General features: G+C 30.2%; 3 protein-coding genes across 4 annotated transcripts; 2 read left to right on the top strand and 1 right to left on the bottom strand.

Moving 5' to 3' along the window:
* Positions 1-25,659: 25,659 nt before the first annotated feature.
* LOC111300113 (UPF0496 protein At1g20180-like) lies at positions 25,660-28,223 on the bottom strand. Its single transcript, XM_022895745.2, has 2 exons — positions 28,187-28,223; positions 25,660-26,743 (listed from the first exon to the last, which is right to left on the bottom strand). The coding sequence occupies exons 1-2, from the start codon at positions 28,221-28,223 to the stop codon at positions 25,677-25,679; spliced, it is 1,104 nt and encodes a 367-aa protein (XP_022751480.2). The 3' UTR covers positions 25,660-25,676.
* Positions 28,224-32,214: 3,991 nt separating this feature from the next.
* On the top strand, positions 32,215-42,498 carry LOC111299182 (G-box-binding factor 4-like). Of its 2 annotated transcripts, XR_016340934.1 has the most exons (4): positions 32,364-33,308; positions 33,381-33,447; positions 41,054-41,083; positions 41,993-42,498. XR_016340934.1 is itself a non-coding variant. In XM_089758427.1 (3 exons), exons 1-2 carry the CDS (start codon positions 32,580-32,582, stop codon positions 33,414-33,416), a joined length of 765 nt encoding a protein of 254 aa, XP_089614553.1. In that variant the 5' UTR covers positions 32,215-32,579; the 3' UTR covers positions 33,417-33,447; positions 41,054-41,557. The 2 variants fall into 2 exon arrangements, 1 of the variants encoding a protein (XP_089614553.1); XM_089758427.1 differs by lacking the exon at positions 41,993-42,498 and having other exon boundaries at positions 32,215-33,308; positions 41,054-41,557.
* Positions 42,499-52,174: 9,676 nt separating this feature from the next.
* Positions 52,175-54,285, top strand: LOC111300104 (uncharacterized). Its single transcript, XM_089757932.1, has 4 exons — positions 52,175-52,501; positions 52,610-52,725; positions 52,982-53,380; positions 54,002-54,285. The coding sequence occupies exons 1-4, from the start codon at positions 52,366-52,368 to the stop codon at positions 54,062-54,064; spliced, it is 714 nt and encodes a 237-aa protein (XP_089614058.1). The 5' UTR covers positions 52,175-52,365; the 3' UTR covers positions 54,065-54,285.
* The last annotated feature ends 17,804 nt before the right edge of the window (positions 54,286-72,089 follow it).

Raw genomic sequence — 72,089 nt, 5'->3', positions numbered from 1 at the left:
AATAAACAAGGCTAACATGAATATACATAAAAATATAGCTAAAATAATAAATAACATGAATAAACAAGGCTAACACAAATATATATAAAAATACAGCTAAAATAATAAATAATTATAAACTATCCATCATTTACAACTTAATAAATTTTGCATGTTAATAATATAAAAAGGTGCTTGCATATTAAAAAGAATAAAAAATTTGATACCCATTTAATATGTATTTAATATATTTATTTAAAATTTAATATATGTTATATAACTATATTAGTTTCTAGTATCAAATTCAAAATGATGAACTACTAAAGATTAATAAATAAAATAATAATATATATGACTAATATTAATATTTATATTGTATTTATAATATTAATATAAAAATAATTTTATAACAATTATTAAATGAGTATCATAATTAAATGTTTAAAATAATCTTTATATGATATTGAATAACTAATTAAGTATCATAATTAAAAGATTAAAAATTAAAATAATCTTTAAATGTTTATATTAAATTAAAATAAATATAAAAAATGTGTTAAACATGTTAAACGTGATAAACGTGTACTCTTATAACAAGATTAAATTAAATGTGTTTTTCATACTGTGTTACATATTAAACATGCATTCATATGATACATTTTAGCCAAACATATTTTTTGTATCTTACACGTATTTAGATGTATCAACACGTATAAGATAAGAGTTGTATCATGTCGAAATTCGTATCGACACGAATAAACGAGAAACATATTTTTTAAAAACATATATATGATTTTTTTCGTATTGTTTTCATGTCGTATCATAGTATCGTATCTAAAATTAACACATATAATTTTAACAATAAACAAACTAGACCAACCAAAACCTTTTATACTTTATCGATCTAAGACACAGATGATTTCGTAATTTTTTTTAGCTTTCATATAGGCTTGAACTGAATTAGTTAGCACTAATCATTTTAGTACATTTTAAAAACTTTTATATGAATTAGTATTTTACCCTATTTTTATTTCATTTTTTCTTTCTTTTCTTCAATAATTATATTCTTTATGTTTCTTACTTTTTTCTTTACAAGTAATATGTAATAATTAAGATGCGAGAATAGCTTATTCTTTGTAGATTTTATGTCAATTTCATATAAAAGTTACATTCTAATTTTTTTCATATATGGCCTACAAAAGGCATGAGGTGGCACTTGAGATTGTAGTTGTTGCTACAACCTTATGATACTTATGGTTGAAAAGGAATCAGGTGGTACTTAAAAAAGAGTATGTGAGCTTGAAAGGGTGTACTTTTTAGTAAAAGTAAGATTGAAAAGGTGTCGACATGTTGTTGCAAGTCAATTTTTTTTTTTAATTTCATCATCCCTATTCATCATTTTTTTTGTAAAATTTATTTAATTAAGAAAAATCAAAAAGATGAAAGCCAAAGAAAAAAAAATGATAATGACACGTGGATACCTTAATTGGTTTTCTTTTCTCATAAAATTTATTTAATAAAAAATAAAAATCAAAACCTAAAAAACCAAAAGGGTGGAAAAAAAGAAAAACAAAATAATAAAAAAACAAAATAACGATGAAAAATGAAAAAAAAATCATAAAAGATGCGACATTAACACCCCATATTAAGCTTAAAATATTAATTTGTTAGACTGAAGTAAAAAATAACTTTATTACTATAATACATATATATGTATAAAATTAATAAATAATAAAATATATACTTTTATATATACCTTAAAATGGGTAGGGACAAAGCACGTTAAAGACAATTTTAACGTTATTTTCTTTCTCTTAAAGAAACTCGACCTATCTCAACTTATTTTCGATTTAAAAAAATAATCCTTTATCGAATTGAGATGGATTCAAACCCAGTAGATATGGATTGTCTTGGTATCTCTATAAACTAACACCTTTTGTTGCAAAATTTATCTAGTAAAAACATTAAAAAAGAAAAAGAAAAAAGCCAAATGGGGTGCCTCCTGGACACCTACATTGGTTTTTTTTTTTTCACAAAGTGACTAATTAAAAAGAAATAAAAAGGAAAAATAAAAAAAAATAAAGGAAAAAAGATAAAGATAAAGGAAAGGAAAGCTCATTGGGGTACTATATGAACATCCTAATCGAGTAGGGACTTATCAGATTCAAATTGTTTTTCATTCCTATACATCGGGTACTTTTGTTGAAAAATTTTTCTAATTAAAAAAATAAAAAAAAGGTAAAAGGAAAAAAAAGTTGGGTTACCACATGAACACCAACATTGATTTTTCACAAAATTTGTCTAAATTAAAAATAAAAAATTAAAACAAACAAAAAATTGAAAAAAGCAAAAAATTTAACTCAATTCAATCTCAAATAAAAAAATGCAGCAACCAGATACGAGTTGTTTTGTTATCCATATATCCATTGACATTTTCTTTGAAAAAATTTGTCAATTTCTTTTATTGTAAATCATCTTATTAAAAAAACTAAAAAGGCAAAGGAAGCGAAATAGAATGCTATGTGTACACATTCGTTGATATTTTTCAAAAAAATTAATCTTATTAAACAAAACGAAAAAAAAAAGACAAAAAAAAAAGAATGTCGATTTGTCATGCAGCATTAATAATGATGAACTTTCCTTACAAAATTTATATGATGGATTTATATCTTTTGTAAGTTTATTATTATCATAATTTACTTTTGATTTTTTCTTTTTTTTGTATTAAATATTTTTGTTATATTTTTAATTTTTTGTGTAGGGCCAATTTGATATTTTAAATTAAAAATACTATTTTATAATATCCTTTTCTTACACCTAAAATTTAAAAAAAAATCAAATATGGATGCCACGTCAACTCATATGTTAATATCTTTTCTACAAAATTATCTAATTAAAAAAGGTACGAAAAAAAGAAAAATATTTTAAACAATAATATAAAATTAGCCCCACACGTAAAAAATAAAAAATTATTCAAACTATTTATTAAATATAAAAAGAAAAAAAAGGAAGAAATATCATAAAAAGGAAAAACAAAAGTCAAAAAATATATAAAAGGAAGAATGTTGAGTTGGCACATAACATCAATAATGATAATTTTTTTTAATTTATATCATAGATTTTATTTAAAAAAATAAAAAGACCAAAAAAAATCTGGATGTGCAATCAACACCTTTGTTAATATCCATTTCTTAAAAAAGTATCAAATTAAAAAGAGAAAAAGTAACGAACAATATATATTTTAATAATAATATCAAATTAACACAACATTAAAAAAAAACTTAAATATTTAAAAATATTTATCAAATAAAAAAGGAAAAACATAAATAGAAAAAACTAAAAAATAAAAAATAAAAAAAATCATATGGCTTGTCACATGACATACTCTTCATATCAAGTGAGTCCCACAAATAAAGTGAAATCGAAAAAATTATTTATTAAAAATATAAAAATTGAAAAAAAAAAACACTTGGCATACTTTTAATATCAATGGGTCCAACCAAAATTTTAATATAAAAAATATTTACTAAGTTATTTTAAAAAGGTCAAAAAAATTCGATATTGAGTCCGAAAAATATATTTATTAAATATTTAAAAAATAAAAAACTTACTATCTTTCTTTTGACATAGCAACGTAATTTCAAACAATATATCGATATGAAGTGCTAGATATTTTCTTTCTTATTCTTGCTTGTCGATGTATAACCACATATCATGTGGTAGAAAATTCCTCAAATTCCTAGAATATAATATAGGGGTATTTTATTATTGGTTTAGGGTTAGAAACAAAAGATCAAGTAACTTGTGAATCCAACAAGTTTATAATAATTCATGAGGGAAATTATCACTTTTTTGCAAGTCAATTAGATGGTATCCACACAAAAAAAAAAGTTAAAAAAATAAAAGCAAAAAATAAATGAGTTCCATGAAAAAATAATTTTAAAAAGATGGATCCATACATGTGGAATATTTATATAAAGGATATAACAAATGAGCCCCACAAAAAAATGTAAAAAAAACATTTTAAATATTAAAAATAAAAAAGAAAGAGAAAGAGAAAAAAATAAAAGAGAGAAAGGAAAAAGAAAAAGAAAAAAACAAATGCTTAGCACGTGAGCCCCACATAAATATTAAAATTGTTAAAAAAATATTTATTAATTATATAAAAGGAAAAAGGGAAAATAATAAGTAGATAGAAAAACAAGGAAGAGAAATAAAATAAAAAAATAGTGACACAATGTAAAGTACATATGCAAGATTTATATTTTAGACTAGAAGAACTATCTAGCTTCGCTTGGGTTACAAATTTTTTTATTTTAATGAAATATAAATTATATAATTTTTTAATCTAATAATAAAAAATAAATATTTTTTAGTATTTTTTTGGTTTTTTATTTTTTTGAAAAATATAATCCTTTGAAAAAAATAAAAAAATAGATACTCGAATTATGTTACTTAATCATAATTGGATAAGTATTAGCTTCTATTTTAAATAAAAGAGAACACTTTTAAAAAAATACATAAATTAAATCAAAACCTAATAATACATACATGATAATCTAATCTACTGATACAATATTTACCTATTACCAACATAAATCAATTATCAAATTCAAACTCATTTACCCATGGAATCAAAGCCTACTAATATCATCACTCATTCAACATAATTTTTTAAGAAAAAAACCAATAATGTTAATATGGTAGGAGGAGTATTCTAGTAACTTTATCCAATGATGGTAAAAAGTCATTTGTATAATTATGGTTGCAAGAGTATTATAGTAACTTTGGCCAATTATGGTAAAAGAGGTATTTTAGTAACATGTTAAGAATGGCCTTATACTAATTTAGTTAATTATAAAATGAGAGGCTTTTATAGTCTATTTGGATGTATGTCATTCAATTGTCAAGTGATTAGAAAGACATTATGATAATTTTTAAGGGATCACTTTTATATAATTATATGGATGCTAAAATTTAATACGTAATTATGAAGCAATAAAAGGGCATGTAATTATGGTAAGAAAGCATTATAGTAATTTTGGCAAATTATAATATAAATATATTTTCGTAATTATGGTAGGAAGGACATTATACTAAGTTTGGCAAATTATGGTAAAAGTGCATTTTTGTAATTATGGTAGTAGGGACATTGTATTCACCTTGACCAATTATGGTAAGAGGGGTATTTTAGTTAATATGTTAAAAAGGGCATTATAATCATTTTCGTTAATCATAGAAAAAAGGGTATTGCAGTTAATTATGATGTATGTAATTCAATTTTTAATAATTAAAAAAGCATTATGATTATTTTTAAGGGCATTAATTTGATATTATTGTATGAATATTAAAATTTAATATGTAATTATGAAACAACCAAAGGGGCATTTTTGTAATTATGCTTAAAAGGTATTATAGTAAGTTTGACCAATAATAATAGGGGCATTTTCATAATTATAATAAGAGAGACATTATATGACGCAATCAAAAAGGTAATTTTTTTAATTAAAGTTAGAGGTTAGAAGGTATCATAGTAAATTTTAATAATTATAATATGATGGGTATTCTTGTAATTATGGTAAAAAAGCATTTTTGTAATTATGATTAGATGGTATTAAAATAATTTTGATATATTATAATATGAGAGGTATTTTCATAATTATGGTAAAATGATATTTTTGTAATTATGATTGCAAGGGCGTTATAGTTATTTTGACCAATGATGGTAGAAGGGTATTTCTATAATTATAGTTGTAGAGGCAATATACTAATTTGAGTCAATTACGGTAAAGGGTATTTTAGTAATTTTGTTAATAAAGGCATTATAGTAATTTTATTTAATCATAGAAAAAAAGGCATATGGTCAATTGGGATGCACATAATTTACTTTTCATGTAATTAAAAGGGTATTATAATCATTTCTAAGGGGATTAATTTCATATTATTGTTTGGCTATTAAAATTCAATGCATAATTAAGACGTAACCAAAAGGGTATTTTCGTAATTATGCTTATACGGTACTATAGCTATTTTGACTGATCATAATTTAAGAGGTATTTTCGTAATTATAGTTAGAAAGGTATTATATAAAGCAATAAGAATGGGTTTTTTTTTTTTAATTATGGTTAAAAGATATTATACTAATTTTAGTCAATTATAATATAATAGGTATTTTCATAATTATGGTTAAAGGGTAATATAGTAATGTTGTTAAATTAAAATATAAAGGGTATTTTTGTAATTATGGTAAAAGAAGTATTATAATTATTTTGGCAAATGATGGTAGGAGGGTATTTTCGTAATTATGATTATAGGGGTATTATATTCACTTTGATCAATTATGGTAAAAAGGATATTTTAGTTAATATGTTAAGAAAGGCATTATAGTCATTTTAGTTTATCATAAAAAGAGAGGCATTACAATTAATTTGGATGCATATAATTCATTTGTCAAGTAATTAAAAGGGTATTATGATCATTACTAAAGGGATTAATTTCATGTTATTATATGAATGTTAAAATTTAATGCATATTAAGAAGCAAGTAAAATGGTATTTTTGTAATTATACTTAGAGGGTATTATAGTAATTTTGGTAAATCATAATATAAGAGATATTTTCATAATTATAATTAGAGAGCTATTATATGAAGCAATGAAAAGGGTCTTTTTTATAATGTGGTTAAAAGGTGTTATAGTAATTCTAACCAATTATAATATGATGGAGATTTTTGTAATTACTGTAAGATGCATTTTCGTAATTATGATTAGAAGGTATTTTATTAATTTTGATTGATTATAATATGAAAGATATTTTTCGTAATTGTGGTAAAAAGGCATTATAGTAATTTTTGCTAATGATAGTAAGAGAGCATTTCTGTAATTATGATTGTAACTACAATAAAATAACTTTAGTCAATTATGGTAAGAGAGGTATTTGAATAATTATGTTAAAAGAGGAATTATAGTAATTTAAATTAATTATAGAAAAAAAAAGTAATACAATTAATTTGGATGGATGTAATTCAATTGTCAAGTAATTAAAAGAGTATTATGATCATTTTTAAGGAGGTTAATTTCTATAATACTAGTTTAGCAAAAAGCAAAAGTCCTAATTAAGATAATATTTAACGCTAGAATATCTTTTCTTTGAACAATAATCAAAGATTTTCTTGGATGATGATAGATATTTATACAATTATATAAAAATAATTCCTTGACAAAAAATGTGTTTTGGAATGATTTTGAAATTGACGTCGAGTTTGATTATAGGTCAACAATTTTTTTTATATAAAAAAAGCTGCACCTTAAGTATAAGAAAATATGTTATAGATATTAAATTTTGAATTTTAAATTTACTTGATTTTTTAAAAATAATTATATGAATCAATTAAATAAGTTTTGAAATAAAAATAAAAAAAAAAGTAAAAGTGGAAGATCAAAGAAGAAAATGGGGGATGAGGGGCTATTGGCTGGTGGTGGCTATATTAATCCCTTAAAAATTTTGAAAAAAAAAATGAAATAAGAAACCCTAAAAAGTTACAACCCGAATTAAAAGAAAAAAATATTCTAAGAAAATTCTTTGAGTTTCAAAAAGCATTACATCCTTTCATCGCTATCGTCAACCATTGAGCTCTCCACCAATTTAATAGTCCAAACCCTAAAAAAAAAAACCAAATTTATCACTACCAAATCAACACCTAATAACCATCATTCATGTAAAAACAAAAACAAAAAACTCATCTCTCCCATAAAAGAAAAAATAAACACAAAAACAAAATAATATAGTTTTTTGGGAAAAAAAATCCCTATTTGAATTTTTTTTAATCCAATAATTTTTTTCAAAAAATCCATATCTTGTGAAAAAAAAAAACACAAATACAATTTTTATTTTCAAAAAATCTTAACAGTACCCAATAAAAATAAACAAAAATTAAAAAAAAATCATCATTATAGAAGGAAAGTAATACAAAAGATTTTAAGGTATTCTCTCAACAAAGGCTTAAGAAAGGGATAGAGAAAGGTTCAATGGAAATTGGATAGTCATCAACAATAATGACAATGACAACAATAAATTTAATTTTTTAGTTTTAGTTTTTTTAAATTTTTCATGGAAAATTAGAGTTTTTTTTCCTCCTAAAATTAAAATTGGTAAGATTGTAAAAGGGGTTGAAACGAGTATATGGATAAATTTTAAGATCATTCCATTGTCGGCCAATGACGGTCATCGACAACACGTTGTGGTTGAATTTCGATTAAAGAGTGCAAACACCATTTTTTTAATTGTTATTTATTTATTTATTTATTATTATTATTATTATTTATTTATTTTTTCTTCTGTTTCTTTTTTCTTTTTTTCTTTTTTTCTTCTTTCTTTTTTTCTTTTTTTCTTTTATTATTTCGTTTTCCTTCTTCTTCTTCCTTATCAGGTTCAAATCTAGTGCATTAAATGCACAATCCTTAAAGTCCAAAATCGTCATCGCTAACTGCCAGGGATCTGACAAGCTGCCTAACACATGTGGCAAGCATGAATTTTCGGTTGAAAAATGGGATTCGAATCCTAGAAGATCTGGGATTTGAATCCCAGTAAGCTTTTATAAATAAAACTTGTAATCTGTAAACAAAAGAAGAGAAAATCGAAAAAAAAATTACAAAAAATTTATAAAAAAAACAGAGTTTTCTATCGAAAATTTTTTTGCAAAAACAAAAAAAAAGTAGAAACAGTCCCCTGAAACGGGAAACCAGCACCAAAAGAAATACACCTGTAAAAAAATAAAAAAATAAAGTCAGAATACATAAAAGAAAAATTTTTTTTAGCCAAAACTTTCAGGCCAAATCTACATCGTTTGGGGCACTTTTAGGTGAAACGGAGGTTGGATCTGTGTTTAAGGGGTGAGAGGAACATTTTACTCTCTTTTGAGACTTTTCAACCACCGGTAACCGACGAACGACGACGGCGACGACGGCGACGACGGCGACTGACCGATCCCCTTGGTTTTTTGTCTATGAGAGAAAGGGAAAAGTTTTTTTAGGAGAGGGAAAGAAATGAATGAAATTTTTTTTTAACTTTTATATAGAAGACCAATAGCCAAAACGACGTTGTTTCAATAAACGCCCAAAACGACATCGTTTTGAGACTTAAGGATTCGCGTGTCGACTTGCAACCCGACCCGACGACTCGTTTTCCTTTTTGACCCTCGATCGATCCAAGTAAATCGAACTAGATCGCCACTGTACCATCGAATCGCTTAGACCAGACCAACGTCGAACCAATCGAATCGGTCCGACTTGCGTTGACCGGATCGTTGACTGGTCGAGTTCATGTAAAAAAATTATTTATTTTGAACTTTTTTAAAGATTTTTTTATATATTATTTTTGTTATTTTAATTATTATTATTAATATTTATGCATGTAAAAGTATTTAAATTTACCAAAATAATTTTTTTATTGTTTTATAATATTAATTAATAAATTAAAAAATTAAAAAAAATTTTATTCGACGATGAAATTTAGAGGTACTCCAAGTAGTGATACTTATGAAATCTCTAGGTGAGAAGATTTTTTTAATACTATCAGTGTATTAGAGTATTTATAAAAAAATTTCAATAGAATAAAATTTTCTTTTTTTTTATAGAAAAATAACAAAAAATTAATTAATATATTATTAAAAATAGTATAAATAAGGAAAAGAAAATTTTATCCAATGATGAGATTCTAAAAGTATTTCGAATAGTGATACTTTACGAAATCTTTATGTGAGAAGATTTTTTTTTAAATATTACCAATGCATTGAAATATTTATAGAAAAACTTCAATACAATAAAAAAATTTTTTTTTTCTTCAAAATTAAAAATAAAAAATTAATAAAACAATTAATAAAATTTTTAAAAAAGAGAATAAAATGTGTGCATCAACATGTTATTATTTGCATTGCATACATGACATAATTTTTTACGAAAATTAAATTCGAGCCTGCAAAGATGAGATTCTAAAGTATTTCGAGAAGTGATGCTTAAGAAATCTCTAGGTGAAAAAGAGTTCTTCTAATGTTACCAACGAACTGGAACATTTTAAGAATTATTTCAATAAAAAGGTTCTAATTTATTTTTCTCAAATAATATTTGAATATAAAAACAATAAATAAAAAATAAAAATACAAAAGATTAATTTTCAAACACCGAAAATAGGATTGTGTTTTATCAAAATCAAAAGATAACACGTAGTTAATTGGTATTGTTTTAAACGGGTGCTATGGGGGTACTAATCGTTTCGCACACGTAACCGACTCTCGAACCCAGACTGTTGCACAGACCATAAAATTATCCTTTTAATAAATTTTAAGATTTCATTAAAAGGATATATTTTGATAGGTGGCCAATCGCACCTAGCCAAAAAAGATTGGTGGCGACTCAGTTTTATTTTTATTTCATTTTCAAATTCGTCGAGCGGACACAAAACCGTTACGATAGGTTAGCGACTCCGCTGGGGATAGGTTTGTTTTTAAGAGTCAGGCCAAAATTAACTACGTGTTATCCTCAAATTTTGATTTAAACAGTCCTAATTGATTTCTTAGATTTTTATTTTTCATTTTCAACCAAAAAAAAGTAAAAAATAAATAAATTAAAAACAAAAAAAGTTCACACACATTTCTTTTATTATGCCTTTTTTTTTATATACTTTATTTTTTATATATATTACTCTCAATAAATTAGGATACATTTGCACTCACAATGACATGCTGCATCTCATGCATGAGCTCTATACCCGAGCTCTATCCCTTATAGGAGGAAGTAAAGTACCTATGCCCTCGTGAGGTGATAACTTCCGCAATGGCAAGCGAAATACTTTCACTTAAATTGAATCATTTTCGTTCATAGCCTGTAATGGGTAAAGATCGGGGTCCCTTACTAGTCCAACATGGACGATAGTGAGGAACAATTTGGGAACCTTTAGACACGTGTCAATCCAAACCCAGCATGTAATAAGCCTAGGAAACCAACCTTAGGTACAGCCTCAACTACCTTTTTGTAGGAAATACCTAAGAATAAAAGTTGTGTGTAATACAAAACAAAATAAAAAAATCTAAAAAAAAAATTTGTTTTCAAACCCCATCCTCACACTAACTCAATTTTATTTATTTATTTTTTTTTACATAAATCATATCATACAGTTCTGCATCGAGATATTTGCTCTAGGACATATTTCTCTTCAAGAAGTTTTCATGGATCTTGTAGAACTTCAGATTTGCTCATCCTCAGTCAATGTCCAATGTGAACCGTATAATGAAGTATATGCTTGGTCAAAAAAATCCCAACAACATAATAAAGATTGCTTGCCTATTGGCTATGTGTCAAAGTTGTCTGAGAATGTGCATTTGGATCTCACACAGAATGATTTAGAAGATTTAGCTACTATCTGGGTACAATTAAATAAAGAAAGAAAAGAAAGCTTTTGTAAGAAGTTTGGGCAGATTGTATCCCTCATTTCGGTAGTGATTGATGAGCAATTGATAAGGGCAGCTATACAATTTTGGGATTCATCCTATAGATGCTTCACTTTTAATTGGAAAGATTTGATGCCAACTATTGAAGAGTATTCAATTTTTCTCGGGATAAAACTACAGTGTCCAGATAAAATATTCACCCGAAAGCCAAAATCAGGTTATCGCAAAAAATTGACCAAGCTTATGGGGGTTAAAGTGGAAACCATTGATTCCTTTGCGAAGCCTAAAGGTGAACATCTCGGCATTCATTAGGACTTTCTCTGAAACTTCTTTCAAAAGCATTTAAATGATGACAAAGGCATGGTTGTGTTTACTTTGTCATTGTATGGCATGGTAATCTTTCCAAAGACTTTGGGTTACATTAAGATAACTGTGGTGAATTTTTTTGAGTAAATTAAAACCCAAGCAATTAATCTCGCACCAGCAGTCTTAGCAGAAACCATTCGATCATTGTATTTCTGTCGATGAAATGGAAATGAACTATTCATAGGATGTGCACCGTTATTATGTGTGTGGGTTAAAAGTCATTTCAAGTGTGGGAAGAGTGCATTTTTGAAATCGTATCTACGAAACAAAGCACCAATTGAAGAGTTCTGCAAGAGTCAATGGCCAACATTGAAGATTAAGGAAGAGTGGGTCTTTTTTTTACAAAAGATTATCGATGATGAAATTGAATGGATGGCACCTTGGATGCCTCGAGTGCCTTTATTGTATCATGGAGAAAATGAGCCATGGATACCGTTGTTAGGATTATGGGGTATTGTAAGTTACGCTCCGTTGATGGTGCTTAAGCAATTTGGTGCAAAACAGTTTGTTCCTGTCACTCACGGCTTGGTTCAGGTAGAATTCATTTATGGAGAACTAAATTCACTAAGAACCTCAGAGCAGTTAATCCAAGCATGGAAAAAATCACGAAGACTGAGATTAGGGCCTTTCATCGACAAAGTCACCCTGATTACTAGATTTGAAAAGCAAGATGACCTAGAGACATAGTACTCTCTCCTGATGATAGCTCACACCAATAAGCTAATCTTTCAACATAAGTATAATTTTCAGAAGTTGAGCTTGTGAAAAAAGAATTAGAAGCTGAAAAAAAAAGAAATAAAAAGAGAAAATTTGAGACTTCGTGAGAAGGTAGGACAATTAAAATATGAAGCAGAGATATAAGTGAGCAAATTAGAAAAATCATAAAAGAACGAGATGTGGCTAATAGTGATTTGAAAGATTTACATCAAGAAAACAAGAGGTTACGAATCCAATTCAAAACTAAAAAAGTCACTAAGTCTTACCTTAGTCAGCAATACGAAGTGGATGAGCTGCAAGAAGAAATAAACCAATAGAAAGGCAAAGCTCAAAAAAAGTAAGAGGAGACCACTAGAATTTCTCAAGAATGCTAGAATTGGAAAGGGTTATACTTTACAACCTCAACAAGATTGATGGAATGCCAAAAAGAAAAAGAAAGGTTGAAAGCCATACTTGCAAAAGAGAGAAAAAAACACTTTGAAGTACTAAATGAGAAATAATCACTTCACTGGATAATCCGAGGGTTGGAGCTACAATTATAAGAACACAAAAACCATATTTCAACAATGATAGATGAGTGGCATAGAAGGAAAAAACATTAGATCTTCACATATAATTCAAAAAGAGATGCTCGCATGATATGGAAAGCAAAAAATTTAGGGAGGCAACAGTACATAGAGCATGTAACCAGTCAAGTTTGTAAAGTAGTAAAAAAGGCATGAGAGATGGTTGAAAAGGTAGAAGCATTAAGACAAGAAGTAAATCCTATAGGAGAATATGAACAGCACCCAATAAACTTTTGAGACGAGGTGAAGGACCATTATGAACAAGTCAAACGCTTCTATGGATATAATTCTAAGATGATAAATCTCATGTAATCAAAGTTGTATGGAATCAATGAAAATTTCTAGTGTTAAAATTTGTCCAAAAGTAAATATTTTTCACTTACATTCATGCATTATTTGTACCATTTTTTTTCATTTTTTATTTTTTTCAAAAAAAATTTTCAAACAAAAATAAAATTTTTGACACATGGCATTCTAATTTTTCTAAAAATTTTATGGTAATAAAGGTTCAAGAATAGCTCGCCCTTCAAAAATTTTGACTCAACCCACTCGCCATTCATACAACACTAGGATTCAAACAAGAATTATAGAACAAGAACAGGCCAATTGATTTGAAAGAATCGAAAAAGCTCAAGAAAAACTAAGAGGGGATCTCAGTACAATAATGGATATGCTCAAGAAACTTGATTAGAGAAAAACAGTAGAAGAAAATCTCAACTTTCAAGAGCAATCGCCGACATGGTGGATCCTGTTTACCCTCTAAGGTTTGGGCCAAAACCGACTCAACCTTTTCAAGGAACTAGAGTACAAATTCTTATTCCCGATGGATATCCCAATCCTTATCCAGGAATGACATCTATACTTGCTCTGAGACAATTTCAAAATTTTGTTAATCCTATTATGATGGAAAAATCACCTAAGCTAATCCTAATTCCTGATTGGATGATCCCAAAGAAAGAGAAAAGCTAGGGATAAAGATATCTGAGAAAGTGAAAGATAATAGTGCCCAAGAAAAGATGAAGTTATTAGAAGAAAGGCTTAAATCAGTGGAAAGAATGAATTTTTATGGTTCCACAGATGCAACTGAGCTTTGTTTAGTCCTTGATGTGGTTATTCCACCTAAATTCAAGGTCCCTAAATTTAAAAAAATATGATGGCACAAAATACTCGATGACCCATATCACCATGTATTGTCAAAAGATGGCAGCACATGCTCACGATGAGAAGTTGTTAATGCACATATTTCAAGATAATTTTATGGGTTTTATAGCTAGATGGTATGTTTAATTAGATAGGACTCATATTCGTTATTGGTAAGAGCTTACAAAGATATTCCTTACACAATATTGGTATGTCACGGATCTGGTTCCAGACCATCTATCTCTACAAAGTATGAAAAAAAAAGCAACTGAAAACTTTAAGAAGTATACACAAAGATGGAAAGACATGGCTGCACAAGTCCAACCTCCTCTCACCGAGAAAGAGACAACTGTTTTATTTGTGAATACTCTGAAAGCACCATACTATGAGAGATTGATAGGCAATGCAATCAAAAACTTTGTAGATATGGTGATATTAGGTGAGATTATCGAAAGTTCCATAAAAAATGGTAAGCTCGATACAAGAGAGACGAGTGGAGTAAAAAAAGGTAAAGCTCCCAAAAAGAAAGAGAATGAAACCCAAGTAGTAAACTATATGGGACAACAATTCAAAGGTTTCACGCTCTACTCTGTACCAGTCTACCAAATAATGTTACATCCATCCCTCATCCATATCAACCATACTAACCACTACAACCATCAGCTTATCCATCTCATTTTCAACTATCTTTTTGGACATCCATCTATTCTTATAACCATCTTGCTGTACCTACAAGACAAGAATGAAGACCTAATAGTGGTCCAAAAGCCCCAAGAAATACCCAAAAAAAACTCATTTTCGATCTCATTCTCATAACATACACAGATTTGTATCCCTGACTTGTTGAGAAATATTTACTTGTTCCTGTTATTGTTGAACCTTTGAAACCTCCATTTTCCAAATGGTATGACTCTAATTCGCATTGTGATTATCACTATGGGAATCCAGGTCATTCCACTGAGAACTGTACTGTTTTGAAGCATAAAGTGCAATGGTTAATCAATGAATGGGTGTTAAACTTTGATACCAACCAACAAGGGACTCCAAATGTTAATAGGAATCTTTTATCGAATCATATTAGGGCATCAATAAATGCTTTAGTTGATGGGCAAACAAGCTATGTGAAAAAAAGAATAGAAGAGGTCAAAACTCTTATAACTAAAGTATTTGATGCCTTAGTCAAAGCTGACATATTGAAGTTAATAGAATATCAGAATTACTCTTAAACAATCAACTCAACTAAGAGCTGTAATTATCACAAAGGTGCTTTAGGGCATTCTATTAAGAGTTGTCACCAATTTCATCAAGAGGTGCAGAAGTTAATGGATATGGGCCAGATAGAGTTTTATGAAAAAAGAAAAGAGTTGACGAAAGCTGAAATGTCTACCATTGATTCAAAGAATAAGTTTGTACGTAGACCGATAACTATCTATTATGATGAAAAGCTAACATTGAAGCTAAAAAAGCTCGTCTCCCGACGAATGGTGATAATTAAAGTTTTTAATCTTTTTTCATATCAGAATGATAAAATAGTACCGTGAAAGTATAATTATGATGTCATAATCAATCCAGATACTACAAACATAACAGGCATAGGAGGCATGACCCGAAGTTAGAGATGTTATACTCTAAAAAATTTAGAGAAAGCTATAAAAGAGAAAGCAAAGGTAGGAAAAGAAGAAAAAAGTCAAAATAATCCTATCATAGCCCCAGGAAAAAAATTTCAAAAGCCAATATTTGAGAGTGAAGCTTGTGAACTTTTAAATCTAATAAAACATAGCGAGTATAGCGTGATAGAACAGTTGAACAAGATGCCAGCTAGAATTTTACTATTGTCGTTATTGCTCAACTTAAAGTCACATCGTAATGCACTGTTGAAAGTACTAAATCAGACATATGTGTCTCATAATGCTTCTGTTGAATATGTGGAATAGCTTATTGGTAATCTGACAATTACAATCTATATCTCTTTTAGTGATGAAGAGATTCCTCCTGAGGGTCATGAAAATACCAAGGCTCTTTACATTATTGTTAAATGTAAGAGTCATATAATGGTTAAGGTTTTATTGATAATGGCTCATCCATCAATGTTATGCCTATGACTACTCTAGCAAAACTCTATGTTGATGAATTTTATATGAAACCTAGTCATATGATATTTCGAGCCTACGACGAGACCTGAAAGAGGTATTGGGAGACATAAAAATGTCATTACAGATTGGCCCGTGCACTTTCAATGTAAAATTCTAAGTTATGGATATTTTTTCTTCATACAGTTGCTTATTAGGAGACCATGGATCCATATGACAGGTGCTATTCCATCCTCATTACATCAGAAAGTCAAATTCATTATTGATAAGAAATTGATATGTGTAGTAAGAGAAAAAGATTTATTGATCACTCAACCAGTAAATACTCATTATGTAGAAACAGCAGATAAAGCCTTAGAATGCTCATATAGATCTTTCGAGATTGTTAATGCAGCATATGTGGTTGAGGGATATAAACTATATTCGTCACACTTGTCTACGATAACTGAAATGGTTGTCAAACAGCTTACCAAAATAGGATGATGATGTAAAGCCAGACTTGGAAAGAACCTGTAAGGAATCACGAAGTCATCGATCATACATGACAAGAAAGATAGATTTGGCTTAGGGTATAAGCCAACAATATGGGACAAAGTGAGAATGGTGAATAAAAAAAAAATAAGATGATGGCTAATCTTGGGGGATATAAGCCGAAGTTAGAGACCATAGTCATTTCATATCTCTATGATTCTTTTTGTTCGGAAGGATATATTTACCCAGATTTATCGGGAGCCTTGAGTGCATGATTCGTAGAAAAATTTTTAGAGCTGGCCATTTAAATGATGGATGATAAAGACAAGAAGAGTCGAGATGAAGAGTTGTTCGTGCACCCTTATCCTACAAATTTCAAGGTAAATAACTAAAAAGTAGTAAAGCTGTCTGTTGTCTTTAAAACTTCTGAAAAGTAATGTGAAACTTTAAATCTCTAATTGCTTTTATGAGCATTAGGTGATCTTTTATGGTGTCTTTATGTTTGTCGTTTTAATAAAAGACTTAGAAGATTCATCCATATTTTTTCTATTGTTTTCATCTTCATTTTGCTTTCCATTTACTTTTTTTCATCATTTTCTTGTCATTCCATTTTTGTGTGCCAATATTTTCTTCATCATACCCTTTTGCAGGGTCCCAAATAATGAACATGAAGATAATCATGGTAATAATCTTGGATTTGATTTTGAAACTTAATTTATGTTGATGAACTTGATAATAAAAAAGATTCAGATAATTACACACTACCTCCTGATTTGTTAAAATTAATGGAACATGAAGATAAGCCAATTGAACCTTACCAAAAAAACTATCGAATCAGTAAATTTGAGAGATGGTGAAAATAAAAGAGAGGTCAAAGTTGGTACATCCCTTTTACCAACTGAAAGGCAGAAACTAAAAAAGCTACTTTGAGAATATGTAGATGTGTTCGCATGGTCTTACCAGGATATATCAAGACTCAGTACTGATATTATAGAATATAAGTTACCTTTGAAATCAGAATTTAAACTAGTACAGCAAAAGCTAAGGCGTATAAAACCAAAGATGCTATTAAAAATTAAAGAGAAAGTTAAAAAGCAATTTGATGCAAAATTTTTGAAGGTGGTAAAATATCCTGAATGGGTAGCCAACATAGTACCAATTCTTAAGAAAGATGGAAAAGTGAGAATGTGTGTCGATTATCGAGACCTAAATAGGGCAAATCCCAAAGATAACTTTCCTCTGCTCTATATCGATACTCTAGTAGATAATACTATTATGCACTCCATATTTTTCTTTATGGATGATTTCTCAAGCTATAATCAAATCAAGATGGCTCAAGATGATATGAAAAAAATCATATTTGTGACCATGTAGGGGACATTCTGTTATAAAGTCATGTCTTTTGGGTTAAAAAATACTGGTGCTACTTATCAAAGAGCAATGGTGACTCTCTTCATGACATGATACATAAAGAGATAAAAGTGTATGTGGATGATATGATCGTAAAATCTCGTGAAAGAAATGATCATCTAGTCAATCTTAAAAAGCTATTCGATAAGTTAAGAAGATTTCAGTTGAAGTTGAATCCTACCAAATGTACATCTAGAGCCAAATCAAGAAATTTGTTGGGTTTTGTGGTCAGTAAAAAAAAAATCAAAATTGATTCAGATAAGATACAAGCCATCCAAAATTTATCTCCTTCTCATACCTAAAAAAAGTATGAGGTTTCTTAGGGAGATTAAACTATATTGCTCGTTTCATCTCTCACTCACTTATAAGTGTGATCCTATTTTCAAGCTTCGTAGAAAACATGATCCTGAAGAATGGAATGATGAATGCCAAGAAGCTTTTGATAAGATCAGAGAATACTTGTCAAATCCACTTGTGTTGGTGCCACCAATGCCAAGAAAACCTTTGGTTTTGTACTTGACAGTGCATGAAAATTCAATGAGATGTGTGCTGGGATAAAGAGATAAAACTGATAAGAAAGAATGAGTAATTTACTACTTGAGTAAGAAATTCACTGATTAAAAGTCCAAATATTCACCATTAAAGAAGATGTGTTGTGCATTAACCTAGACAGCTAGAAGGCTTAGACAATACATGCTTTATCACACTACTTGGCTCATAACATAGCTGGATCTTATTAAGTATATCTTCGAAAAGCCCTTATTGATAGAGAGAATAGCACAATGGTAAGTTATGCTTTCAGAATATGATATCATTTATGTGACTCAAAAAGCTATAAAAGGAAGTGTCGTAGCTAAGTTTCTTGCTGATCGTGCAGTCGAAGATTATGAGCCAATAAAATTAGATTTTCCTAATGAGGATGTAATGGCCACTGAAGAAAATAAACCTATTAAAAAGTTTTGGAGGATGTATTTTGATGGAGCTGCTAATGCTTTAGGTTATGGTATTGGAGCAATTTAATATCTCCTGATAGGCACATTATCCCATTACAGTCAGGTTAAATTTTAATTGCACAAATAATGTGACTAAGTATGAGGCCTGTGTTATGGGTCTACAAGCAGCAATTGAAAAGAAAATCAAAGTATTATATGTGTTTGGAGATTCAGCTCTAATCATCTATCAGTTGTGAGAAAAATGGGAAACCAGAGATTCCAAATTGATACGGTACCATAAGTACATCTCTTAGTTGGTCAAACAATTCGAAGAAGTTCAATTTGAGCATTTGTCTAGAAAGAAAAATCAAATTGTTGATGCACTGGCTATTCTAGCTACAATGATTAAAATAGATACAAATACTGAAATCCAACCCGTTAAGCTGGATGTTAAGGATGTACCAGTACATTGCTCAAGTGTCAAAAAAAAAGTTGATGAGAGGCCATGATATCATGATATCATACAATACATTAAAAGTCAGCAATACCCAAAACATGCAACAAAAAATGATAAGAGGACTATCAGAAGATTGGCTATGAGTTTCTTCATTGATGGAGATATCCTATACAAAAGAAGTCAAGATCAAGTGCTCTTAAGATGTGTAAATGTCGTTAAAGTAAAGAAGATTATTGAAGAAATGCATGATGGAGTTTGTGAGACACATGCAAATAGTCATATGATGGCTAGACAAATTATAAGGGCTGCATACTATTGGTTGGCAATGGAGAGTGACTGTATTGATTATGTCAAAAAATACCATAAGTGTCAATCTATGGTGACAAGATCTACACTCCTCCAATAGCATTGTATGTTTTAGCTCATCCATAGCCATTCTCTATGTGGGGTATAGATGTCATCAGTCCTATTACTCCAAAAGCTTCGAATGGGCATAGATTCATCTTTTTTATGATTGATTACTTCACCAAGTGGATAGAAGCTACATCATATGCTAGTGTGACCCGATCCATGGTATGTAAATTCATAAAAAGAGAGATAATATACAGATATGAGCTTTCAGAGACAATTATTTCTGATAATGCCAAAAATTTGAATAGCAAAATGATGAATGAAGTTTGCACTCAGTTCAAGATTTGTCACTGTAATTCGGTACAATATCGTCCAAAGATAAATGGGGTAGTGGATGCTGCAAATAAGAATATCAAAAGAATCTTAAAAAAAATGACTGATACTTACAAAGATTGACATGAAAAGTTACCTTTTGCTTTGCATGCTTACAGAATGTCACCCCATTCTCTTTTATATATGAAATAGAAGCTGTGTTACCGATCGAAGTGAAAATTCTCTCATTGAAAGTCTTGATGGAGGTAGAGTTAGAAGAAGTAGAATGGGTTCAGAATCACTACGAACAATTGAACCTCATTGAAGAGAAAAGACTTGCAGCACTTTGTCATGGTCAATTATATCAAAAGAGGATGATAAGAGCACATGACAAAAAAATCCATCCCCGTTGCTTTAGGGAAGAAGACTTAGTGCTAAAAAGAATCCTTTCAAATTAACATGATAATAAAAAAAAATGGACACCAAATTGGGAAGGCCCGTATGTGGTGAAAAATACCTTTTCTAATGGAGCATTGATTTTGACAGAGATGGATGGAGGTGATTTACCTACTCTAATAAATTCAGATATTGTAAAAAAATATTTTGTTTAAAAAAAAAGAAAAAATTGTTGACTTATTTAAGCTGAAAACCTAAAAAGACAGCTTGGATGTGAAAGAGAAGCATTATCAAAAGAAGATCCCATAACACAGGGGCAAGTATAGTTTGACGAACTCTGAAAAATCAAAGAAGTCATCTGATTTAGTTTTAGAGAAAGAATCCGAAAATATTTTGTTCATGATTATCTTGTAATCATTATTTGGGCACCTTTGTTTCAACTTAAACACTTTGTCATGCACTTGTTATCAGCCTAATGAAATACGTTATCTTTTTTTTGAAAATAATGCTTATCATTTCCTTTATCCTTATCTGATATTTATGTTTATTGTACAAGTGAATAAGAGAAATGTGTGATTGCATTTTATTTGTCTTGAACTTAAAATGATGAAAAGAAAAATAAACATGAAAGATCTCATCATTACTGTTTAAAGTTAACAAAAGCAAATGAAAAAGGATAAGAAAAGCATGACAAGACATTGATGTTGCATAATTTTGATTGGTTATATAGCAATTGTTGAGAATTTAGATAAAAGAAGCAAAAAACGAGAGATTTTCGAAAACCTTTTTACTATAATGCATAATTTTGATTGCATTACATGTATTGCATTTAGAGCACTCAGTACATGCATCCATGAGAAGTTGTAACAAAGATAGAAAATTTTCATTTCTTAATGAAAAACAAGATTTTGATAAAGACAATGATCAAACAAAAGAATTCAAAAGAGAGAAATTTACTTGTTCAAAGACAAGAACTCGATTTCAAGAAAAGAAGAGATTTTTAAAATTGTTGAGCCTCTGCTGAGAAGAACTTTTCCAAGATGAGAATTTTAAAGTTGTTGAGCCTCTGTTGAGATGAGCTTTTCTAAGATAAGATATTTTTAAAGTTGTTGAGCCTCTGTTGAGAGGAGCTTTTCCAAGATGAGAATTTTAAAGTTGTTAAGCCTCTGCTTAGAGGAGCTTTTCCACGATAAGATTTTTTTAAAGTTGGTGAGCCTCTACTGAGAGGAGCTTTTTCAAGATGAAATTTTAAAGTTGTTGAGCCTCTACTGAGATGAGCTTTTTCAAGATAAAATTTTAAAGTTGTTGAGCCTCTGCTGAGATGAGCTTTTTCAAGATGAGATTCGTAAAGTTGTTAAGCCTTTGTTGAGCGGAGCTTTTCTAAGATGAAAATTTTAAAAGTTATTGAGCCTCTACTAAGAGGAGCTTTTTCAAGAGATTCTTTAAGTTGTTGAGCCTCTGCTGAGAGGAGCTTTTTCAAGATGAGAATTTTAAAAGTTGTTGAGCCTCTACTGATAAGAGCTTTTTCAAGAGAATTTAAAGTTGTTGACTCTCTGCTAAGAGGAGCTTTTTTTAAGAGGATTTTAAAGTTGTTGAGCCTCTGTTTTGAGGAGCCTTTTAAATTTTTGAAAATGTTGCTAAATTTCTTAAGCCTTAAAAAAAAATAATTTTTTTGTGCTCAATGTTTTTTTCTTTCAAGAGCAAAATGATTGTTTGTTTATCTTTGCCTTATTCTTGTGCCTTATTCTTAATTTTCAGAAATAGGCAAAGAGGGGTAGCTGTAAACACCATTTTTTTTAATTGTTATTTATTATTATTATTATTATTTATTTTTTCCTTTGTTTCTTTTTTCTTTTTTTTTCTTCTTCTTCTTCCTTATCCGGTTGAAATCTAGTGTATTAAATGCACGATCCTTAAAGTCCCAAATCGTCGTCGCTAATTGCCAGCAGCTGACTGACAAGCCGCCTAACACGCGTGGCAACCGTGAATTTTTGGTTGAAAAATGAGATTCGAATCCCAGAAGATCTGAGATTTGAATCCCAGCAAGCTTTATAAATAGAGCTTGTAATCTGCAAACAAAAGAGGAGGAAATCGAAAAAAAATTACAAAAAATTTTACAAAAAAAAAAAAGGTTTTCTATTGAAATTTTTTTTACAAAAACAGTCCCCTAGAACGGGGAACCCAGTGCCAAAAAAAATACACCTGCAAAAAAATAAAAAAATCAAGTCATAATACACAAAAAAAATTTTTTTGACCAAAACTTTCAGGCCAAATCTACGTCGTTTGGGGCATTTCTAGGTGAAACGAAGGCTGGATCTGTGTTTAGGGGGTGAGAGGAACATTTTACTCTCTTTTGAGATTTTTTGACCATCGGTGACCGACGAACAGCGACGGCGACGGCAGCTGGTCGATCCCCTTGGTTTTTTGTCTGTGAAAGAAAGGGAGAAGTTTTTTTTGGGAGAGGGGAAGAAACGAATGAAAAAAAAATTTAACTTTTATATAGAAGACCAATAGCCAAAACGATGTCGTTTCAATAAACGCCTAAAATGACATCATTTTGAGGCCTAAAGATCCGCGCGTCAACCCGCAACTCGACCCGTGATCCGCGTAATCCACCCGACGACCTGTTCTCCTTTTTTACCCTCAGTCGGTCTAGGTAAACTGGACCAGACCGTCGCTGAACCGTTGAATCGCCTAGATTAGACCAGCGCTGAACCAATCGAACCGGTCTAGACCTGTGTTGACTGAACCATTGACCGGTCCGGTTCAGGTAAAAAATTTTTTTTTTGAATTTTTTAAAAGTTTTTTTTATATATTATTTTTGTTATTTTAATTATTATTATTATTATTATTTATGCATGTAAAAATGTTTAAATTTACCAAAATAAAATTTTATTGTTTAATAATATTAATAAATAAATAAATAAATAAAATTAAAAAAAAAATTTATCCGACGATGAAATTAAGAGGTACTCCGAGTAGTGATACCTATGAAATCTCTAGGTGAGAAGATTTTTTTTAATACTACTAATGTATTGGAGTATTTATAAAAAACTTTCAATAGAATAAAATTTTTCTTTTTTTATAGAATAATAACAAAAAATTAATTAATATATTATTAAAAATAGAATAAATAAGGAAAAAAGAAATTTTATCCAATAATGGGATTCTAAAAGTATTCCGAGTAGTGATACTTTACGAAATCCCTAGGTGAGAAGATTTTTAAATATTATCAATGTATTGAAATATTTATAGAAAAATTTCAATACAATAAAAATTCTTTTTTTCTTCAAAATTAAAAATAAAATAATTAATAAAATTTTTTAAAAAGACAATAAAATGTGTGCATCAATATGTTATTATTTGCATTGCATTCATGACAGAAATTTTTTACGAAAAGTAAATTCGGACCTCCAAAGATAAAATTTTAAGTTATTCTGAGAAATAATGTCTAAGAAATCTTTAAGTGAGAAAGAGTTATTTTAATGTTACTAACGTACTGAAATATTTTAAGAATTATTTTAATAAAAAAAGATTTTAATTTATTTTTTTCGAATAATATTTGAATATAAAAACAATAAATAAAAAATAAAAATCAAGAAAATTAATTTTCAAACACCGAAAATATGATTGTGTTTTATCAAAATCAAAAGATAGCATGTAGTTAATTGGTATCGTTTTAAACGGACGTTATGAGGGTGCTAATTTTTTTTCACACATAATCGACTGTCGAATCAGACTGTTATGCAAACCATAAAATTATCTTTTTAATAAATTTTAAGATTTCATTAAAATGATATATTTTAATAGGTGGTCAATCGCATATAGTTAAAAAAAATTGGTGGTGACTTTGTTTTGTTTTTATTTTATTTTCAAATTTATCGAGTGGATGCAAAATCGTTACGATAAAGTGAGAGTTAATTAGAGATAGAAAAGGAAAAGTAGAAATAAAAAAAGAAATATTTTGGCTTTTAATAATACGTTTTGGCTTTCGAGAGCAGAGAAAAAATTTTCATGTGCGGCTGGACCGGACTCAATCAAATCCTACCCATTTCAAATTAATTTTCCATTCTTTTGCTTGGAAAAGTCCAATAACTTTTAAGTATAATTTTAGCATTTTTTTATTATTTTTGTTTAATTTAATTTATGATTACATGCCTAATTCAATTTAATTAAATAATAAATAAAATGACAAAGTTTTAATTAAATAAATTGAATAATAAAATGTAATTATTTAGAAAATCTCTTAAAATATAACTTAAAAAAAAAGTTATAAGCGACGATTTTTTTTTTTAATTATTCTAAGCGAAAAATGATTATGGAACTTTACAAAAAATGTTTGGAGAGTAGTCCAAGATTTTTTTCGAAAAGAAATTGATATTAGTTAACGATAAAGCTTATGAAATATATTATGATTCAAATAATTAAAATTTTGTAATAATATATATTATCAATTACTTATTATTTTTTATTAATTTAATCATAAAATATTTAAAATAATGCCTCGCGGAGCGGGGTCTGAATCTAGTCATTGTTTACATCATTCTTTTCATGGATGGAAATTTTGAAAGTTGCATAGAAAATAGAAATATAAGGTTAAGGATTTAGCGTTTACTGTTGTTTTATCCAAAAAAAAAGTTTAAAATTTTGTTATTAGTGGAATTTTGTTAATTGTGATATCTAAAACCTAATCTTTATAATAATAATAATAATATTATTATTATTATTATTTTATATTTTATATACTTTTAATATATATATATATATATATATCCATTATCAATGAATCTTTAATGAGTAAGTTTGAAATATATAAACCATACATATTCTTGTATGTATGTTTTTATAATCTTTTACTCATTAACCTTTCATTCACCTATAGTGTATAGAATATTTACATTCACAATTCATCAAATACAGCTATAAATCCATGAGAATACTCTTCCAATTGTTCTAACCGTAAGAAAACTAAAAAAAAATTGTTATTTACAAAAAAAAAAAAATTGATATATTAGACTATGCAAGAAGTTCTTGTATGTATATTACACTATTCCGTCAGTTCTTCTCTAAATGATGTTGTCATTTCCTTGATTACCAATGTCCTTGCTCGATTGATTGTGACAAGGCACAAATAGACATGCTCTTCAAGCTCCTCCACCTGTTTCCTGAAACCAACATTGCTCTTCTTCAGCTCCTTCACTACTTGCAAACAAAGTTTATCTTCCCTTCTCTCCAGACAAATTTGTATCATTGCCTTGTTGTGTTCAACTTCATCATGTAGCCTGGAAACTAGCCTACTCATCGTATCGAAATCCCTGTTCAAAATATAAGTTCCCTTGGCTGCAACATCAAGCTGATCCCCAACTTTTCTAAGAAACCCACATTTCAAACATGGAAAATTCCTGAAGAGCTTCTTCTTCTTCTTCTTTTTTAATAAGTTTACAGGGAAGCTGAAAATTGCAGGTGCCATGAATAATGCTGCAAGAGTATGTGCTGCTATAACTATTGCTATTATTACAACTAACCCACAAGCTGCAGTTAAGCAAATCCCAGATGCCTTGTGGATGAATTTGATCAGTTTAATCTTCCTAGCCACCCTTTTTCTCTTTGACTTGAGGTGGTACAATACTGAAGTGTACTTGTCATGGATCATCTTGAAATCATGTTTGTTTGGATTAGAAAATGGGTTGTTTAAGACTATGAATGAGTTTAGCTCCGAAAAAATTAGTCTGGCCTTCTCAGGAGAATAATAATCATCAAACGAATCGAGAGCTCGTTGAATGAACTGGTAATTACATTGAATTTGGTTGACTTTGGTGAGGAGATGGCCACATATATTTGAAGCTTCGGCACTAATGTCAAAGTAATTGAGGATGAGGTTTTTGAGTTCGGGTATTTTGTAAAAGATTGCGGATTCGAGGATGGAAGGTATGGTGTCTTGACAGGGTTCCAAGATTTGAAAGAATTTGTGGTGGAAGTAAGATGGGGAAGATGGTTCGTTGGCTAGTAATTGAGCTTTCGAGAAAATTTCTACGTAGGATTTGGTTCTTAAAGCACTCAGGTATTCCTCATTTACGTTCAAACTTTTGCGAGCATCTCTCAATTCCTTCTCACCTGAAAAGCCGTATATATTAGAATTAATTATATTTTTTATCTAAATTTTTAAAAAATATACAAATTGATACCTAAATATATATATATATATATACACGTACAATTTACATTCTAAACTTTTAAATAATATATTATTTTAATCTACATTCTAATACTGTTAGTACTTGTGTGTATAACAGCTATCAAGTATTTTTTTATTACATGTATATCATTAATTTGTTAAATAAATATATTAAATATTTTGTAAAAACTTCATTTTCATGTCATATGAATATTACATGACAAAACAATAATTAACTGATTTTAAATAATTTTTAAGATTTAGAAAAAAAAAATTTTGAATTTATATTAAACTAATATTAATAGTATAAATGATAAATATATATTTTGATAATATTTATCAAATATTACATATATAAGTTGATAATGCTAGCAAAATTAAAATTAAAATTAATATAATACATAATTTAAAAATTCAAGATGTTAATTATATATTTTATTCATCGATGCATCAATTTATTTCTCGATTCAAGTATTAAATATGCAATTAACTCTAAAACTTACTCTATAAGAACAACTCACGAACGGCAAACAAAATTCCTAATGCGTATGCTATTGGGCTTTGTAGAATTTAATAGATTACATTGCCGAAATATGGAAAAGAAAGCACAGCGATAAATTAGCTAGAAATGAATAAATAATAAGATGAATTATTCTTTCTTATATGTGCACCTCTTGAACATACATAAATCAATAAAAAACAATCTAATTTATGGGTTTTTTATATGTTGTGTTATTTGGTGCTACATTAAACATTTGAGAAAGACTATTCAGATATATAATACTCTCACATTTATTATCATTTCAAAGGAAAATTGATGAAGAAAAATTATTAAAATGCAAAAGCACAATTGTTTCATCAATATTAAATTAATTTCTTTGCTTTATTGAAGAAGCTAGGAGGTTTGATTATAAAACTTTTCTTCTGCCAAAAGGCTATAAAATTTTGCCATTTTTTTTCCTTGCTTTTTGGATAGTTTCACCTGTTTTAACAGATTGAAGATTATTATTCTAATATTTTCAAAATTCCAACCCCCCCCCCCTTTTTTTTCTTTTTCATTGAAAGCTCCATTTAAATATGTCTTCGACAATATGCAAAATTAAACCACATATGCCCATTGTAGGTAGCGCTATAAATCTTTCAGTGTAGATGTTTCCATTAAAATTTTGATTGTTTGATCAAGAGAAAGCACTCATTGCAATCTAAGTGTTAAATTTTTAGTTTTAATAATCAAGATCAAACCCTAATAATTTCAAATACCAAAAAAAAAAAAAAATTAATGTAAGTTCTTTCTGGTTTCTATTAACTGGTGTTTTTTCCCTTGAATTGAGGAAAATCATCAACATGAAATTAAGCCAGAGTTACTATAAGAGCGAGCATACCTCTTTTAATCTTAGAAGCTCTAAACTTTGCCAACATCTTAATCTCTTCTTGCCTAGGAAGAAGAAGCTGGATATAGAAGATCGAATTCGGGTGAAGGAGAATCAAGTATTGCTAGCTTTGAAGGAGAAATCTATATGTATCAAGAAGTAATTGGAATATCCTAGTCAGGCTCCTCCTTATAGAGAACCTTAAAAGGAAGAAACTTAATAATGGAGGGTTTTGTAAATAATGATGAGCTATTCGACTGCCAAGGCTGTGGTTGGAATTCATATATCTTTGCCTTATATAAAGCCATTTTTAAAAAAGAAATACACCCTTACTAAGAATTGTATCTCACGCCATCTTTCTTATAACTATAATCTTATCAAGAGAAGACAAAGAGATATGGAAACTTATTTCTCCAATAATATTTGCTTATTGCAATTGCAAAGCTTTATGGCTTAAAGTTTGCATCTTTTCCTCTTTTTGGCCTGTGTTTTCTTTGTCTTTATATTGTTGTGTGCTTTTGTAAGTTATTCATGCTTGTGTAGAAGAGTAACATGCATGGAGGCTGAAACTTATCTTTTTGTTCAAGTATTTCATAACAGATCTAACACCCCTGGATCTCGCTTAATTAACCGACATACATATATACCGTTATAACAATATTTTACTACCATATTTCATGCATTAACTAGGGATAATATATATATATATATATATGTCTAGATATTGGTTGGGATACCTGATAGGATCTTCTCCTAGTGGATGATATAAGCATGGCAGTTGCTAATCATCATCCAAGGAAAAAAAAACCTAATAAATAACAGCTGTCCTTTCATAAATGTCTTAATTATGTCCTTGTTAAATAGCGAACTAGGTATTTCACGTCACAAGGATGTGTTATATTCATATGAGCTTTAAAGAAAGTTAGGTTTCTAATTGTTCTATATGAAATTAATTACGCTTTTAGTATTTGAATTTTGAAAAAATATATAAATTGACATCTAAAAAACAATAAAATGTATAATTAATACTCTAAACTTTTAAATAATATATTGTTTTAATTTAAATGCTAATATTATTAACTTAACTTATCTATATGGTATTTAATCAATATAATTTCAGTATATGTGTATTATTTGTTAAATAAAAATATTAAATATTTTATAAAAACTTCACGTGGATGTCACATGAAATATAATAATTGACCGATTTTAGAAATTTTTACGATTCAGGTAAAAAAAATTTGTTTATTTATATTGAAAAAGATATTGATAATATGTACAGTAAACAAATAATTTAATAATATTTATCAAACACCATATATATATATATATATGATGATTGATTAACGGAATTAAAATAAGGGTTAACATGATAATTCTCTATATATAATTGATCGATTTTAGAAATTTTTACGATTCAGGTAAAAAAAATTTTTTATTTATATTGAAAAAGATATTGATAATATGTGCAGTAAACAAATAATTTAATAATATTTATCAAACACCATATATATATATATGTTGATTGATTAACGGAATTAAAATAAGGGTTAACATGATAATTCTCTAATTAATTCAAAATTCAAATATTAGAAAATATTCTCATCTTTTAATATTTTTTATCCAATGTCTTTTTTTTTTTTGGTTGCTAATGTCTTGTTATTCATTGTGCTTTGCAAATACTTCTTTAATCCTTCTTCCACTTACACCTGTCTGCGTTTAAGTTCATAAATTAGTCATATGATTTACATGTGAGGGAGAATGTTAAAATTAAATATATAATAATTGTCTCTTTCTAACAATTAAAAATTTTAAAATAATTGATCATCTAACTTAGCAAATAATGTATGTTTAAAAGACATTTGTCAATGTGCTATTGCTTTAAATATTTTCATATGAAATACAATACTTTGATTGTAAAAATATGGTTGTATTTACTTAAATAAACTAAAAGAGCTAGTGAAAAACATTATACGATAAACTGATTTCTAATGTTTTCTTTAAGTAGAAGTATTAATCAACCTTAAGTACTTATACCAGTTTTGGTTAATGTCCCATGATTATGGTCTCAAATCCAAGTAACGAAACACCTCACTAACCTAATGCAAAATTTTATTGTCGTTAGCTCAAGCAAATTTCTTCATCTAAAGCATAATTAAAGTTAGAAGTTGTGTATATATCAGTTTTTTTTTTTTTTAATGAAGATTGTAGCTTAAGGATAAGGAAAGAGATTTATAGGTGTTAGGATTATTTGAATTCAAAACCGATTAAATGTTACTTTCTAAAAAATGATTACATAAATCAAACTAATTGAATTCAAAATTTGATATACAGCAGTTTTTAGTAGTCTCTTAGGTAACGTCGAAGCTTCATGGAGGCAAGAGGTAGAGGTTGGGGAGTGGGCAACCTGCAGTAAAGGCAATGGGACCTTTGTAAGACTCTAACAACCTCATGCTTTTCTGCTGTCAACTAAAGGATTTTTCGATTAAAGAAGTGCTTTTGATCTTTCTCTCGGTTTGATCTAAAAATCGTGGGTCATTATTGTAGGGTATATATACGTGGACAGTTCATCCAAGCACGATAAAGAGGGAAAAAAACAAAACCGATTGAAAGAATGTTTCGGGAATATCATAAGAGAGAAGCAAGCTGGCGGCAAAGCCCATGTAAGAAAACCTGCTTGAATTCCCATGCAAGATACTGTGCCGTTAAGAGATAAGCGATTCAGCGATTATGATTATTCCATTCCCATCAATATTATGCCATGCATCTTTTTCACGTATGCTTAATCAATCACTCCACAGCTTTAGAATCTTCCCCTAATTAACTGGCTTTTCTTTCTTGATTAATAAGTCTTGTTGGTGGCATGTTTTGGTGCTATTCAATGAGAGAAGCAATTGAAATATCTTCCCCCTGAATTGAGGCTTGAGATTAAAGCAACCTATTGATTTTTAGATTTTTCTTAACCAAAAATAAAAAATGAAGCATTTATAATTTGTTTTAAATCATGCGTTACTTTATTTCAGATTGAATGCTTTACTTTCTTTTTAAAAGTCATTTTTAATGGAAAAGAAAATTTTGACTAAATTGTTTCACAATCAAAACTTTTTTCTGGTACTAAATATATGTTTTGAGATATGTTTTAATATATGAGTAAATTATACCATACATTTATGAGTTTTGTGCAATTTAAAATTTATATCATTCATATTTTAAAAATTTAATTTTTTATTCAAATCTTTTAAAAATACATTTCAAATTTATCCATTTCATCAATTGTTGTTAAAACTTAATAAAATTTGTCACTTTAGTGCCATGTGAACGTCCATATGATGTCACGTGATAGAAAAAGCTAAGCTCATTTTATTTTTAGGTTGAAATTTACATATGCTACGTGGGCTTTTTATGGTATTGATGTGACATATTTTATTGAATTTTACCAATCCAATGACAGATTTGATTCATTTAGAACACTTTTAAAAGGTCCAAAAAATAAATTTTAAATTAGATCGTAAATAAAGATAAAATATTATATAAAAATCATGAATGATGGGTTAATTTTAATCTCTAACATATTTAATTTGGATTACAAAATTTACATTCTAATTAAACGATAATTCCCCTAAAAGCCAATTAGATAATTTATAAAAGAAAAGGGTGTATTAAAGTGGTATGAAATTTGTTTTGTTAATAACAACTACCATACTTTTTAGTATTTGATAGAATTTTTCTCTTTAGAAAATTATTTAATACAAGTAACTCCATCAGTGATATTAGAAGAGTATATTTAAAAAAATAAAATTAATGAATATAATAAAAAAAACACATAATATTTTAAGTTAAATTTAAAAAACTCACTTTAAAATAACAAAAAAAATCCCCATTGTCCAGGTCTCAATGTTGCCAGAAAGGCCCAAAATTTATTGGACCACGGTCCAATGTGCTGTAGCCCAAGCAAGCCTGGTTCAGCCACGAATCCAATTGAAACACACACTTCTCGGGAAACAAGATAAAAAATAGGACGGTTAAATCAGGTTGATCACGTGGCACGTGGAATCCCATTACCACCACGTTTCCCATCCCCCAAAAAGATCACATCGTCGAATCAATTCCACGTTGTCCCCAAACTCAAGCTCCGTCACCCTAACATCTCTCCTCTCCCCCAAAAAAACCGAGTCAAACATTCCCAATCAGAACTCTTTCTGGCCACTCGATAATAATATTCCACGCGCCCTCACGCGCGCTTGTCAGTCTCCCTGATCCCAACAGAATCACAAACCCCAAACCCCAAAAACAACAACAAAATAAAAATCCCCAAGTATCCCAAAGCCTAGGCAAAACAAAATCCAGGGCGACTGAAATTTTCTACTAGAGAATCTGTGGGTAAAGAGAGAAACTGTCGCCGAATATGGCGTCGTCGAAAGTAATGCGGACTTCAAATTCCCGAAATTCGGATCTCTCCCGACGCTCTGCTTCTTCTTCTTCTTCTTCCTCTTCAAAACCCCAATCTTTCTCCGATCAAAACAACAGCAGATTAAGCTCAACAATGACGGCCGACGGCATTCTCCGAAACGTTTACTCAGCTGCTCCCAGTACGGAGACGACTCTGGTCGATGCTTCCATTACTGTAATTGACACTCCGATTCCCACCGCCGTCGCCGATAATTCCGAAGTTTCTCACGATCAAACCGTGGCGGATTGTAATAACAATGTGGCGAAAAGTGTAGACGAGGTTTGGAGAGAAATAGTGTCCGGCGAGAGGAAAGAGATCACGATGAAAGAGGAAGCGCCCGACGAGATGATGACTTTGGAAGATTTCTTGGCGAAGGCTAGTGCAGTGGAAGAAGCGGTGGCGGCTGCAACAACGGAGGTGAAGGTGCATCCGGATAGATTGAGTGGAGGGGTCTACGCGTTTGATCCTGTAGGAGAGAGTGCGTTTCAAATTCTGGATAAGATGGAGGGGTCAATTGTTGGGTTGGAGAACGGGATGGAAGTCATTGGAAGTGGAGGAGGGGGAGGAAGAGGGAAGAGAGCAAGAGGGATTTTGATGAAGCCCTTGGATAAGGCGGCGCAGCAGCGGCAGAGGAGGATGATTAAAAACAGGGAATCCGCGGCCAGATCTAGGGAAAGGAAGCAGGTATAAGATTGGTTGGATTATTTTGATTGAATTGTGGCAATGTTAATGGATTTTTTTTTCTCTTAATTGTAGGCATACCAAGTTGAAGTCATTAGCAGTGAAGCTTGAAGAGGAGAACGAGTGGCTGTTGAAAGAAAAGGTATTGAATTTTGCTTTCGATTCTGATTATTTTTTATTTTATGATTTTAGAATTATAGTCAGGAACGGGTAATTTTTTCTATAAATTACTTGCTGGTGGGAAATATCTCTTATCTCAAAATAGTTTTCTTTTTGTCTTGTTCTCAGTGTAGTTGCCATTGACTTCATCTAATAGAGGAGACATTTGCATTACCTGCCAATGAAAGGATTTGTATTAAAACTAGGAGCTCCTATTTTGATCAACTTTTATTTCCAAACTTACAAAAGTTGATAATGATTATACTTCTTGAAATATAACTGGTTTGGAGAACATGGGATTTCCCCCAAATCAAGCACATATTTACAAATTTTGAATTTCACTTGATATATGGTTATTTCCAAATCATGATTGATCACTTTACTTTTAACTAGAACAATAACATTTAGGAAGGAATGAGTGCCATTAAATATCGTAAGTAAGAAGATGGAGTTTGTGTGTTGGTGTTTGGAAGTGGCCTAATTTATCTGGCAGCAACAGGTTTCACAGTAATCCTTTGGATTCTACTTGAATTTACTTGCCCTCTCTGTCCATAGTCTTTGTTGGATTTGTTTGGTGGTTGATTCACTGTATAAGTTCTCAGGCTAGTTGTAAGTTATAATCTCATTTTGTGGTGTTCCCTCACTTAGCAATCTCTCATCATCTTTCAGCTTCATGTGTTTATAGAAAATGTTCTTTATTTGCTATCAGTTATGAAAATTTCTGCTATATATTGTGTTTATAGTCCAGCCGTCCTTTAGTATATATAGGCATAAAGGTAATCCTACACAGTTTATGCACTCAAATGTACAAACCTGGCATTTTCAAGAACTTAAAATGAGTAAATTCACAATAAAATGCTTGTATCCATGTACAGGCTGTTTCTATGCTTGGTCCTTGCTGGAATTTGAATTCTCTAGATATGCCATTTTTGCATGTACTCAAGTTAGCCAATAATTGGTTGTTGTTTTATTTGTAGGGCTAATTATTGGCTCTCTTTACCCAGGTCAATTGTCCTCATCATGTCTTAAGTGACTTGAGCATAAGCCCAAGTGCAATCATTCAAGCTCATGCATACATGCATGTATACAAACTCACATATACCAAACCAAAAAACCAAAAATCTAGAATACTTCTTGCACTTATGCCCATACACAAATGGGTTAAATACAAAAATGGTTGCTGTACTATACATGTTGTGTCAATTTGGTACCTAAAAAGTAAAAATACGCATAGATACTTGAACTTATAATCAATCCATCACTTTGGCCCTTGGCACTATTATTGTTAGTTAAGTTGCTGACGTGATATAAATATCCAATAAAATCCTAACACGTATCAAAGAAGTCCAATTATCGCTACATCCATGTCAGCAAAAATAAAAAAATAAAAAATTTTTAAAATTTTTTAAAAGCATAAAAAATTAAAAGAAAAAAAAAGAGAGGGGAAGACTCGGGAGAGAGAAGGCCTTACCTCAAATTCAACTCCCAACTTCCGCATTGCTTTCTTTTTTCTTTGTTTGATTGCTGGAATCAAAGCAAAAGTAAGTTGTCATTTTGGTTTGAATTTTCCTAATTTCTTGCATTTTGTTGAGTTTCATTTCTTAGGTTTATTTTGGAACTAATTATATTAAATGTAATTGCACTAGTAGCTAGCAGTTCATATGCAACAAAGAATAAGTTATTTCTGGTCTTCTGCATGCGTTTCTGTGGGAAAACATTTATTTACAGTTGGTCGTAATCTTGTAATCTGTATATTTATATTTGTATCTCTAGAATTAAGTATTTGTATCCCTAGAATTAAGGAAGATTTAGTTTCCTAGTTTAACCTATAGTTAGTTGTATATAAACCTAAGATTCTTGTATAATTGTAGATAAGTAGTTTTTCAATATACATTTAGTTTCTACATGGTATCAGAGCTTTAGGCTCTTCTTGGGAAGAAAAATTTTCAGCCTTCATTGCTGACTTTTTTAGGCCTTCATTGTCGAATCTTGTTTAGGCTTTCATTGCCGAACCCTTTCAAAGAAAGATATCACTATCACCCAATTTGAGGAAATGTTAACTGGAAAAATCACTGGAGTACTACAGATGTCTCAAAAACAAGGAGAGTTCAACAGGGAAGAGATTGAAAAGCTGAGAAACTTATTGAAAATCCTTGAAAAGCCTACTATGGTATGTTCTTTGGGTAAAGTTTCTAGTTCAGGTAAAGCTTTCGGTTCTCATGGATTAAATGTCTCGGCTAAGCCTATTACGAGTTCTTGGGTCATTGACTCAGGAGCCACAGATCACATGACATATTCCCCACAAAAGTTTAATACATATAACCTGTGTCCTAGTAATAAGAAAATTGTTGTTGCTGATGGTTCACTTACACCACAGTGGTAGGATTAGGAGATGTTCAAGTTAATCTCTCGTTTGTTCTAAAAAATGTTCGTCATATTCCTGGATTGTCTACTAATCTGATATCTATACAAAAACTTACCAGAGATATGAATTGCAAAGTAACTTTTTATCCCTCTTATTGTGAATTTTAGGATCAGAGTTCGGGGAAGAGGATTGGACTTGCTAAGAAGAAGGATGGACTATACTATCTTGAGACATCAAATAACACAAGTAGTATAAAAAATAGTTTACCTTTGTCATTTCTTTCTGAAAAATCTTTCAATAAAGACAAAATCTGGTTTTATCATATTCGTCTTGGACATCCCTCTTTTGGAACCTTGAGAAACATGTTTCCTTCTTTGCTCAAAGAATTAAATGTTGAAGATTTTCATTGTGATAGTTGCGAATTTGCAAAACATAGACGTGTGTCTTTTCCAATCAGTAACAAAAGAAGTTCTACTCCCTTTTACTTGATTCATAGTGACATTTGGGGTCCCTCTACAATTTTTAATATTTCTGGTGCGAGATGGTTTGTTTCATTCATAGATGATTGTACTAGGGTCTCTTGGGTTTTTTTTACTTAAATCCAAATCAGATGTGAATAGTGTGTTTTTAAGCTTTCAAAACATGATCCAAAATCAATTTGGAGTAAGAATCAAGAGATTTAGGTCTGATAATGCAAGAGACTACTTTAATCAGAGTCTATCCACCTATTTCCAAAAAGAGGGGATTATCCATGAGTCATCTTGCGTTAATACTCCACAGCAGAATGGAGTGGCAGAGAGAAAAAACAGCTATTTATTAGCCACAACCCGAGCCTTTCTTTTTCAAGCAAATATACCTAAATCTTATTGGGGGAAGCTGTTTTCACTGTCACACACATTATAAATAGGTTACCTTCAAGAGTTTTGGGATTTAAAACTCCTATGGAACTACTCTCACAATTTTATCCCAACCTCAATACCATAAACAATCTCACACCTAGGATATTTGGTTGTACATCATTTGTTCATGTTCATAGTCATAACAGGGGAAAGTTGGTTTCAAGAGCGATTAAGTGTATTTTTGTGGGGTATTCTTCAACTCAAAAAGGATATAAGTGCTACCATCCTCCTACCAAAAAATTTTATGTCTCTGCAGATGTCACTTTTGAAGAAAATAAACCATTTTTTACTCAACCTTATCTTCAAGGGGAGACTTCATTCATGGAAGATAAGGATAAAGACTTCTTTTTGCTTGATTTGCCCCCTTCTTCAACATTTACACCCATTAATTCTTATGAGTCGAAACCTGTTTCTGTTGAGCCAGAGTCAAACATTGAATTTGAGTCTGAACCCATTTCAAATACGGAAGATGTGACAAAGGATAATATTGTTCTTGATTCTATGAAGGAATTACATGTGTACTCAAGAAGAAAAGTTTCAGATCCTGAACCAGTGCCAGTCCAAGAACTTGATCCTAACTCTGGAAATGAGGTAACTACAGTTTTTGACTCTGTTTCTCAAAATGAGCATGAATCTCCTAAAACTATAACTAGTGATTATGATTTGCCTATTGCCATTAGGAAAGGAACCAGAGAATGTACCAAGCATCCACTATACCCAATATCTAATTTTGTGTCATTTGAAAAATTCTTACCATCCCACAAAAATTTTCTTGTGAGCCTAAACACTATTTCTGTTCCAACTACATTATCCGAGGCATTATCCAGTGAGAAATGGAGGCAAGCCATGAAAATAAAAATGGAGGCCTTAGAGAAAAATCAGACATGGGAACTGGTAGAGTTGCCTAAAGGAAAAAAATTCAGTGGAGTGTAAATGGGTTTTCATTGTAAAATATAAGGCAGATGGTACTGTTGAAAGGTATAAAGCCAGGTTAGTGGCTAAGGGCTACACTCAGACCTATGGAGTGGATTACCAAGAAACCTTTGCTTCAGTTGTCAAGATGAATACAGTTAGGATTTTGTTATCATTGGCTGCAAATTACAATTGGCAGCTTTAACAATTTGATGTAAAGAATCCCTTTTTACATGGTGATTTGGAAGAAGAAATATATATGAAGGTTCCATCGGGATTTGGAGGTCATCTAAAAGCAAACAAAGTATGCAGGCTAAAAAAGGCTTTATATGGCCTTAAACAGTCTCCTAGAGCTTGGTTCGGGAGATTTGCCAAAGTGATGCTTGCAATGGGATATAAACAAAGTCAAGGAGATCACACATTGTTTATCAAGCACTCTGATTCAGGGATAGTCACAGTTCTATTAGTGTATGTTGATGATATAATTGTAACTGGAGATGATGAAAAAGAGAGAATCTCTAAAACAGTGTTTGGCTAGAGAATTTGAGATAAAAGAGTTTGGGAGATTGAAGTACTTCCTAGGAATTGAAGTAGCTCACTCACGGCATGGTATTTTTATCTCACAACAGAAATATGTGATGGATCTTTTGAAGGAAATTAGGAAGCTTGCATGTAAACCTACAAATACCCCTATAGATCCTAATCATAAAATTGGAGAAGCTAATGAAGATGCTGCTGTAAATAGAGAGATGTACCAAAGATTAGTTGGAAGACTCATTTATCTCTCACATACTAGACCTGATATAGCATATGCTGTGAGTGTGGTAAGTCAATTTATGCATGGTCCTAAAGAAGTGGACCTACAGGCTGTCTACCGTATATTGTACTATTTGAAGGCCAATCCTGGGAGAGGTATCTTATTCAAAAGAGATTCGGGGTTAGTTCTAGAAGCATATACAGATGCTGATTATACAGGTTCAGTAACTGATAGAAGATCTACCTTAGGCTACTGCACTTTCTTAGGTGGTAATCTTGTGACTTAGAGGAGTAAAAAACAGAATGTGGTGGTAAGATCAAGTGCTGAAGTAGAGTTCAGAGCAATGACTCAAGGAATTTGTGAACTACTATGGTTAAAAATTATCCTAGAAGACTTGAAGATCAAGTGAGATGGACCAATGAGACTCTACTGTGATAACAAGTCTGCAATAAGCATTGCACATAATCCTGTGCAACATGACAGAACAAAACACATTGAAGTAGACCGGCATTTTATAAAGGAGAAACTAGACAGTGGGTTGATTTGTACCCCTTATGTATCAACCAAGGGTCAACTTGCAGATGTGTTGACTAAAGGTCTCAGCAGTGCAACATTTCAAGAAATTATTTTCAAGCTGGGAATGGAAAACACCTATTCACCAGCTTGAGGGGGAGTGTGGGAAAACACTTATTTATAGCTGGTTGTAATCTTGTAATCTGTATATTTATATTTGTATCCCTAGAATTAAGTATTTGTATCCCTAGAATTAAAGAAGATTTAGTTTCTTAGTTTAACCCCTAGTTAGTTGTATATAAACCTAAGATTCTTGTATAATTGTAGATAAGCAGTTTTTCAATATACATTCAGTTTCCATAGTTTCAGATGTATCTTTTGTTTTATTTTAATTGTGTTTCTAGTTTGGCTAGAGAGAGGCTCCTGGTTGTTAAAAAGTTTGAATTCATGTATTTTTTAACGTTCATGTATTCAACTGCCAACTCTAGATTTCATCTCATTTCAAGCTTTCAGATTCAATGGCATAATGTTGGAAATTGAGGTCAAAGGAGAGGGTTTTTTTACGTCTTTTGCCATCCCCAATAAGTCTGTTATCATTGCAAATGGATATCTCCTTTCATAATTATGCCTTGTTCAATTCTAAATTCACTACAATATTTTTCTTTTTTTTTTTTAACTTTTTGAAAATTTTAAATTTTTTCAATTTTTAGATTTTTTTTCTTTTTCTTTTTTTAATTTTTCTTTTTTTTCGGAATTTTGTAGATTTTTTTCTGAATGTTTTTAACTTTTCATATATTTTTTAATTTTTTTGAATTTTTTATTTAAATGTTGATGTTGCTGTGGCCTCACAAATGATGTGACATTTTGTTGCCACATATCATTTTATTCAGTATTCATGCCACATAAGCAACCTGACTAATGGTGTTAGTCTGAAGTGTGGATTTTATATGTTTAGATACCAAATTGACAAAAAGTGTATAGTACAAGGGTCATTTTTGTATTTAGCCCTACACAAATCATATTTTATCCAAAGCAGGACATTTCTCTCCCTTCTTATGCATCTCTTGTATGAGGTGTTAAACCCAAGTGTGTGGAAGGAACTAGCTTAATTTTACCTTTAACCATCTCGTTTCATGTATATTTTTGTTTTCATGTTCTAGATACCAAGTCCTGACCGCTTAAATTTGAGGCTATCTTTCTATCCTTTGTTTCTTAGTTAGGTAATTCTTTCATTAAACTTTTTATTTAGTTAAAAGGAGGCTGCTATGAATAAATTTATTGCAGATGGTAAACATCGAATGATCTTATAATTAATTTGTATTGCTGTTTTATTTGTCGACTGCAGTTGTAAATTTTCTTGTCCGTAAATTGCTATGATTGCAGTATCTGGACAGTCTGCTAACACAAATAATGGTAATGGCGAAATAAAAGTTTTGTAAAAGGGAGAAACCCTTTGGTTTTCTCTGACATTTCTATCTTTTAACAAGAGCACAAATCATTTTTCCATCGTTATGAGAGGAACTAAGCCAGCAGGACACACGGCTTTGTGTATTAAGCTTTGCAACAAGTAATCGTATTTCATGTTTTATAAATAAGTGTGCATGTATAAACTTAAAACATATAATAAGAAGTTGAACAGTCTTTGTTTCCATTGATTGTAATATTTTCTTGCTTATTCCATCTATTGAGTCATATGTATGACCCTCTTTATTGTGTTTGTTTGCTTCCTTGTGACTGCTAATTGTTTGCTTTTCTGTTAAGTGATCACTTTGCATGTTACCATTGTACTTCACTAAATTAGATATTTGATTGCTATTTGGTTACTTTTGTGTTCATTCGATCAAATAAATTAATTTGGGATTCCATCAGTATTTGCACTAGAAAATATGGTTTTGTGAGTACATAACATGCACTTAGAACATTGGCTTGCTTTTAGTCAACATGAAATTCTATTTTGCACAACAAAAGATCTAACTTTTAGGACTTCTATCTTGTAGAGGAAACAAATGCTCACAATTTATTTATTTTATTTTATGCTTTTTTATTTGCCCATACTGTACTTCCATGTTAACCTTGCAAGGTCTTTCATTTCACTAGTTTTTCTTGTGTATGTTTCTGTCTAATTGAAATTGATTACTTGCAGGCTGAGAGGACTAAGGAAAGGCTTAAGCAGGTAATACATCGCTGCTTTGATCATGTAGATTAATGGTCAATTGATTCAATGGGATTGGTCAAAATAAAGAAAGACCTAGTTTGATCTTATTTGTAGCTGGAACAGACAAAGGAAATTGAAGAGGAAGGGTTTAGAGAATAATCTCTTGCGCTAAATAAATATAGTTGAAGTAAGTAATAAGGGAAATGAAAGGGTGGGGCAGGAGATGGCTGGGGCGGGAAGCAACGACATCTATCATTTAGGTATTGCCATATTGGGGCTTTATTTTGTTATTGGACTTGCTTTTAAATTTTTTTTAAGGAACATTACTGGTATGCTTCTAATTGAGTGGGAGGATTTTCTGCTTGACATAAGTGAGGGAAGAGGCTCTTCCGTAGAATATGGTATGGCCAAAGATTATTAAAACACCTAGGAAGCCTGTTAAGAAATGAATGAATATGAGGAAATAAGGTAATCAGTTTCTAATTTTAAAAAGATTATTGTCTGTTATAATTTCACCAGCAAAACATGAAACCATGTGCATGGCTCCCTAACCCTGAGGTTTCCACATTGTTATAAATTTCATTGCAGCATGCTTGAAATGTTTCTGTTAAAATTAACAGTTTCTAATATTTCAAAGAACTGTGAACAATTCCTTTTTCGTTGTCTAACTAGAAACCTAATTTGATTTAAATTTGTAGATGAGTGTATCTATTTCGGGGTGAGGAATTTTGTGATTCTGTCATTGTTCAAGGATTCAATAATTGGCCCTTGTTTACCCTCTTATACATTAGTTGGTCTTGATATTTGTTTTAGTTCTTAAATAATACTTGAGTGAGAAAATGCAGTTATGGCCGAAAGAGAATCCAGCAATAAATTGGGCCTATTAAATTCCTAAATAGTTGCTTATCATGTTGATTTGTGGTGTAGCTCATGGAAAAAGTGGTTCCAGTTCTGGAGCAGCAAAGACCACCACGTATGCTCCGTAGAGTTTGTTCTTTGCAATGGTAGATATTATTTTCTTGAGATTAGTGGGAGGGAAACAAAAACACCTAATCTGACATAAGGAGGGGGTTAAAGGGGAGGGTAACAGAAAGGGAGGACCCCCATTAAATTTATCTTGTTTTACTAGTAATTCCAAGCTGATAGTTTTCTAGAGCAGTTGTGGTTGTTTGCATGTAAACAAAGTGAAAAAGGGGTTGTAACCTGAAGCATGTCCATGATGGACAAATTTCTTGTTACGAAATAGAAGAATTGTGGCAAAGGAATATAGGGCAGGAGGCATGAGTTGGCTTATGTAGGCAGTGGGCTATGATGGTTCCTCATGCAGCTGATGTGCAAGAGGGAACAAAGGATTCTGGACTAGTATGTACTGTATTTATGTAGTGACAACTTTGGCAAAATATAGAAAGGCCAGTAGTGATGTATTTATATTAGTCAGAGCATTACTTGTTGGAAATTATGTGCATGATATGATGCAAGTTTTAGAAAAAGGCTGTTTATTGATGGAAATCGTGGCTAAGCCTCTATTTGGTTTTGGGTTTCTTTTAAAATTGAAACACAATACATCCTTTCACCTCCTACTCGATTGAAATAAATAATGTGACTGACTGATCAGAAATGGTATGAAAGTGCTTCCGTTTTGCTTACTGAATTTCCATTCATCCCGATTGAGTCGTTATACTTTCTATAGCATTAGCATGCCCAATATTGTCTTTTTGTTTTATTGCATATGAAGCAAGGGTAAGTAATCGGTCCGTTACTTATGTTTTAAAAAATAAAAAAATTGATTTGATCAGATTTTCATATTTAAAGTAATATTTTTTATTGTAGATTAATAATAAAAATTAAAGAAATATAAGATCAATCGATTGGGTTAAAAATTAAAAAATTTTCAGTATTCTTTATCATTAATTTTGAGTAATAATTTTATAACAATTTTCATCTAATAAAATAAAATATAATTTATTTAAAATTTTATAAAAAATATTGATTAAATTGATTGATTTAATTATTAATTTTAAAAGTCAAATTAATCGATTAAATGATTTTACTTAATCAATCAATATCAAAATTGAATTAATTAAATCGATTTTAGCAAATTCGATTGATTTTGATCAATCAAATTTATTGAAATCAACTTATTTTCATCACTAATATAAAATTGTTGTGATCGAATATTGATCATCAAAATTAAGATTTCAATATTATATCGATGTAGTTATTTTAATGATTTTGAAACAAATAAATGATAGATGATATCAGAATGCAACTTTATATAGAGAACTTTTTCCTATTCTATTTCTAGTTATTGAGTTGGATAAAAAAAGCTAAAAGAGTTTTTCATTCTTACGGATTTATCAAATACTAGTAATTCTTAAAACTTCTAGATCTTCTTTTAATTTATCTTTTCTCTCTTTTCTTGTACTTAATAAATCTTCTTTTAAGTTAAAATTTTTTTATGAAGTAGATTATATTTCAGAAGTGAAAAAATTATAACAAACAATTCTTCATTTTATAAACCTCTATGTTGCTTTTTCAAATTCTTCCACTTCCTTTACAAAATTTATAAAAACCCTTCTAAAACTAAAATTTTAAGCTCCAAAAAAATACATTCAAGCTATAAAGTTTGATCAATGCATTCTTCTATCAGGATCAGGAACCCAAGATCACTTGGTTACTCTTTAAATTCCAAAAGAAATTCCTCAATAGTGGTTAGAAAAAGGATACCCTTAAATCCATTTTGGTACTATCATAATGGCTTTGACTTTTCATAGCAGAAATGATATTCTTATGTGTACCAAGATGGCCTTGTTGGATACCAGATTCAAATATTACAAACATGTGGTACTTGGTATAGTCGAGATAACACTTAATGTAGGAACTGTCTTCTTCACAGTCTTCTTAAATTACAATATGTCTCTCCATAATCCAACAATATTAGATGCTTTAAAAGTTTAAGAGTAGATTGTAGGTACTGAGATGAAATGATTCCAGGTAACCCTTCACTACCAGATGGCGTACAAAATTTAAGATTATGCCATAAAATTACTTCTTTCTTACTCTGGTGATGCTGTATTTGTAAAGATAAAAGTAGTAGACAAAAATCCTAGACATGTTCGTTTTCCAAAGTAGATCTCCAACGACAAACTTGCCACATTACTCCGTAAGTCGTGGATAACAAGTTACCAAACGATTTGAAAAAAAAAAGATGAACCCATTTTGACAATTAAACTTGATCCTACCTATAAGACAAACCAAAATGGCACTATGACAATTGAGTTTGATCACAGTAAAGGAAAAGATGTTCCTCCCATAACTATCTTTCCAACATAGTTCATAATACAAAGATGTCAAGCTAAATCAAATGTTCCAATCACACACTTCTAATCTGATGGAAAACTTATATATGTATACAGATCTCTACAAGGATATTACTATTGGGACATTGATTGTAGACACAAAGAATTTCAGAAAGACACATATAGAAACTTCCTTGATGATGATGATAATCCTCCAAAGAAGCAAAAGTAAAAGTCCTACCAACAACAACTGAAAAAAAGATACGAAAAAAAAGACCCTGAAGTTGATCTCCTTGGTGAATCCTTAAAAAGTTTGACCATTATGTCATTTATCTTAAGAAAGACAAAAACCAGATTCACTTCTCATACCCTATAAAATCCAAGCTTCACAAAAGCTAGATTTTAAACCAACCCTTACCTCAGGTGTGCATGATGTAACCAAGTTACCCATGATGGTCTAATAACTCAGATTTCTCTCATTTTCAAGAATTTCACAAAGACCAATACAAACACATTCCAAAAATCCCAAACCCTACTGACTATGATAAATATGGAAACAAAAAAAATGTTTCTTGTGTAGAAGCAGTTTTAAACTAGTAAACTGAAAATTCTTTCAAACATAATGCATACTTGCATAGAATTGAAAACAAGTTAGACCAAGTCATCATCATTTTGACTAAATCTTGTCAATCTTCAAAATATTATTCTTGAAATACAATCAAAGATAATAACTTTAGATCAAGAACTCAGATATATGGTTGAAACAAACACTAGATTCACTTATGCTTTCATTAAAAGAAAAGAAATGAAAAGCCTCAAGATTCAACTTGCAGACTTTCATAATCAGCTTTGTCAGAAACAACAACAACAACAGACAACTTTCAATTATAGTATCTTCACTCTTATCAATACTAAAATGCATGACACCTCTTACCAACCTTACGGCCTTCCTTCTTACCAACCATATAACCCTCATCCAACTTCACCCCCAAAACTTTTTTTCACACATTTTCAATACAAACCACTTCTCACATCAACATCCTCTCAACCAAGACAATATTTCACCCCAATCTTAGACTAACTAGATCAACCTCCCTTTGGTACAACTAAAAAATAAATTCATAAATTTAGAGAAAAACAACCAATTGATCCAAAGCCCAAAAGAATTACAGAACAACCATTTTCTCAACCCTCAAAACCAAAACCAAGTTTAAGCTCTGTTACTACACCTTCAAACCTTACACCCTAACTAGAACAAAACCAACACAACTTATAATTTCTCTCACACAAAACATCATTTCAAAACTGATACAACATAGAGTAAAAGAAAACATCCCTAAATTTTTCATTGAAGACATCTTTCTTTCTACTTTTGAAACATAATCTCATATGAAAACTATTGAGACAAATGACTTAGATGTTACACTTCTTCAGATATTCATGACAGAACCAATAATTGAAGTTCCAAAAGACAATCCAAAAAGCATAACTCTAATGCAATTGACACTAAACAATAACCTTCTCTAACACAAACACATGTTCCTCTTTCCATATCAAAGTTCTTAGTCTTTATAATTAATGATATTCCTCATTCAAAATGGCCTTCAAGATTCCAAGAATTCCTAGCATGAGGACTAGTTAATTAAACTCCAATCCTAATGTTATGATGAATACGATTTTACTCATATTCATCTCAAAATTGGTTGGAACCCTAAAAAATTTTTAGGACAATATTGGTGAATACAAACAACTATAGTTTCTTAATGCCCAAATATTACAAAAGTTGTATCTCAATTTTAGCAATATTTTTCAAGCTAAAATGTTGTTCCTTCCATCCAAAAGATCTTGATAGATACTATTAATAGTTTTTTCAGTATTTTTACATACTTGATAGATTCGATGATGTCAACTTAAAGCAAGCCTTCCTAAACTCTGTTTCAGAAGAACTTGCACAACAAACAAGAACATAGCTTAACTTAAGATCCTTTGATGTCAGAACTATGAATCTAGGTATATCTACAAGATGATGCCAAAAGCTCTTGATAAGATTTGCAAAAGAGCATAAATATATTGCAAACTTGGTGAACAACTCTAGAAAGCTAAAAGGATCATGTTTTTACTCTTCCTCGAGACTCCAAATCAAATGGTCTTTCAAGAACTCCACATGTCTTTGCAATCACAAAAAAATAATAATAAAACATATCAAAAGATTCAAACCTCTCAAAAATTATCACTTCTCTAAACATAAGAAGCTATTCAGATAATCAGACAAGCCTAAAAGATTTAAGAAATTCAAATTTGACAGAAAGAAAAAAAACCCGAAATTGAAAAAAATAAATGTTTTCTTTGTGCAAAATTATAACATTTTGCAAAGAACTACCCAAAGTCAAATAAAAGATTAGTAAACATGATACATGATATTTTTAATATCTCTTGTATTAATCTTTCATATGATGACCTTGAATTAGTCTTCTCCCTTGATGATAAGCACAAAAAAATATCATTATTTATGATCAAATAGTTTGATGATGATAACTTAAACTTAGACTCAAATAATTATTCAGATCAGTACATGTCAGTGCAAGAACTCCTGAAAATTCAAACCCTTTAACCTTTAAAAATGCCTTTAGCTCCAAGATAGATCTTTACCCATAAACATTTTCCTCTCATAATAGTTACAACTTTTTTTGATACTGGTACAGCCTAAACCATAGCAAATCCCATTGTATTACCAAAAATCCTTTGGAAAAAATAAAAACCCTTATTCAAAATTGCTAATGAGAATATATTTTCTACAAGCTTTATACTTTGTTGCCCTTAAGATATTCCTAGGTTGTCAAATAACTCAAAAGATTTTAGGATCGTCATTTCCACATAAAGACCTTGTTATTGGTTTTGATGTTATTACCAATATACCAAGTTTAAAACTTAGTGGAAAAGGTATAAAATCTGAAAGTTATTTTAAACCTTGGAAAAACCTTCCAAACCTCTTTACCTTAACCATTTAGACAGATTTGTTCCAAAAATTTAGATAAAAGTTCATTTAAATTTTATATGCAGATAATCATTTAGAATTCCTCAAAAAATACAACCATCCATTTTAGAAAAACCCTGATTTTTTTTACTATCTTTTCCTTAAAAAAAGATGAAAATGCCAATATGATGAAAGCTAATCACTCAAGCATGAACCTAGATCATTTCAAGTTAGCAAGCTAATAATGTTCACAACTCCAGGCTCAAGGATTAATTAAACCAACTTCTTTTCCATGGGCGTGTGAAGCGTTTTATGTCAACAAATGTTCAGAATAAGTTTGTGAAAAATTAAGATTGGTGATTAATTACAAGCCACTTAATGTTTTTCTTATCGATGATAAGTTTCATCTTCTAGACAAAAAATCATTGTTTGCAAACCTATCACAAACAAAAGTCTTCTTTAAGTTTGATTTGAAAGCAAGATTTTGGCAATTAGGTATACATCCACAAGATAGATACAAAATGATATTTTGCATCCCTCAACATCATTTTATTGGACAGTTATGCCTTTTGGATTAAAAGTTACTCCATTTCTATTCCAGAAAGTAATGACAAATATATTTACCCCTAATCTTGATAATACACTAATATACATTGACAATTTCTTATTGTTCTTTCTAGATGTCACATCTCATACATAGTTATTAGATAAGTTTCAACAAATTATTTAACTGTATGAGATAATACTCTTAGAGGAAAAGATAATCATTGGTGCTTCATAAATTGATTTTTTAGGCATGCATTTGAAAGATGGATAGTACATAGCTCAACTTCACATTGCTAAGATACTTATAGAATTCCCTAATGAAAATTTTTCCAAATAGCAAGTACAATAATTCTTCAACCTAGTTAACTGCATCAGTAAATTTTTTTTAGTTTTTGCACAAATAACTCATTTTGTTAGATAGATGCTGAAGAGAAAATCACTTATGTGGTCCCAAAAGTAGACAAAGTAGTACAGATGCTGAAGATAAGAGCACAATCACTTCTCACTTTAAAGATTCCTTCATATGGCAAAAGAATATTATAGATAGATGCAAGCGATAAATTTTGGTCAACAATCCTTTTAGAAGAAAAAAAATGAAACCAGACAGATATGTGATATATTCAAAAGTGGTATATTCCAATATTCGAAACTTTATTATCACTCTACATTAAAAGAAATTTTAATTGTAAAGTATAAAATCCAAAGATTTGAATTTCACTTCATTGGATATCACTTTTTCGTGGAACTAGATATGTCAGTTTTTGACCAGATGCTTAATTTAAAAAAAAATAGATACTAAATGCATAGCTACTCAGACTCTTTGAATGATTCTCAAAGCATTCATTCACCATAATGTATATAAAAGGCAAGGATAATGTTCTCTCAAACATGTTATCTAGACATGAATCCTTCACCTTTTTCCTCCTAAGTCCCTCACTCAATAAAAAAAACCATTTTTTATACCCTTACCTTTATAAGTTAGATTACAAACCTTTCACCTCAAATACAACCTTTTTATATTGGTGTTCCTAGTAAACATTTTTTCTTTTGAAATTTAACAAATCATTGCCAAAAAGATCATTGAAAGTCATGCAAAAGATCTCATTTTTAAAATACAAGCTATACTAATAAAAAAAAAAAATAGATCATGGCCTTAAATCCCATTGGATTACATCCCAAATATTTTTTCTTCATCTTTTCTAAATACCCCACACAGCCAACTATTTAAAAAAAACCTTTGTTCTTCTCTAGTACCTATGTCAACTATACACCATTACCGTTAAGTTTAATTCTTTTGACCTTAATTGGGCTACTGTGGTCCTTACCAACGCAGACTATTTAGAACAAAAAATGTTATGCTTGGCAACACTCTAAACAAATGGTTAAACTTCACCAGAAACATTCCACAACATTATTATGTCATTTTTATGTTTCACAAATCCTATGAAATTTATGATGGCTTCATCATTTTTCACAACCATTCAGACATCTACATATGTAACCCGTACTTCTTGTATAAATCTATATTCTTGTATGCTCATGCATATAAACTTTTACTAAAAAGACCCGATAAAATCAATTAGATCTAGATTCTTGATAAACTTTTTCCTTTCAAAAAAGAACCATGGTGGAGGTACACCCCAGAATAAATCGAAGAGTTATACAATCGCCTTGACAAACAGACTCCTAAACCCCCTTTCAATAATTGGTGGAGTGATCTATCTTAAAGACTGGTAAACTTTGACCTCTATAGACTAGCAAAATTAGCCTAGCTTCTAACAAATCTTTATTGGCAAAATTCAGACAACATTACAAGAATCAAAGAAAGATTCGAACATAGAATGTATAGCCAGTTGTTTCAACACTGTGACAAAGATCCTGAAGATTTTGAAAAAGAACTTTTTCAATTGGTAGACAACTGTTTATTCATCCAGTACCTTGAAGATTTTTCATAATGATCTCGTCTAAAATTTAGTCGTGGTGTTGTAGAAAGAACAATTCTCTATTCCAGTCCAATTATGTTTAATTATATGTGACGATGATTGTTAAATTCCTTCAAAGGACTTCAAGACAATATGATAGCACATCAAGTCAACATTAATTTTTATGTATACTTTATGTTAGCTTTATGTCTACTTTAAGTTATTTTCGAGTTACGTCTACTTTTCTAAATCTATTTTGATAAAGCAAAAAGAATCTTAGTTTTACTTTATTAAAGCTACTTTATTAAAATTGCTTTAAGTCATGACAGTTGCTTTATGTTTAGTCATGGATTTCGTGTCATTATTAAGGTCTTATTAAGTTACTATTTGTTTGCTGTTTTCTTGTATAAATTTATAGCTCTTTCTCCTAGGAAAAACAAGTCATAACTTTCCCAAGAAGTTTTCCTTTGTAAGAAATCTTCTTTTATAAAATATATTTGGCTAAAAACTTTAATCTCTTTTGATAATTCTTTCCTCCTTCTCTAGTAATTAGGTTTAGAATAAAAAAGACTTCTTCTATATCATGATTTGTAGTGATATAAGTAAAGTATACTCTATTGTTACCATAATATTGTAGATCTTCTACATCAAAAAGCCTTATAAAATTATTAAACAGATCATCGATCCATTCTTTTAGCCAAAGAAAATTACTATACCATAATTTTATTGAAATAAACTATTATAATGAAAGATATGTTTTTATAAAAGTTAAATCATCGGTTCAACTTTATGTCAAGAGTGCGTTTAGTTTTGAATACTGATTAAAATATTTTAATTATATATTTAAATTATAAATTATTTATGTTGAATATTATTTTAATGTAGGTAACCGATATGTTTAGTTTTAGATATACAACATATGAGAAATAGTAACTTAAAAAAAAAAAAAAAAAAACTATTGCTACTAAATTGGTAAAAGTGAATATGTTTATTTGAGAAGCATGCTATTGCTATTGTTATTGCTACTGCTACTGCAATTGGTAGTAAACTCGTACGTTTTTATTGATTATCTTCTGCCAAAGATTTCATTGTGTTGTAGTTCTCTTTAGGTGCTTTTGTGACCGTTGGCTAGTCGTTTAATCCTTGTCTTTGTCACTGCATTTTTAGTCCTTTTGTTCTTAACATAAGTTTGGCCCCCCACTTCGAAAGTCACAATTAGTACTAAGGCTGTTGAAATTGTCGGTTTTTGTTTTTTTGTTTTTAATGTGTGCTTGAGTTTTCTTCTTTTCTCAATTCCAAAAGTGAAGACACATGTCCAAACAAAGCGCACCAGTATTGGGATTTCAAGTGGGGGATGACGTAATTTTGTTCAACATGAATGAAAGGGGTAAATCTCATCATTTTTGTAGAATGCTAAAGATCCGAGTGCCAAGTACTCCTTGTTAGAGTTGGTAAAGTGTAAACTTAAAATTTCATATTCGAATTTAAATTAGTTTTAATTTTAACAAATAAAGATTGAAATTAAATTGATTTAATTTTAAAATTTAACATGATTGAATTATCAAAATTAAATTGATTTAATTTTATATTTAATAATTTGAATTGAAAATGATCTAAACCCTATTATTAATCAATACTAGTACAATCTTAAACAAGGAACAATATGCTTTGTCTCAAACTTGAGGAGAAAACCTGTTCAGCTCTTCATATGGATCAAGTCACTTTTTTGGTACGTAAGCCTAATTTCACTCAGATTTTAGATAAGATTTTTTAAATTTGAATTTGGATCAATCCAAAATTTTTTTAATTAAAAAAATTGTTTTTTTATTTAATTTTAATTTTAAAATATATTTAAAATATTAAACATTTTAATATAATTTCTCTAGGAATTTCTTTTTGATATATGGATAATTATTTAAATTTTACAAGCCAATTTTTTTTATTAAAAAGAAGAAATACAAGCAAGATTAAAGGGGTTATGTTATACTCAATTAAGATAAATAAAAAAGGGTTAAAAGCAAAGGTAAAGATTACATTGAAGACAGCAAAATTGGATACCCCAGCCAGCTCCCCTAACAAGACAAAACCGAAAAACAAAGAAAATTATTTGAAAAGCAGAAGAAAGATAATCAACGAACTAATAATTTTAGAATAACAATCCCCATCATTTTTACCACAGGAATCCCAAATTCCATTAATCTGCCAATTTCTACTTTTTTTTTTTTTAATTTTATCCCCTTTGTTAAAGTTAAAGAGGTCAGTTTTTTTCCGCAAACAAAATCTTGCCACCTTTCACTGTGTAAAATAACCAAAACCCACACAACCTTCGATGCAGCCGGGGCTGTCATCCATTCAAAATCCTTACTCTTAAAAGCAATACACAGCTGCCATTGTTCCTCTCCCTCTCTCTCTATCCACTCTCCACACATTTTTCAAAAAACTATTTTTTTTCTTGCTCAACAATCACCCAAAATACCAGAAGACAAAGGTCTAGAGCCCTTCTAAACTAAATCCTTCATCTCTTGCATTTCCCCTTCAAAAGGCAAGACTGAAGAGTTCATGAAGATCTTCTCCATATTAATCTTCCTCATTTCTCTCCTTTTCCCATTCTTCTTAGCCTGTCATTGTGAAACAATCCTGGTGGATGGTGTTTCAGAGTGGAAAAATCCCAGTGTTCATGTGGGGGACTCATTAAGTAAGTATAGTTGAATTTTGGGTTTTGATTTTTGACTACGGATTTTACTAATTTTTTGTTCTCTATACTAACATTATTATTCCAATGCTTTTGTCTTTAATATCTCAGTTTTCAAACACAAGTATCACTACAACCTCTATATTTTTCAGAACAAAGATGCCTTCAATCTCTGCAATTTCACCCAATCTACACTTCTCACCAAACCCAACTCCACCTCCTATGCGGTATGTCACTCCCTATCTCTGTCCTGAATATTGGCTTAAGCTACGTGTTTTTATATATGTTTTTTTTTTTTTTTGCATTCTTTTTCAATTGCTTTTTCCAAATTGGTCAAAGATTTCATAGCTTATAATTAGTCATTATAACTACTTCTTTTTAGTTCTGTCATCTGTGTAACTTTTCTTCGGTTCTTCAACGCTGGGAAAGAAAAAGAAAAAGTATAGTAATTTCCCAATCAACTCTCTTTTATATAATGTGCAGTGGCACCCTTCTCGCCCTGGTTTCTTCTACTTCGCTTTCAACAATGGCTCTCTCAAAACATGCCAAGGCTCTCAAAAACTCTCCATAGAAGTCTTTTCTGCGTTGCCTCCAGAAAATGCAACCAGCCCTTCATCAGAATTACCTCCAACGGCCGCTCCAGCACCAACTTCCGGTGGATCGGTTGTGTCATCTTCCCCAGCATATCCATGGCCATTCCGGCCTCGCCAGGCGGTTTCACCAGCACCAAGTGCTAGCTCACCAGTAACAGTACCAACTCCAGTGCCAGATAAAAGTGGTGGCATCCCTTTTATCAACAGTAACCCTGCAGTTCCATTGCCTACTGGTGAAGTTGATTCTGCTACTATTAGCCCTTTGCCCACCTCTGATCATGGAGGACAGGTACAATTTTTTTCTATTACATTGAAAATAATAGGACTTTTTCCTTTTTATTTTTTTCAAGTGAAAAAAAAAAAAAAAAAAAAAACTTAAACGAGAAAGAAGGATTCAAAGATGAATCTGAACCTCTTAAAAAGCAACAATAACCCTTTAGATTAAATCAAAATTAGTTTGAAAAATACTAATAATGCTATTCATCATGTCTTTAACTGGACTGACAAATTAGAAGTGTTTATGATCAATGATCACTGATCTGACAACTGTTGGTACTTGTTGGATTTTTTGGCAATTCATAGTTTTAAAAAACTGTTTCTTTGTTTTCATAGTACTGGAGGGTTACCCTTTTGCCTGCTCAAACTCAGTTATTGATAAAAATAGTAATTGTTAGTACATCCCCATGGGGGATATTTTGAGTGAATATCCGACCCAAAAAAACCAGAAAAAAAATAAATTAATGTTGATATATATCATTTATAAATTAATATAGTATATGTTTTTAATATAATTCTAAGTTCATTTAATTTTAACTTTTAATAAAGTGATATTTATACATATATATATATATGTATGTCTATTCACCAAATTGATGGGGTGTTGTTGTTTTGATTGGTTGGGTGGTTGCAGGCAGTGGCGGGCCTCCTTGCAGCTCCAGTGGCTCTATTTTCTGTGGCTTTCCTAGCTCTGTAAAGATAGAAAGAGAATGTTTGGCTAAATTGGTTGTAAATTAAAAATATTTTTGAGTAGAAACTAAATGAAGTTGAGTGATTAGAGGGTAAAGTAGCTTTAAGGTGCATGATTATATATATACATATAGAGAGAGAAAGGTCTTGTGGCGAAAGGTGAATATTGACAATAGCCATGCATCCATATCTTACTTTGGAATCGATTTCTTCCACTTTTACTTTTTTCCTGTCCCTCCCCACCTTTTTTTCTTCTTCTCATTTTTCGTCTTCAGACAAATTTTAATTTGAATCCCCTGCCTGATCATTGCATCTAATTCTGCCTTTTCTTTTTCATTTGCCTTTTCTTTACTATATAAATCTATAAAAAAAAATTTTGGTTTTTGGAAGCGTTTAGAATAGGAATGAAAAGATGTTCGTGAGGTGTGTTTAAATTTAAAATTTTAAAAGCTTTTCTTTTATATATCTCTTACACCTGACAATTTTATCTGTTGTACACATGGCCTGAAAAAAGTGCTGAGATATTATTATAAGGTTCACATCGCAAAAGTAATGAAATATGGTTTCTTAATTTCCGTTTCACTAATATATGTAATGCCCTAAGGTGAGGATATTCTTGAGGCAATGCTTGAACAATGTTTTTTTTTTTTAGTATTAAAACTAAAAGTATAATACTTTAAGTAACAGATCACACATGATTGATGACTACAATTGTATCTTTTGACATATACTAGTAATGAGCTCGCACGATGCTGCGATTTTAAAAATTTTTTATTTATTAAATTAAATAATTATTTTTATTATCTAAAATTAGTTAGTAATTTATTAAAACTTTTTTATTTTTTAAAATAAGAAAATAAATAGATTTCACAACTATCTTTTTTTTTTTTTTTCTTTTTGCGGCAACTTAAATTTTTAATACATGATTAAGTTTATGATCCTTTACTCAAAAGATTCTAACAAAATAACACCATAAATTCAAACAATTAAATAAACATGATAGATTAACAATAAAAAAATTTCAAAAATCCTTCTAAACAAATAAAAATGTTTCTAACTAATCGAGCTAGTTGACTATTTTCACAATCATTAATGGAGTTCTATGGATAATTTAATTTTGAAAACACAGGAAGCAACCAAATAACTTGGCATAAGTCATCTAATTATCAAATTAGATGTAAAATGTAGCAGAAATAAGAAATCATTAGCTACATGGATATAGAAATCCTTTTTTCATTGTTGGCCTTTTATCAAACAATACGCTCATTATAGACCATGAATTACTTCAACATTTTTTAATAACATAAAAAATACTAGAAAGAATGGAAGAAAGAGACAATCAAGAAAATATAGGCATCAAATCAATATATTTTTAATTTTGTACTATAAAATATTTATGAGGTATCGGTAGGATAGATTGCGACAATATGCAACAACATAAATAGAATGACGAAACAATGAGCTTTAATCATTGTCAATCACACTCGAGAAAAAGGCCCATATGTCACAACGTTTAGCTTGGGAGAATCTATGCATTAAATACAAAAAATTATAAAGTTATCATCAATCTTTTTTATTTAAGTATGATTGATCACCTATGTAAATCTATCATCTTTAAAATTGTTCTAAGTATAAACTAAAGGTCCCTAAAAAGATCCTTTTTGGTCAACATTAAAAGAACAAGAGTTTGAAAGTTAGTTATGTTTTAGCAAGGTATTAACACCCTTATACGCCCAAATTAGTACCAAATTAACTGTGTGTTATTTGATTTAAGCATTATCAAATATAGTTTTTATCATGTCAATAAATCAATTCAAATCCTTTTATTTATTTACAAAATATGGTGATACAAAAATTTTATCAAAATATCAAACAATCATGCAATAAATATTAAAAATATACTATGCAAAAATTATTATGCAAATATATTATAAATCATACCAAATATTATGTAATAATATCATACATAGTGTAGATAATCTATTTGTGTTCGGGGTCAACTGGTGTATTATTATTATTATTATTTGATAATGCTACTATTATTATTATTATGTTTTTTTCCTTTTCTTAATCTGCATTGACTCAAGCCATGAATTTGCAAAATCAAAGATCTTTAATTTAGAACCAAATTAGATCAATTAGCCCTACATAACCTTGCCTAAATCATGTTTGATAGAATCCAATCTAGGATTCAAGCCTGAATTTGTTTTGTTTGAACCTTAAAATTTCTACTGGAGACTGGCTATAAATTGAACACAATATTGTAGAGAAATTTATGAGTTAATTTTTAGAGAAAGGATGAGTGAATTTATGGAAAAAATACGAGTTAATTTTTAAAAGGAAATATTTATGGATTTAGGGTTTCTGATAGTGGATTTTTGGAAGAAATTTCTTAAGGTTTGAATTTTTGGATTTTGTTTTGAAGTTTTGGATTTGAAGTTTGAAAATCTTAGTTTATGTTTAAATTTTTGAAAAATCTAGGTTTGGGTTGAATGTTTGAATTTTTTGATGGGATTTCGGTATTTTTTTTTAGAAATCAACAAGTTGCCTAGTTTTTGGTGACTTTTTTTGGGATTTTTTATAGAGAAGGCAGAGAAAAATTCAACTAGAGAGAGAGGACTGGGAGCTTCTAAAGAAAAATTGAGGAACTTGACTTTTAAAGGACCCCAATATGACGTTGTTTCTAAAGACCTAGGATTTGCGTGAACTTGAATAAGATCCATGCACGGCCCGTGGATCAACCCGACCTGATCGCATGTTTTTATTTTATTTTATTTTTAATTTTTGATTTTTATTTATGCCATTTTTATTTTTTATTTATTAATTATTTATTTTATTTTACTGATTTTTTTTAAATTGAGCAATTTATTATTTATTAAATATTCCTTTTTGTTATTTTATTTTTGGAAAATAGTATAAAAATATATAAAAAATAAAATTTTCTCTTTTCAAATAAATTATGAATCTTACCAATTATTGGAGGATATTTCATGGATTTAAATTTTATGGATTCCACCAAACTATTGGAGAATTTTATAAATCAATTTTTGCCAAAAAAAAATTGTTAACAAAGTATTTTGAATTTTATTCTACCAAACTATTGGAGGATTGCATCTTAAATTAAATCTTACCAAACCATTGGAAAATTTAATGAATTTTCTCAAAAATAAAATTTTATAAATATTTTTACAATAAAATCTCATTAAACTATTGAGAGACTTGCATCAAAGCAAATCTTACCAAACTTTTGGAGGATTGTTCTAATTCTTTTCTAGAATAAAATATATTAATAAATTCGACAATGGAACCTCTTCAGGGTGAGACACTACTCTTCATAAATACTTCTGAGGTGAGAAAATTATCTTAAATTGCTACCAAACTATTGGAGTAATCTTAAGATCAATTTTTAATAGTAAATATTTTGGTAAATTGTAAACATGTTTAAGGCTTGGATAATTTGATATCAAATTGGCACTATCTTTTAATGGGCACTATAAGAGTGCTATAACTTTTTTTACGTATAACCGTATTCCTGAACCTAAAATATGATTTTATAGATTAGAATCTACTATTTAAAGATATCAAAGTCAATTTTAGGATTTCTCTTTAAATGGGATAGATTTGATCAACTGGTAAATCACACATAAACAAAAAAGATTGGTGGCAACTCCCTTTAATTCATGTCTAGTAGTAGGTTTATGGATCTATAAGTTATGATAGTTTAGCAACTCCACTAAAAAAATTGAGAGTCAGACTAGTAAATAATTTTTTATTATCCAAGCCTAACCCAATAAATTTAAGATTTTTCTTTCTTTCTTTTCATTTTTCCTTGTTTATATTTTGTTTAGTTATTCATTTATTCATTTTCATATATCTGTCATTCATGTGCATGTGCATAACATAAGCTCTATACCCGAGTTTTATCATTTATAAGGAAGTAAAGTACCTACACCTTCGTGAGATTTTATGTCTCAGCACGGGTTAGCAAAATACTCTCACTCAGATTGAACCCTTTTTACTTGTAGCTTATACTGAGTAAAAATCGAATTGCCTTACTAGTCTGTGATAGATAATGATGTAAGAAACAATTTGGGAACCTTTTAGAAATAGTCCAAACCACATATAGTTAACCTTAAGAGCTTAACCATAGGTAGAGCTATGTCCCTCCACCCTTTGTAGTTAATCCAAAATCTAGAGTCATGCTACTATTTTATTTACTTTATAGTGTTGATTCTTTATTTTATATTGAAGTGACTAATCGATTTTCTTATCTTTTTATTTTTTTTCTTCTTGTGCATATTCATAAACATACATGCATATTACATATTGTTTCTACCCTAAAAAATATTTTCAACAAAAGTTTTTATGAAACCCACAAAATGTCAAGTTTGCACCTTATCTATACTTTTCAAATGTGATTCGCCTATAAATGTGAAGATAGAGTAAAAAAAAAGGTAGCGAGAAAAAGACGATTGTTTATTGCCTGATTATGTCTCTACTTTACCAAAAAAAGTTCGTTTGCTCCTTAAACAAAGTGATTTGAAAGGCTTATTAGATATATGAAATAGCAAAGTTCCTTCAAGGTAGCAAGCTTTTTGTCAAAAATTCAGGCATGTTGTACAACTCTTGTTAATGAAGGTTGATAACTCACTCATTAAGGTGATGGTATAGTTTTAAGATCATTTTTACCATTGTTTCATCTTTAATAAAGTTGATCTAGTACCAATAAGAGAGGAGTATTCAATTCTGATGGGTATACATTTTTAGTATCCAGATAGAGTATACGTAAAGAAACAAAATTAAGGTATTACAAAAAGCTAACTTATATTTTAAGAATGGAAAAGAAGCTCATATATTCACATATCCAAGAAAAGAAAGAGCATAAGGGTATTCCATGAGAGTTTATCTGAGATTTCATTGTCAAACGCTCTGATAATGACCAAAGAATGAGTGTGTTTGCTCTAACAATATATGAGATGGTCATTTTCCCCAAGTTCTTAGGTCATATCGAGATAGAAGTGGTGGATTTACTTGAACAGATTAAAAATGGATACAATCTTTCACCGGTAATATTGGTAGAAACCATCATATCTATAAATTTTTATAGACAAAATGATAATACTTATTTTTTAAGTTGCATACCACTATTGTATTTATGGATGAAGAGTCATTTCGAATATAAGAAGAGTGCTTTCTCCAAACTCTATTTTTACAGTCAAAATCCAGTTAAAGAATTTTATAAGAGTGAATGGCCAGAAGCAAAGACCCGAAAAGAATGGAAATGTCTATTATAGAAGCTCACAGTTTGTCAAGTGAAATAGTTAGCTTCATGAATGAACCGAGAACCTAAGTTGTATCAATGTGGAAATAAGATAGGGGTACCATTCTTAGGTTTATGAGGTTTAACAGGTTATACACCATTGATGGTAAGAAAATAGTATTGAGCTAAACAATTTGTTCCTATGACACACAGAATTAACCAATTTAACTACTTATATAAAGAAGCTAAAACATTTCAAAAAGTTGATGGCATAGTCAAGGCTTGTAAGAAGCCCAAGAGGGTAAGCCCTGGACCATTCACTAATAAAATCACTCAAGGATATTTGATTTGGAGAACCAAGATAAGCAAAGAGATTGCACCTATGTTCAAAGACCATTGCCAGTCAGTGAATTAAGAGTTGGATAATATGCCCTTAAAGTTAGAATTTACAAGGAATGAACGTGAAATTGAGAAAGAGAAATTGAAACAAGAAATTTTAAGGCTTTAGGAAGAAAAGAAATAGTGAAAAGACAAAGCAAAAATGTTAGAAATTCAAGCTATAAGATTTTCAAAGAATGCAACATAAGCAAGACTCAGAAAGTTATAAGAGAATGGGATGATACCCTTAAAGAACTGATGAAGTTACGACAAGAACACAAGAGATTGTGCATACAAGTGTAGGCTAAAGAAATAAACAATACATATTTGACTTGTGAGAATGAAAGATTGAAAAGAGAATGCTCTTAATGAAAGATGATTATGCTGAAACTCAACATGAAATTGAAATGTTAAAGAATATATCTGACATTGAAGTAGAAGTTGAATGAGCAAAGAAATCATATTATGGCACTCATAGAAAAGCATAGGAAATTATCTTATTAAGTATGGTTCAACAAAAGAGAAGGGTTAGAAAGATAAAGGTACATAGAGCATCTTGCAACTTAGATAGCAAAGCAGTAATTAAGCTAAGAAAAATGATGAAAGAGATTGATACATTGAGAGCTTTGATCATACCAGTAAGAGAGCATGTGTAATGACTGCTGAACTTTATTGAGGAGGCTAAATATTAGTATGAGCAAATTAGGTGCTTTTACAAAGGAAAAATATTAAACTTGATGTAAAACAAACTTCTATAGAATAAATGAGAGTTCACTTTTGTTGAAATCCTTAAAAGGGCAAACATATATTTTTTTCTTTCTTTTTCATGCATTACATTACATTCATTCATGACAAATCATATCATGATCACTAACTTTAGATTATGGTACTAAAGTGCAAGAATAGCTCAACATTCGTATAATAACTAGGCTCGAGCTAGAAAGATGAAACAAGACAATGCAAACTATTTTGAAATGTTAAAAAAGGCTCATGAGGTAATTGAAGAGAAATTAAACAAGATCTTTGAAGCTTTAGATAAGATAAACAAAAAAAAAATGGTGGAAGAAGATATCTTGCATGAAGTTACTGAGTCACTATATCTTTCAGGTTTTGATCCATATCAGACCCAAGCTACTCCAAGCTTTCAGCCACAACAAACCATGTTCCCAAGTTACAGCTACCCATGAATGCCCTATACACCTAATCAAGTAAATGTTCAGAGTTACACTAATCCTATCTTCACTGAAAAGGTAGTAGAGCCAATCCAAATCTCCAATCTAGACGAGATGAAAGAAAAAGTGAAGTTGTAGATGACTACATCTTCAGAAGACTCTAAGACTGATCAAACAATGAGCATGATTGTAGAAAGATTATGGCCTATAGAAGGTATTGGTTTTTATGGATTCATGGATGCTGTGAGGCTTTGTTTGATGCCAAACATGATGATACCACCAAAGTTCAAAGTACCAAAGTTTAAAAAGTATGACAATACTAAGTGTCTTATTATACATGTCATGATGTATTATCATAAAATGACAACGCACGCTAACAATGAGAAATTGCTCATGCATGTATTTTACGATAGCTTAACTGGGTCTACTACAAAGTGGTATATTTAGTTAGATAAGACTCGTATAAGATCACAGAATGATTTGACTCGATCTTTCATCAACCAATACCGTTGTATTATAGATATGGCTCATGATTATCTTTCATCGCAAGGTATGGAGAAGAAAGTAATTGAGTCATTTAAGGAATATCCCTAAAGATGGTGGGATGTCACTATTCAAGTGTAACTATCATTAACAGAGAAATAAATAATAGTACTATTTGTAAGTACTCTAAAGTTACCATACTATGAGAAAATGATAAGGAATGCAACTAAAAATTTTGCTGATATGGTTATTTTGGGTGAGATCATAAAAATGCTATAAAAATGGTAAACTTGAAGGGGAAAAATCCTCTGCTGCTAAAAAGATACCCAAGAAGAAGAAAAATGAGACTCATGTTATGAGTTTCGAAGGGCAATAATTTAGAAACTATACTCGATCGATCTATCCCATATATCATCCTATCATAAATCATGCTTCCATTTTCCCATACTAACTAGCTGTGCAACCTTCTTATTCAACCAGAACAAGATCTTCTGTTCATCCAACCAATCTAATAGTGGTGTGTGAAAACCAAAAAATACTCGAGAATGACTTACATTTGATTTTATTTTCATAAGCTACACAGAACTATACTAAAAGCTTTACAAAAGCCACTTGATTACTCCTATCATTGTAAAACAACTTGAACTTTCTTATCCCAAATGGTATGATTCCACTACCCACTGTGGCTACCATTATGGGGTGGCTAGCCATTCTATTGAGGATTGCACCTTTTGGAAACATAGGGTGCAAAGTTTGATTAAAAAAAGGTTGATAAGCTTTGACACTAATGGAAACACAGCACCCAATGTTAGTGACAACCTATTACCCAATCATGCAGTCAATGCCTTGAATGAAGACAAAAAGCATATTAAAAGAAAAGTGAAGGAGATCAACATGTCATTCGATTAATTATATAAGGCTAGGATGATACAACCAATAGACCCATGCACCTATCGTGAAAGATGTGTCCCAAATAAAAAGTACAAGTATCATAGTAAAGCTCTAAGGCACTTTATTGAAACATGCAAACAGTTTCATGATGAGGTGTAAAAGTTAATAGATTCTTACCAGGTAGAGTTGTATGAAGAGACAAGAGCCTCAAAAAATAACGAAGTGGCTATAACAGACAAAGGGGTGCCAAAGTTGATCACCTTTCATTATGAGAAGTAGTCAAAATCAATTAGGGACAAATTTATCCCTAGGTCAGTAATCTTCAAAATCTCAAGTCCATTCCCCTACAAAGTTGAGAAGGCTGTACCATGAAAATATGGTTGCGAGGTAACAGTTCAGGGTCAAGAAGAAGTTATGCCTAAATCTGAAGCTACCAACATAATTGGTGTAGGTGGCATGCTATAAGTGGAAGATGTTATACTCTGGAGACCTTGAAAAAAGTAAAGAAAAAAAATATGAAGGTGATGGAAAAACAAACTGAGCCAGAATTGATCATAGAGAAAGACATCTTAAAGTCAATGCCTAAAAAAAAAAAAAAAGCTTACAAGTTTTTAAAGTTGATAAAGCAAAGTGAATATTTCATGGTGAAGCAATTGAATAAGATGCTAGCTAAAATCTCTTTGTTGTCACTACTACTGAATTTTGAACCACACCATAACGCCTTATTGAAGGTGCTAAATCAGGTTTATGTGGCATATAACATGTTTGTAGAATATGTAAACTATTTGGTAGGAAACTTAGTAGTACCACATTATATATTTTTCAATGATGATGAGATTCCATCCGAGGGTAGAAAAAGCACCAAGGCTTTGCATATCACTGTTAAATGCAAAAGTCATATAATAACCAAAATCCTTATTGATAATGGTTCAGCTATTAATGTCATGCCCATATTTACTCTTACCAGATTGCCCATTGATATGTCCCATATCCAAAACAATCATATAGTGGTTTGAGCATTTGATAAAACCAAACAAAAAGTGTTGGGAGATATTGAGATATCCATGCAAATTAGACCATGTACTTTTAATATAAAGTTCCAAGTTATGGATATTTCTTCATCTTACAGCTACTTATTGGGAAGATCATGGATTCACATGATAGGTGCTATTCTTTTCTCTTTATATCAAAAGATCAAATTTAATATAAAATGTCAACTGGTGATTATGGCTGAAGAAGAGGACTTGCTGGTGACTCAACTAATGAATACTCCATACGTAAAAGCTACAGAGGGGTCGTTATAGTGCTTTTATCAATCTTTTGAACTTGTCAATACAGTAAGTGAACAACTTAAGAGGTGATAACTAAAATTCAGCAAAATTACGATCAGTAAGATGATTAACAAAGGCTAAAATATCAAAATTGGTTTGGGTCAAAGCCTGCAAGGGATAAAAGAACCCTCAATGATTGAAGATAATAGTAAAAAACTAGGCCTGAATTGTGAAATGGAAAAAATGTGAGATAATAAGAGGAAGGCAGAAAATAGGTTGATGTTTGTCCTTTACTTGTACAAAACATTTATTCTCAAAGGATATATATACCCAAAAACTGAGGAAAGTACCAAAGGAGAACCAAGTTAGGAAGTAACTTTCGCTGAACTATCCATCCATATGTTTGGCAAGGATAGCTAAAAGGAAGAAATGTTGGTTTACCCATGCCCACCAAACTTTGAATTGAAGAACTAGAATGTTATCCAGATGCCTACTATCTTTGATATTCTTTCAATGTAATTATAACTTCCAATTACTTATGCCCATAAGCATTAGGATGATCTTTTATATATGGGTATTTTATTATTCATTATTTCACTAAATGATAGGAGCATGCATTTTATCCATTGCTTCTATTCAATCCACTTTCCATCAAAGCATTTTGCTAATATTTCCTATTTCATTCAATTTTTTGTCTCCAGATGAATATGAAGATAATTATGATAATGATTAGGGACTTAATTTTAAAAATTCAATTAATACTGATAAACATAACATTGAAAAGGACTTTGAAGAATACACTTTACCTCCAGATTTAATGAGATTAATTGAATAGGAGAATAAGTCTATTGAGCCTTATAAAAAATTTACTGAGGTGGTCAATTTAAGTGATGCCACGAATAGAAAAGAAGTTAAGGTCTGTACCTCATTCCCAATGGTTGATAAAAAATGATTAGAGAATTTGCTTTGAGAATTTGAAAATATATTTACTTGGTCTTACCAAGATATGCTTGAAATCAGTATTGAGATAGTGGAACATAGGTTATTTCTGAAGCTTGAAGGTAAACCAGTCCAATAAAAACTAAGAAGGATAAAATTGAAAATGTTGTTGAAAATTAAAAAGAAGGTAAAAAACTAATTTGATGTAGGCTTCCTACAAGTAGCCAAATATCCTGAGTAAGTGGCAAATATAGCTCATGTCCCTAAAAAAGATGAAAAAGTATAGAAGTGTGTGGATTATTATGATCTGAACAGGAATAGCTTGAAAATTTTTTTTTCTACCTCATATTAATACATTGGTGGATAATACAGCCTGACATACAGTTTTCTCTTTCATGGATAAATTCTATAACTATAACCAAATAAAGATGGCTCAAGATGATATGAAAAGACTACATTTGTAACTATGTGAGGAACCTTTTATTATAAGGTTATACCTTTCAGATTGAAAAATGCTAGGGTAACCTATCAAAGAGCTATGACGACACTCTTATATGATATAATGCATAAAGAGATTGAGATGTATATGGATGATATGATCACAAAATCTCAAAAGGAAAAGACCATGTAGCTAACCTTAGGAAATTGTTTAAGAGATTAAGAAAACTTTAGCTTAAGTTAAATTTGTCCAAATGTATGTTCAGAGCTAAGTTAGGGAAACTATTGGGTTTTGTAGTTAATGAAAGGGGAATAAAAGTTGACCTAAACAAAATTCGAGCCATTCAGAATTTATCCTTGCCAAGTACACCAAAAGAAATTCGAGTTTTCTTAGTCGGATTAAACTATATGTCATGATTCATTTTCCAACTTAATTTCAAATGTGATCCTATCTTTAAACTCCTTTGAAAGAACAATCCTAGTGAATGGAATAAGGAATGTCAAGAGGCTTGTGATAAGGTTAAGCAATACTTGCTAAATCCTCTAATATTAGTACCACTTATTTTGGAAAGACCATTGATTTTGTAGATAGTGGTGCATGAGAAGTCGATGAGATATGTGTTAGGATGATAAGATAAATCTAGCAAAAAAGAAAGAGTTATTTACTACTTGAGTAAGAAGTTTACGAAATACGAGCCTAAATATTCATCATTAGAGAAAATGTGTTATGCCTTGGCTTGGACGGCTAAAAGACTCAAGCATTATATGTTTACCATACAACTTGGCTTATAGCTAAACTGGACCCAATCAAGTACATCTTCGAGGAATCATCATTATCAAGAAAAATGACAAATGGCAAGTAATGCTTTCGGAATATGACATAGTATGTGTGAGTCAAAAAATGATCAAAAGAAGTGCCATTATCGAATTTCTCACAGATCAGGCCACTGAAAATTATGGGCCCATGAAACTTGATTTTTCGGATAAAAAACTAATGGTCATCTTAGAATTAGAGGAAGATAATGATGATGGAAATGCATGAAGAATGTATTTTGATAGAGTTGCTAATGTCATGAGGCATAGGATTAGAGCAATTTTAGTATCTCTAAAAGGACACTACTATCTTGTTACGACAAGGTTAAACTTCAACTGCATTAATAATGTGGCTGAATATACAGCTTATGTTATGGGATTGCATGCTGCTTTGGATAAAAAAATTGAAGTATTAAAAGTGTTCAGGGATTCATTCTTGGTTATCTATTAACTAAAAAGTGAATGGGAGGCAAGGGACTCAAAACTTATCCTGTATCATAAATACATCTTAGAGTTGTGCAAGCAATTTGAGACAATCCAATTTGAACATTTGCCTTGTGAAAAAAATTAGATCGTAGATGCCTTGGCTACTTTGGCTGCAATGGTGTGAATTGATAATACTACTAAAATTCAACCTATCAAGTTAGTTGTTAGGGATATGTTGATGCATTACGCTAGCCTAGGAAAGGAAGAAATGAAAATACCTGGTATCATGGTATTCAATGATATTTAAGGGATCAGCAGTACCCGAATCAAGCAACAAAAAATGATAAGAGAGTCTTGAGGAGATTAGCTCTGGGATTCTTTTTAGATGAAAAAGTTTTATATAAGAAAAGAGAGATCAAGTGTTATTATGCTGTGTAGGTGCCTCTGAGGCCAAGAAGATCATTGGGGAAGTCCATGATGGCATATGTAGAGCACATGTGAATTGACATGTGATGGCAAGATAAATTATGAAAGTCGAATATTATTGGTTGACAATGGAGAGAGATTGCATTGATTATGCTCGAAGTGTCATATATGCTAGATTTATATTGACAAGATTCATTCTCTGCCCACTGCTTTACACGTTATGGCACCACCTTGGTCATTTTTTATGTAAGGGATAGATGTCATTGGTCCCATTACACTAAAAGCATCAAATAAGAATAGATTCATTTTTATGATGATTGATTACTTTACAAAATGGGTCGAAGTAGCTTCTTTTATAATTATAACTCAGTTAGTAATTTACAAGTTTATCAAAAAAGAGATAATTTATAGATATGAACTTTCAAAAAGGATCATCTTAGATAGTGCAAAGAATTAAAATAACAAGATGATACAAGAGGTATGTACTCAGTTCAAGATTAAGCACCATAATTCAACCCCATATCATCTAAAGATGAATGGAGCAATAGAGGCTACAAATAAAAATGTCAAAAAGATTCTAGAAAAGATGACTAAAACATACAAAGATTGGCATGAGAAACTTTCATTTTGCATGCCTATCGAACGTTAGTACACACCTCCACCAGGGCAACTCTATTTTTTTTTTTGTTTATGGGATGGAAACCATATTGCCAATGAAAGTAAAAATATCATCTCTAAGAGTCCTAAGGGATGTAGGGTTAGAAAAAGCTGAATGGTTCAAGAATGCTATGAGCAATTAAATTTTATTGAAGAAAAGAGATTAGTAGCATTCTGTCATGGCCAACTGTATCAAAAAAGAATGATGAGAACTCACAACAAAAAAGTCTGACCTTATCAATTTCGAAAAAGCGAATTGGTGTTGAAAAGAATTCTCCCGAATCAACATGATGATAGGAGAAATGGACTCCAAATTGAGAAAGATTGTATGATGTAAAAAGGATTTTTTCAGGAAGAGCCCTAATTTTGTTCGAGATGGATGGAGATAACCTTCTTAATCCTATAAATTTCGATGCCATAAAGAAATGCTTTTTTTAAAGAAAAAAAAAGTTCAAGTTGAAAACCTAAAAAGGTGACTTGAGCCAAAAGAAAAAGAGTTCAAGTTGAAAACTTAAAAAGGTGGCTTGAGCCCAAAAAAAGAAAGTTCAAACTGAAAACCCAAAATGATAGCTTGAACTAAATAGAGGTTTATCTAAGTTGAAAACTTGTAAAAGTGACTTGGATAAGAATGATACGGCATCATTTGAGAGGTGCACCAAAATCAGTGAATTTCAAAGAGCTCTAAAGTGTTGAGGGCATTATATGGTTGAATTTTTGAAGAAATCCAAGATTTGTTGTCATGATTATCTAATTATTTATCTTGGGGCATTGCTATCCCAAATAGCCATCCCTATACACCTTTATTTTGTTACTTTATCATCATCTATAATTTACTTCTTCTCGAAATAAATGATATTCATTTAATCCTATATATGTCTTACTTTCAATATTTGCCTTTCCCTTTTATGCTTTAACATGAATAAAAGAAGTGCATAATTTGCATTTTATATTTTGAAACTAGGATAATGATTAATAATAGAGTAATGTCATAAGAGATTATGTATTACTTTGAGAGAATTGAAAAGGACAAAGGCCAAAGATGAAATCCTCAAAACATGATAAAGTTATTGATTTTGAAAACTCCTCTTGAGACAAAGATAAGTGTTTATCCTGAGTAATAAAGAATGGTTTGCAATCTTCTTGCAAGAACCATGCAAAGATGAGAATGCAAAAGAAAGCTATCAAAACTCTAGTACCATAATTGAAGTTTCATTTACATCCTAGATAGGGCACAAACTTACATCATTGCATTATTTGTTTTGATCTCGACTTGGTCCAGATCATTTTTTTTACTCGTAATTTAATCCCTATCATTTACTTGCAATCTCAGCTCTGTCCAAGTTATCCGTTTGATTCATGATTCAATCTCGGTCACTTATTTTGATCTTAGCTCTATCAAATCATCTTTTTGACCATGGTTCGACTTTGTCATTCATGTTCGACCCTGACTCAGTCTGAGTCAATCTAGTTTTTCATACTTGTAGTTCAATCTTAGTCGTTTGATCTTAGCTCAATCCAAATTATTTTTTGACTTATGATTCAATCTTGATCATTCGATCTCGACTCGTTCTAAATCAATTTTTTGACTTATGGCTCAATCTTGATCGTTCGATCTCAATTCACCCCAAATTATATTTTAGATCAACAATTCAACCTCGATCGTTCATTTTGATCTTAGCTCGATCCAGATCATCTTTTTGACTTGTAGCTCAGTCTTAGTCGTTTTCACTTATCGATTTGACTTTTGCTTTTTGGACTCGAACAAATTGGATGTCTAGGTCTTTGAATCTTCCTTGTCTAACAAGGATCCGGGGTCAATCGATGTATTATTATTATTATTATTATTGTTACTATTATTATTTTTGTTATTATTATATTATATTATATAATAATAATAATATTATTATTATTATTATTATTATTATTATGTTTCTTTCCTTTTCTTAATCTACGTTGAATCAAGCCATGAATTTGCATAATCAATGATCTTTAATTCATAACCAAATCAAATCAATTAGCCTTACATAACCTTGCCTAAAATCATGTTGACAGAATCCAATCCTAAGATTCAAGTCTGGATTGATTCTGTTCGGGCAGAATCCAATCCTAGGATTCAAACCTGGATTGGTTCTATTTAACCCTAAAATCTCTACTGAGGACTGGCTATAAATTGAACACAATTTTGCAAAGATATTTACAAGTTAATTTCTAGAGAAATGAGGAGTGAATTTTTAGAGAAAAGGCGAGTTAATTTTTAGGAGGAAATATTTTTGGATTTAGGGTTTTTGATAGCGAATTTTTGGGAGGAATTTCTCAAGGTTTGAATTTCTAGATTTCATTTTGAAGTTTTGGATTTGAAGTTTGAAAATCTGAGTTTAGGTTTAAATTTCTAAAAAATCTGGGTTTAGGTTAAATGTTTGAATTTTTCGTTGAATTTTTCGATAGAATTTAAATTTTTTGATGAGATTTTGGCAATTTTTTTTCAGAAACTGACGAGTTGCGGTGACTTTTTCTAAGTTTTTTTAAAGAGAAGGCAAAAAGAAATTCAGCTAGAGAGAGAGGACTAGGAGTTTTTAAAGAAAAACTGAGGAACTTAGCTTTTTTAGGGCCCTAATACAATGTCGTTTCTAAAGACCCATGATCCGCATGAACCCGAATAGGATTCGTGCATCGCCTATAGATCAACTCGACCTGATCGTAGGTTTTTCTTTTTTTATTTTTTTTTTATTTTTTATTTTTATTTTTGCCATTTTTATTTTTTAGTTTTTTTATCATTTTTATTTTAAAATTTTTTATTTTATTTTACTAATTTTTTTAATTAAGCAATTTATTTTTTATTAAATATTTCTTTTTATTATTTTACTTTTGGAAAGTAGTCTTAAAAAATATATAAAAAATAAAATTTACTCCTTTCAATTAAATTCATGAATCCTATCGAACTATTAAAGGATTTTTCATGGATTTAAATTTTATGGATTCTACTAAGCTATTGAAGAATTTTATAAATTAATTTTCACCAAAAAAATTGTTAACAAAGTATTTTGTATTTTATCCTACCAAACTATTGAAAATTTTAATGAATTTTCTCAAAAATAAAATTTTATAAATTTTTTTACAATAAAATCTCACCAAACTATTGGAGGATTGTACTAATTATTTTCTTGAGTAAAATACATTAATAAATATGAAGACAGAGCCTCTTCAGGGTGGGACATTAGTCTCCATGAATATTTATGAAGTGAGAAAATTATCTTAAATGCTACCAAATTATTGGAGTAATCTTAAGATCAATTTTCAATAGTAAATATTTTGTTAAATTGTAAACATGTTTAAGGCTTGGATAATTTGATATTAAATTGTTACCATCTTTTGATGGGTGCTGTGAAGGTGTTATAACCTTTCTCACATGTAACCATACTCTCAAACTTTAAATCTGGTTTCATGGATTAGAATCTACTATTTAAAGATACCAAAGTCAATCTTGGAATTTCTCTTTAAATGGGATAGATTCGATCAGGTGACCAATTACACCTAAAAAAAAAGATTAGTGGTGACTCATTTTAATCCATGTTTAGCAGTAGTCCATGGATCTATACGTTACGACACCTAGATCATACTAAAATATTCATGCAAAAATGTCATACAAATATATTAATTATCATGCAATAATAATAATAATAATCATGTAAATATATAATAACAAGCAAATATATTATCATGCAATAATATAAAATACCATGCAAATATATTAATAACCATTCAAATATGGAATCAAATATAATCATGCAAATTATCCATGCAAATAAATCATGCAAAAATATATAAATCATGCAATTAAATATATAATCATGCAAAAAACAATATAAATCATGCAAATAAACATGTCATTAAATATATAATCATACCAAGATCACACCAAAATATCCATGCAAAAATATAAAATAATAATATAAAATATCATATAAAATTATCATGCAAATAGATTAAACATGCAAATATAATATTAATCATGCAAATATAATCGTGCAAATATAATTATGAAAATATAATATAAATTATCATGCAATAATATTAAAATATCATGGAAACAATAATTAATCATGCAAAAAAAATCACAAATAAAATATTAGTAGTCATGCAAATAATCAAACTCATGCATATATATATATATATATTATCCATGCAAAAACACACAATTAAATTAAATTTATGTAAAGATAAATAATGCAAATAAATATCATGCAAAAATAAACAATAAAAAAATTCATACAAATAAAATCATGAATAAAACATACAAATTATAAAATATCTTATCAAAAGTTTTTTTTTTTTATTTTAAAGATAAAAATAAAAATAACAAAATTGAAATAAGGAAAAAAAGAAATTACCAAAATTGGGCTTAGGCAATCTTGAGATTATTATTAGCCTGGTCAGTTTAAATGTTAACTCGGTCCAAGTCTTGAAACTTTAGTTAGGCTTCTACTATTTAGGCTAAGTGCTAATCGTTGGACCCTCACCTTCTTTTAACTTTCTTCTTTTGCTTAAACTTCTGAGTGTTACTTTTTTTAAGCAAAGTGCTGTGTTTTTAAGCAGCTTCTTTTTCTCATTTTTCTTTCTTTTTCTATGTAGCCTTCTCTTAATAGACCCCAAGCTCCACTATAAATTATCACCTCAAAACCCACTGAGCAACTCACTTTTTCCTTTGCTCATTCCTAATCTAAAGAATACCTAAAAATAGACTCAAAATCTTTTTAAGAAATTTGCTTATTGCTTGATGCTTTTTCTTCCTTAATACTTCTTTGTGTTTTTCAATAGGTCCCTGGTTGATCTTGATATGCTATTGTCTAGCTCTATGATTCACATATTGGGTCTTTTTTA

Source organism: Durio zibethinus, chromosome 3, assembly GCF_047325235.1.
Source record: "Durio zibethinus cultivar Kanyao isolate XHJ-2024 chromosome 3, ASM4732523v1, whole genome shotgun sequence".
In the NCBI taxonomy this organism is placed as follows: Eukaryota; Viridiplantae; Streptophyta; class Magnoliopsida; order Malvales; family Malvaceae; genus Durio; species Durio zibethinus.
The sequence above is the reverse complement of the archived record's forward strand: the minus strand, read 5'-3'. Positions and strand labels throughout refer to the sequence as shown.

Excerpts from the sequence above, each read along its gene's own strand:
- LOC111300113 (XM_022895745.2), bottom strand. The coding sequence starts at position 28,223 with ATGTTGGCAAAGTTTAGAGCTTCTAAGATTAAAAGAG. Across the intron at positions 26,744-28,186 it reads AGCTTCTAAGATTAAAAGAG|GTGAGAAGGAATTGAGAGAT; the intron begins GTATGCTCGCTC and ends ACGGCTTTTCAG.
- LOC111299182 (XM_089758427.1), top strand. The coding sequence starts at position 32,580 with ATGGCGTCGTCGAAAGTAATGCGGACTTCAAATTCCCGAAATTCGGAT. Across the intron at positions 33,309-33,380 it reads GATCTAGGGAAAGGAAGCAG|GCATACCAAGTTGAAGTCAT; the intron begins GTATAAGATTGG and ends TCTTAATTGTAG.
- LOC111300104 (XM_089757932.1), top strand. The coding sequence starts at position 52,366 with ATGAAGATCTTCTCCATATTAATCTTCCTCATTTCTCTCCTTTTCCCA. Across the intron at positions 52,502-52,609 it reads TCATGTGGGGGACTCATTAA|TTTTCAAACACAAGTATCAC; the intron begins GTAAGTATAGTT and ends TTAATATCTCAG. Across the intron at positions 52,726-52,981 it reads CCAACTCCACCTCCTATGCG|TGGCACCCTTCTCGCCCTGG; the intron begins GTATGTCACTCC and ends TATAATGTGCAG.